General features: G+C 37.8%; 2 protein-coding genes and 1 long non-coding RNA gene across 5 annotated transcripts in view; 2 read left to right on the forward strand and 1 right to left on the reverse strand.

Annotated features, from left to right (window-relative positions):
* The first annotated feature begins 18,815 nt into the window (after positions 1-18,815).
* Positions 18,816-29,962, forward strand: ihha (Indian hedgehog signaling molecule a). 2 transcript variants are annotated; one of them, XR_015498944.1, is made up of 4 exons: positions 18,816-19,720; positions 22,058-22,319; positions 26,945-28,463; positions 28,692-29,962. XR_015498944.1 is itself a non-coding variant. In NM_001034993.2 (3 exon segments), coding segments are annotated over 3 exon segments (1,242 nt in total). In that variant the 5' UTR covers positions 19,104-19,420; the 3' UTR covers positions 27,625-27,647.
* slc23a3 (solute carrier family 23 member 3) lies at positions 29,650-60,733 on the reverse strand. 2 transcript variants are annotated; one of them, XM_087267431.1, is made up of 12 exons: positions 60,569-60,733; positions 57,381-57,517; positions 57,223-57,293; positions 52,183-52,256; positions 51,754-51,935; positions 47,703-47,787; positions 41,812-42,010; positions 38,267-38,517; positions 38,047-38,152; positions 35,161-35,328; positions 34,966-35,061; positions 29,650-32,901 (listed from the first exon to the last, which is right to left on the reverse strand). In XM_087267431.1, exons 1-12 carry the CDS (start codon positions 60,683-60,685, stop codon positions 32,639-32,641), a joined length of 1,749 nt encoding a protein of 582 aa, XP_087123557.1. In that variant the 5' UTR covers positions 60,686-60,733; the 3' UTR covers positions 29,650-32,638. The 2 variants fall into 2 exon arrangements, 1 of the variants encoding a protein (XP_087123557.1); XR_015499063.1 differs by having other exon boundaries at positions 32,542-32,901; positions 35,161-35,621; positions 36,658-38,152.
* Positions 60,734-61,485: 752 nt separating this feature from the next.
* LOC147842253 (uncharacterized) overlaps positions 61,486-61,642 on the forward strand; it is a 3,060-nt gene continuing 2,903 nt past the window's right edge. Inside the window, exon 1 of the long non-coding RNA XR_015499174.1 lies at positions 61,486-61,642. This exon is cut by the window's right edge and continues 1,075 nt beyond it. This is a non-coding gene — a long non-coding RNA (uncharacterized LOC147842253).

The following is a 61,642-nucleotide window of genomic DNA, read 5'->3' on the forward strand; positions in this document are numbered from 1 at the left end:
TATTGAACTGTTCAGTACAAGACTTTCGGTCAACCCAAGCTCATTCTGGAAACGTAGCCCCGCGGACATTTCTGGAGACCGCGATTTACGTGGCCGGAGGTACGTACGGACGCGTTTAGTTTTGTTCCAGCGAACGCTGCGGTGCGGTGTGGCGCCGTTTCGCTCCTCCTCTTCGCGCTCGCCGACCGACGGCTCGCCTCCGAGTGGAGGGCTTTCCCGATGCAACCAGTTTGTCCGCTTAGCTCACAGCGTTGCGCCGGCAGAGCGGAGGCCCCGGAGAAGGAGGAGCCGGCCGCGGGGACGACGACCGGGATTGAGTATGGGGAACAGCGGTTCCAGAAATCAGGTAAGATGAAAAACAGAATCCGAAAAATAAGGGCGAGAACGCGGCGGGATCCGAAAACGCGGTCGAAATTGAAGACGAGGGCTTTTGCTTTTTTTTTTTTCTGGATGGCTTTTGCAAACCGTCGCTCGGGTTTAGGGAAGGAGGAGGAGGAGTAGGAAGCGGAGGGCGGCCGGGTCGGCCGATCCGGCGGCTTTTCACGCGAGAACAGCGCGGGCGTGAACGGCGCGTGCTCCCGAGAGGCACCCGAGACACGAAAAAACGCACACAGCGGCCTCTCGCGGATCCGCAAAAACAAAAATGCTCGAATACGTACCTGCCGGGACGTATCTCGCGGTCCACAGAAACATCCGCGGGGCTACGTTTCCACAATGAGCCCGGGTTGCTTTCGGTTCAGTACGCATTACAAACCGAACGATTCAATTCAGACAAACATCTAAAAAGATGAGAGAATAAGTACAAAATATCATTTTTCAGTGCAATAACGCTTTATTAGGTACACCTTTATAGTACCTGGTTGGACCCCATTTTGCCTTCAGAACTGTCTTAATCCTTCGTGGCATAAATTTAACATAGTACTGGAAATATTCCTCAGAGATTTTGTTCCATATTGACATGATAGCATCAGGCAGTTGCTGCAGATTTGTCAGCTGCACATCCATGATGTGAAACTCCCATTTCACCAAATCCCAAAGATGCTCTATTGGATTGAGAGCTGGTGACTGTGGAGGCCCATTTGAGTACAGTGATCTCATTGTCATTGTCAATAATCAGGTAAGCTGTGGCATTGACTTGATGCTCAATTGGGCCCAAAGTGTGCCAAAAAAATATCCCCCACACCATTACACCACCAGCAGCAGCCAAAACCGTTGATACAAGGCAGGATGGATCCATGCTTTCATGTTGTTGATGCCAAATTCTGACACCTACTCGCATCAAGGCTTTTGCACCCCCAGAATTGCTGCTCGCTGGATATTTTCTCTTTTTCAGATTATTCTCTGTAAGCCCTACAGATGGTTGTGCATGAAAATCCCAGTAGATCAGCAGTTTTTAAAATACTCAGACCAGCTCATCTGGCACCAACAACCATGCCACATTTAAAGTCACTTAAATCACCTTTCTTCCCCATTCTGATGCTCGGTTTGAACTGCAGTAGATCGTCTTGACCATGTCTACATGCCTGAATGCGTTGAGTTGCTGCCATGTGATTGGCTGATTAGAAATGTGCGTTAACGAGCAGTCGGACAGGTGTACCTAATAAAGTGGCCGACGAGTGTAGTTTCTAATATTATCAATTCCTCTGAACAACTGTTAAATGATAGTGGTGATTTTTATGGTACAATCATTTCATAGGATTTATTTGAAATAGAAATGTTTTATTTAGAAGAGTTTCATATTTCAGTATTCATAGAAATATTTTGGTCCCATTTTAGAATAAGGTTTGAACTACCTTACAATAAGGTAACAGTTCGTTACTGCTAGTTACTGTATTTAGTAACGTGAACTAAGTATGATACTTATACACCATGTATTAATCCAACACAATCTCACGGCAATTCGTAACTTTTTCATTTAGTGGCTAATTCATACAAATTCGTACGATCTAATTCGTACATTTTAGTACGATTTGCGTATCCCCCAATGACGGTTGGGTTTAGGGGTGGGGTTAGGTGCCACGCCTCCTTTTTAAAATCGTAAATTTTCTTACGACTTAACTCGTACGAATTCGTACGAATTAGCCACTAAATTGCCAAAACGTAAAATACTTACGTTTTCTCGTGAGATCAGGCTGATTAATCCTATTTCAGCATCTATTGATGTATTATTAAATTCCAAATTCATTCTTTGGTAACTTAAACTAACAGTGAACAACAGTTTTTCCATTAACTAACGTTATTAAACGTGAAGAATTACTATGGTAAATGTATTGTTCATTGTTTGTGTTAGTAAATGCGTTAACTAATACAACCTTATTGTGAAGTGTTACCAATATTTTTATGAACAGAAGTCTTGTATCATTACTTTGAGCATTCTCGCTCAACAAAACAACACATTTCTTATCTTTTCTATTCGGCCACAAACTTATGAATGAGAGTTTATCTTCTGTGCTTAATAAAAGAACGTGTTCAAATCGAAAATATCCAAAATAACAACAACAAATCACAGTATGACCACAGTAAATATTAGCTGTGTGCAAATAATCTGACCATCCGCATCTTTGTCACTCATCTAAATCTGTATTTACGTAAGTCCGCTCTCCGACTCTTTCTTCCCACTCAATCCTTCCCCTAGATGAATCCACTACGGGAAAACTTACTGTACGGCACTGGATATATACACAAACCATGAGGACAGAAAAAGTGTCATGAATCAGATTGTGGTCTTTCTTGGAAAAGCCTAAATGATATAAGCCTTCTCTGAGAGCAACAAACAGTCAGCCCGCTTGAAGGTGTATGTGTGTACACCGACGTGTGAGTGTGCATTCATCGCAGTGTGGTATTTTCGTCCATTATAGCCCTAAGTGAGCATGTCTGTGGTAAGACAGTGTTTACCTGTGGTCAGATCAGCTATACTGCAGGCCTGTGGGTCTCCCTCTGTATATAGGTGAGACAGGGAGACCTGAAGACAGACAGGGATGAGGTTAAAATTAGCCAAAAAAAGGACCACTATGTTGCAGTGCCCATCATAAACAGCATTTAACAGTCCAGGCGGAGATAATAAACTGATTCATCGTCACAGCGTGTGCTAATAGGGAGACTGAGACTGAGTTGAGGAATGACTTTTAAAGAATGATGAAAGTATAGCATGTCACAGTAATTCTCTAGTGTCCACTGAATCAATAAACTGAGGAAATAGCCAGGTATGTTTAACCACAAACTGGCTATTTCCTGTAGCGGTAGCTATTGCTAATGGAGTGAAAGGTGGGAATGATTTTAGGTGCCACCAGATCTGAGGAGGCCCAAATTATTTTCAGTAAGATCTTGTATAATTTAATGTCTTTGAGGTCACAATCAAAAGATTGAATTCACTAGTCAGATGTAAGAGAGGCGAGATGCTTATGTGGTGACCGAGTCATACTGTCAGGAAACGTTACAAAAAAGTGCTCACCATAAAAGGCAAGACATTAAGGAGCATGAGGGCATTCATTATGACACAATGCATGGAGAATTTACCTTCTTCAGGATGCTTGGTTTGTAAAACAAGCCATACTTCAAGTTAAGTCAACAAACAAGTTACAAGACCGGCTAGATGTACATTACCCTGCTTATAGCAATTTGCCACATAGCTAAACAATTAGACCCAAAACAGTGCTGTAATAAGTTATTAGCTCTAATCAGAAAGGTCTTAGGAGTTGATCACACCGAACATGCTTTTTACGTTGAGAGACCCCTAATTTGAATGATTTGCTAATGGCCGCAAGTGTTTTTTGCACTGCTGTGTTTTAATCGCCTACTGAGCCTCGCATTTTCGCCGTTGCGCGCTCGCAGTTGAAAAAAAAGTCAACTGAATTTGATGAATTTGTTCAAAACATGGGGAAACTAAATATAAGGTGTTTAGATGCAGTGAAAAGAAAATCAGATAAGTCTTATTATTGTAATATCAATAGGATCAGAAAATTACTCCAGCAGGATTTGAACTTGAGTCATCCACATACTGTATAAGCGCCACGTGTCGAAGCATGTGCAGCATCCACTAAACCACATCTCTGTCTAAGCCTGTCTTTAAAAATAAAGGTGAGGGGCCTAAAGAAATATACAAGCAGGAGGCGCAGACTCCCTAGATAGGCTACATCTACAGTTCCGTCTTATGGTTTCCGTCCATGCCTGGGCCGTGGATTGACAGAGACACACAAACAGACAGAAAGGAAGAGAGAGAGAGAGAGGGATTACTGTGGGACAGATGAGAGTAGGATGCTTTCCCTCCCTTCATCCATGTCAGCCTGCTGCTACTGAAGCGTAGTGTGTGCACTTGCGCACACTTTCCGCTAGCTTGTCCCCATCTCCAAGCAGGCACCCTCTAATTAGGGCTGCGGGCAGGCCTGCAGTCTTTGAAGCTTGCAGCAGCACCACAGCAGCTCGCCACAGCCGGGGTGACAGCGGCATCCCACAGAAGATCACGAGACAAACCCGGACAACATGGACACGCAGGATTGACTCTTGCTCACTGCCCCCTCTCCCCCCTGACCTATGTTGTTGCACAATGCTATTACCAAGTTGTCCTCTTTCTCTGTCTCTCTCAGTTGCTTGTTGCGCTTCAACCATTTATCTTTTGATATAGTAGTACCACATTTCAGAACAAGTGATGGGATGTCATTAGATTCTTGAAGATCAGTTTAAACTGAGGCTGCTTGAGACATGTTTAAAACACTTGCAGTGGTTGTTCTGAGGACAGCTTCTGTCAATTATAACCTTCCCTTTCTCCCTAGGTCTTGCTTCTCAGCAAAAACCGAGGCCTAAAACCTAGTGTTTTTTGCTTGTGGGCTGTATGTCAATACAGGGCTCTAAATGTTGATGTTTACCTTCATTTCAGCTGTTTAATCATATTGTCACAGCCTATTTAAAGGAAGCAGGCTGTTAGCCAGTACACAGCTGGCAAAGGCAGCAGCGGTATAGTAAAATATAAATATAATAAGAACGTTTTTGAGCTGGTGAATCCATTCTGAGCAGTGAAACATCACCACAGTGACCACAGCTGTGGCATGCGTGCAGGAAAAAAGCAGCCCAGGCCTCTGAAGCCTGAGAGAAGAACCCAGTAGGACCAATAAACATGCAGAAATGTGCAGCATGTGCCCTACTTCATTTTAAACACTGCTATTAGCATGGATCCCTACACACAGCTATCACTTACGCTAACAGAACTGGATAGAAACATCATCATAATCACAATACCATTGTCATCATTATCAGTATCTTTCACTTCATTTGGGCTCTTTTAGGTTACACCACAATCGGAGCAACATCTTCTGGTGCATAAACAAGAAATCTTAACTTCAAATCTTGGAGCTGCAGTTGAATGACCAAAAGCATCTTAATCCCACACTCAACAGGAAGTTTCAACATGTGTCTTTCTAAAAAAACAGCCTGAAACCCACCTTTCATTTCATCATCTTACAGTATATTTAGCAGAGAGTAAAGGTCACTGCAGCCATCGAGGTGAGTGAGGTTTAAGCTCGTCCGTGGAAAAAACAAAGTGGTTTCAGGTCGGTTATGAAGGTAAAGAGTAACATAGAGGGGGGAGGTCCCACAGGCTGCTATTGATGCATTGAGTTATTCAGGGCTCTTGACTTTAGGCCTCAATTACAGCCATTTGGCAGGAGCACTAACGTGTGGAGACGCGGCTGTGGCGAGTCCGGTCCACACTGCCCGACCCTGAGCTTGTCCCCTGGGCAGTGCTTTGTTTTTTTAGCAGGCGGCTAGCTCAGGCTGCTTTTAGCCTCTGCTTTTATACATCTCTGGTATTATTTTTTCCCTGCTTGCTCCAGCTGCGACTGCCCCAACCACTCCTCGTGCTCCTCTGCATGTGGAGGAATGGAGTAATCGGACATTGACGCCGCACAGCTCCTTGGATGCATGAATGAATTCAGTGACATCTTCTGTCTTTGGTCCAATCAAAACAAAGGCCTCCAGAGACTTGAGAATGTACCCAGTCATCTTGAGCACTCGGTTAAGTTGGGATTCGAATGCCTTTAACTGAATTTGTGTCTCAAATGATGCACTATGCATTGTGCACACAAACTACTGTACACACTAGCGCAGGAACTTTAGGAGGGAAGTGTAATCTCAGTGTGAATACTTTGGGGTGATTTTGTCAAGTAGGGTGGGATCTTTGATTAACATATGTATGTTGATCTTGGAACATCATTCCTGTTCAAAAATGCTATCCATACCCAATCCCTATCCCCAAACCTAACCTACAATAATGTAGAAGCATATAACCCTAACTGTAAGCCTAAACTTAACAAAAACTGTAAAGTTGTCCCTTAAAGCTGGCAGCTAGCTCTCTGCAAGTCTTACATGGTTGCCCACTGAAGCTAAGCAGGGCTGCTCCTGGTCAGTACCTGGATGGGAGAACACATGGGACAGCTAGGTTGCTGCTGGAAGTGGTGTTGGTCCTGCAGGGGGCATTCAACCTGTGGCTTGTGTGGGTCCTAATGCCCCAGTATATGATGGAGACTCTATAATGAATCAATGAGCGCCATCTTTCGGGAAGAGATGTTAAACTGAGGTCCTGACACTCTGTGGTCATTAAATATTCTAGGATATCCTTTGAAAAAGTGGTGTGTGGTGTGCAGTCTGGTGCAATATGGCTGTCGTTGCTTCATTCAGGTGGTTAAGGAGACCCCCCCAAACCCCTCCCCCCAATGTGTAAAGTGCTTTGAGTGTCCAGAAAAGCGCTATATAATTGTAAGGAATTAATAATTATTATTCTTATCTGACTGGTTGATTGGAATGTTTTTCTCCAGAACCAACATAGATGTTGATTGGGGCTGACACAATCGTTATAGCAGCGTCGGCTAATGAAATTAGATCACAATTGGCTACTGTCTGAGCTGAGGTATTTAAATCAAGTAATCTGATTGGCTGACGCTTCCGTTGGCACTTAAAAAGTTGAGAAATTTCCTACTTCTATAGAGAGAAACATCGATGACGTGTCGCCAATGGATTTAAAATTCAGTTCGGCAATGCTTAACATCACCCATGCAAAGTGAAAGGGATGCCTTGACAATGACTCCGCGTGTGAATCAAAACTACTGCAAAATGGAACGTACCTCTCACCCACCTTTCAAAACCGTGCAAAACTTGTGCCAGCTTGTCACCAGTTTGTGACATGTAACCACTGATATCTAACTTTTGTATTTCCTATAACTATAGGTAAATGTACTTACTCTTTAGCATGTTTTTTCCACATGAAGTAAGAGTGTTTTAATTAAAATAGCACGTTTTGGAGGAACTTAATAAGCTCTTTTTTATTTCAACTGGGATACATAACTTCAGATTTCACAGTGAGAGAAAATGAATAAAAATGTTGTTATTGGGGAACCAACCAGGGGTCCGTTTTCCAAAACCATCGTTAGCCAACTAAGGGTAAAAGTTCTGCTGTTACAAATATAGTTTGTTGATTTGGCTTATCCCAAATCCATTGTTCCAATGAACATTTGCAATCTGTGTTGCAAAATTGTGCACTTGCAACTACATCTCTGGTGCTGTAGTTAGAAACATAGTTCCTGGCTGTGTTCTGTTCCCAGTTATCCCCCCTATGCCCTATTCATTTAGAACAGTCTAACATTTAAACTTGAAATTATTTTTAAAAAAACATTAAGGTCATCTCTCTTAGGTGTAATTTGCTTTCAAAGTATTTTTACAGTTCAGTTTTAGCGATCTTCATGCTTACAATTGCGCTCCTTTTGCAGTGCACTTTGAAAACATTAATGTCATTTTAAATGCAGCCTGGCTCATGACGAAAGCTATAAGTAACCTATTATTTAAAAGCAGAATTTATGTTACGTCTCCAAAGCTTGTGAAAAAAAAAATGAACAGCATACGTTAATGCTTTTAATTTATAGTGGGTTATTTACTATGTATCTATACATGGGCCTGCTGGTTAGAACCTTCTGCTGTGGTTTGCATGTGTCAAATTGTAAAAGTAGACTTTTCAAAAAATAAAAAAATAAATTAACAATATCCCTATTAATATACCTATTAATAATATTAATAATAATAATAATAATAATAATAATGTATAAATAATAATTAATATTATTAATATTATATTATAGGATTTAAAAAAATCTAATAAATAATAAATATTAAATATAATTTTGTAATAAAAAGCCCTATTTATTTATTTATTTATATGATTTATATATGATATTATGATAAGTGTTTTAGAATAGAATATGTAATGTTCTCAATAATTTTTGTAAAGGAAACACAGGCTCTATATGTGCCATTCACACTTCAATTCATATAGAAAACGAGTGCATGTTTTTACCAAAAATAATATTAGATTTTTTTTAATGTGTGTGCGTGTAAAACTACACAATTTGCACAAAGAATTCATGGGGTTCTTCTCTACATAAGTAGTTACGTCACCCCATTTAGAGCATCATTATGGGTGTCTTACGTTATAACTAATGTGGTTCAAACAATGGATCTGCAACAGAGAAACTATGGGTTTTGGGAAACGCTTGTCACTCCATCCTTCTTTTCCCAAACGATGCATCATACTATGATAGATCAGACGCAAGTCGTTGTTTGGGAAACGCACCCCTGGTAAGTAGTTCGGTCCCACTTTATATTAAGTGTCTTTAACTACTATGTACTTACATCAAAGAATAATTACAATGTACTTACTGTGTTTATAATGTATTTGAGAACACTTGTGGTGCTTTTGAGTTGGGATAGAGGTTGGGTTATGGACAGGTTTGGTGGTATGGGTAGGTTTAAGGGTGGGTTAAGGTGTAAGGGATGGTCAACAGTGTATTTACAAATGTAATTACAAAAGTTAATTATAGATGTAATTACATATGTATGTATATGTATTTAATCAAGCATAAGTACACAGTAAATACATGTATTTACACAATAAGTACATTGTAACAAACTATTAAATCCTGTGTAAGTACATATTAGTTAAGGCCACTTAATATAAAGTGGGACCAGTAGTTCCTTGGTGTAAAAGTCCATTTTACTACTATAAGGTACTAATATGTACAAGGCAGGGGTATCCAGTCCTGCTCATGGAAGGTCAATGCCTGACAACCTGTCAGTATTCTTGTTGGAAATATTCTATCATTCCTAATCAACTTTATTAGTTTGTTTAGGTGTGTTTAATTAGAATTTGACCAAAATTCTGCAGGAAAGTCGCACGACTGGAAACATTTTTTTTAGGGGTGAAAAGTTTACAAAGTTGCCTATATAAGCGGCATTACCTTTAAAGTTCACATATTTTCTGAGATCTGTACAAATGGAAAGCATCAACTTCCTCCATAAGAAGAATGAGCAGAGTATAGAGGCGGTTAAGACCCTATGAGGTTTCTCATGAAGTTTGTGGGCACTGCCCCTCTCTCCCCCTGAGGTTGTTAGGGACAGCAGGAAGCGGTGAGGCAAAAAAGCTGCTATTACCTTGAGGGGAGTGAAAGAGCGGCTCACAGAACACCGAATCCCACCACAATCCACAAGAACGCCATTCCAAAGGACGAAAACAACTAAAAACAGAGTTGTTTACCAGTTAATAGTGGAGAAACACCAAGTTGCCCATGTTCTTTCTCTCTCTCTCTCTTTCTCCTCCTCCCCCTCGGCACTCTCTCCCTGTCCCTCCTGCACACCCTTTGTTGGTTAGGTCCGTGGGTAGCCCTGGTGCCCATGTGAGAACCCAGCAGACCCAGTTCACTCACCCCACTGACAGCAGATGAAAGACTCCCTGGCTGGCATTATTTGAAAGGCACCCATCTCCTTCTGTTTTGGCCCGGGTGTCCTCTTATTTCACAGGGCAAATTAATAACTCTGCTACATCAATGGACTCTCACTAAAAGAGCCTGGGCTGGCGTCTGAACCACTGCCATTGCCTGGTTGACGGGGAACAGCCACTGCTGTGCTGCCTTAAGAACGTGGGCTCTTTTCTTGAGGGCAGAAGGGATTTCTGACTGGATCTGACCACTTCTGAGGCATTGTCAACAGCCAAGTTCAATAGGGAGGCCTGCAAGGAGCCGTGTCTTTATTTACGTCCATCAAAGGGAAGAGGACACACTCCGTGGGATCCACACGCTCTGTAATTGTATCTCTGTGATCTCCAAAGTCAAGATGCAAAAACTTAAAAACAAATTCATCTGTTGCATTCCATGCGTGCATACTGAATGTAGAAATACTTAAACCTATTTCCCTATTTCCCTCTGAGACTTTTGCAGAACTTAGTGTAACATTTGCTAAAAAGTTAAACAAGACTTCAGTGACTCTAATGTATGAAGTGCTCATTTCATATTCACAATATAGATCAATGATCCATAGGTAGGCCAGGACTCTTGGCTGAGCCTGGAGGCCTTTCTCTGTTTTTTCTAGATGTTTTGGTTTTTTCCACATAGATGTAGGTGAATTGGAGAGTTTACCATCTGTGTGCATAAGTGAAGTTTATGTATAAACAAATTTCGAGAGGATCACGTGCTTATGATTGCTAGCGGCTGGATCCGCATTATCCAATTCACTGCGCTCCAATCAGATGACTCCTAAACTACTTTAAATACCCTGGGTTTCATTCCACTGCTATCTTCGTTTTGAGGAGTCCCCCTTCCACCCCTACTCCTCCTTCTTAGACAGGTGACACGGTGGCCCAGTGCGTAGCACTGTCGCCTCACAGCAAGAATGTCTCTGGTTCCTGGCTTTACCAAACTAGCAGACATTTCTGTGTGGAGTTTGCACTTCTCCCCGTGCTCACGTGGGTTTCCCCCGGGTTCCCCGGTTTCCTCCCACCGCCTAAAAACATGCAATTAAGTCAATTGAACAATCCAAATTGGCATCATAGACACTCTTCTAGGACGTAGTTATTTTCAAGAGCAATCACTTGCTACAGCAGGGGAGTTCTCGAGATATACCTGAGCTCAAACTCCCGTCCCGCCTTGCAACAGGAGGGACCCCTGGCCTCGAGGATCTCATGAGCTCAGGGCTCTCTCCCGGGACAGCATGCCAAACAAGCTTTTATAATTAATCATCAGCTAAGTGTGAACTCTTGAAATGTTTGTATGTCAGTTGCTGGGATTCCACCACCAGTGTTGGACAGTAGCGTCGCTACAAGTAGTGATGCTGCTACTACATTTCTCAGTAGCATGGTGGTAGTTTCGCTACTTTCGAAATCAAATAGCTTTTCAGTAGCGAAGCTATTTTTTAAGTCAAGTAGCACAGTAGAGTCATCACAAGCTACATTTACCAGTCACAGATCAATAAGTGACTGCACCATCATTCACAGACCTGTGAGGCTGGTGTCTAGCCAATGAAAGTAAAACCTTGGTTGTTTCCCAACTCTAAGAATGCAGAGAATGGACTTGCGTTCTTGTGGAGACCATCTTGCCAAGTCAAATCGATAGAACAAACTCAGGAGATCGCCAGAACAGAAGAAATTCTTGCCTAGTTCTTCCTAATGGTCACATGAATTTCAAGCATTTGTAATCAAAATTATTTAAATATTACAGCATTTATACAACGATTTATCGTTCACCCCTTTCACAATATATACTATGCATAACGACTTTACAAATATACGTTTCGCAATACAAATAAAACTAATTTCAATATGAATTTCAGCAAATAAACATCCTTAATGTGTTTATGTCTTTATTATGATATTAAGATTCACCGTTTCATTCAGGGAAACTTCTGAGACAAATAAGTTATATCTCTGAGTTTTCATAATAAACCTATATATAATGCTGCGCTTCCCACCTCCAGTCACAATGACTTCTGGGACTTCTAGAGTCTGCATCAATGTGTCCTCGATATCAAAAATACATGTAGGAACTTTTGCAAATCCTCGTTACTTGCGCTCTTGTACTTTGGCAGTTGATGAGAACGTTACACGAGGACGCAAGATTGCTGAAGAACGCATATTGAGAAACAGCCCATATGATGGTGAAAATGACACTTTCTTCTTCTTTCTGTTTAACGATGGTCGATTACAAACTTTTTGGTGCTTTACTGCGACCTCTGGTCGGTGACATCGTCAACCAATTAGGCAACCCAGGCTCATTCTAAAAACCTAGTCCCATGGATGTCTCTGGAGAATGTGAAATACGTCCTAGGAGGTACATATTTTTGCAGTTTTTGTTTCTGCGAATCCATGAGAGGCCGCTGTGTGTGTATTTTCATATCTCAAATGTCTCTCGCGAGTGCCGTTCGCACCCGCACTGTTCTCGATTGACTGGCCGCCGACCAATCGATCGACCCACCCTCCTCCTTTCCTAAACCCAACCAATTTTATCGATTGACCCACCCACCCACTTACTTGCCTAAACCCAAACAACGATTCACAAAAGCTGTCCAGAAAAAGAAAAGCCCTCGTCTGATTTTTAAGACATTTTCAGATTTCACCACAGTCTCACCCTGTTATTCACTTGTTCATTTTACTTTTTGGATTCTGTTTTGGTCTTACCTGATTTCTGGAACCACTCTTCCCTGGACTCGAACCCCTTCGTCATCATGGTGAACTCCTCTCTGGTGTCTCAAATTTGCTGATGTACACGACAAGCTAACTGGACAAACTGGTTGTAGCGGGAAAGCCCTCCACACACAGGTAAGTGGTCAGCTGGTAAGCACAAAAAGAAACGGCGTCATACTGCCCCGTAGCATTCGTCCCTCCAGCTACATAATTCATTGTCTCCAGTAACATCCACAGGACTATGTTTTCAGAATGAGCCTTTGTTGCAATTAGGCTAACACGAGTAACTTGCATTATGGAATGATGACTGAGAGAGACGAGTTATTTCTGAAGCAGTCCTCGAGACCATACCTCGAGAAGTACATGTTAAGATGCAATAACTTAATTTCTGATGCTGTGCTTAAAAATACTTTAGTAATTTATAGTAAGTACTACTACAAATTACTACATTATAGTATAATTCATTAATGAAGAGGTGTAAATATTTATACAACATAATGCTTATTCCTAAATATTTTGCTTTACTATAATTTACTACCGTATTTTAAATGTGTAACACCTGATTTTATTGGATTTTTCTTTGTGCTGTTGTATACTATCATTTGTTTCTGTTTAGTACAGCATATTAAGTTGCTTCAATTTAAAAATAAAAATTGCCAAAATAGCTTGGATGTGCTACATTTCGCGGAGAGTAGCTTTTAGTGTAGTGATCAGCTGTTTTCATTCTGCTGGCCTTATTTACTGTTGGGTACTAAGTTACCAATACTATGGTTAACCACTCTTAACAACTTAATAGAAATTCACCAAATTCGCATTTGGGATTTTAAAAAAATTTATTTTTTATTTTTTTGCAAACTTATAAAATATTCACTTCACATATCTGGCTTATGTCTCCTAGCCCATAGCCTAGGGGTGGCCAAACTCAGTCCTGCCTAGTTTAGCTCCAACTTCCTTCAACACACTTGGCTGGAAGTTTTAATATACCTAGCAGGAGCTTGGCTAGCTGGTTCAGGTGTGTTTAATTGGGGTTGGAAGTAAAATATGCTGCACACTGGCCCTCCATGACAGGGTTTGGGCACCCCTGCCATTGACTATCCATTCGGTCTATGTCAGGATTGTCCAAACTCAGTCCTGGAGGGCTGGTGTCCTGCAGATTTTAGCTCCAACTTGCTTCAGCGAACCTGCATAGCCTAGCAAAGCCTAGCACATGTGTGCAAATTCCATCCTGGAGGGCTGGTGTCCTGCATGGTTTAGCTCCAACGCACTTGCCTGGAAGTTTTAGTATACCTAGAAGGAGCTTGATTAGCTGGTTCAGGTGTGTTAAATTGGGGTGTAAGTAAAATATGCTGGACACCAATCCTCCAGGACCAAGTTTGGGCACCTGTGCCATTGACCATCTATTACAGGGGTGTCCAAACTCGGTCCTGGAGGGCCAGTGTCCTGCATAGTTTAGCTCTTACTTCCTTCAACACACTTGCCTGCAAGTTTTAGTATACATAAAAGGAGATTGATTAGGTGGTTCAGGTGTGTTTAATTGGGGTTGGAAGTAAAATAAGCTGGACATTGGTCCTCCAGAACTGAGTTTGGGCTCCCCTGGCCTAGCAAGAGCTTGATTAGCTAGCCCAGGTGTGTCTGATTGGAGTTGGAACTAAACTTTGCAGGAAGTCGGCCCTACAGGACCAAATTTGGGCACCCCTGCCATTTACTATCTATTCAGACTATGTCAGCATTTCCCAAACTCTATCCTGGAAGGCCGATGTCCTGCAGATTTTAGCTCCAACTTGCTTCAACACACCTGCATGGATGTTTTTAGAAAGCCTAGCACAGGGGTGTCCAAATTCTGTCCTGGAGGGCTGATGTCCTGCATGGTCCTCCAGGACTGAGTTTGGGCATCCCTGGCTTAGCAAGAGCTTGATTAGCTAGCCCAAGTGTGTCTGATTAGGGTTGGAACTAAACTTTGCAGGACACCGGCCCTCCAGGACCAAATATATATATATATATATATATATATATATATATATATATATATATATATATATATATATATATATATATATATATATATTTATTTTATTTTATTTTTTTTTGGTGACTGCCACTCAGAATGTATGAGTACTAAAAAAAGTGTTGGACTGTAAAATTTAACTGCTGCAACTTTGTTATTAATCTAATGTAATTACTCCAGATGTCCCAGTCCAATGAAAAACAGTAATTTAAATATGCTGATGGTTTTTTATTAGCATGTTGTGTTTTAATGTAACTGTTAATTAATATGTTTATCTTTTATTAGTTATGAATAACAATATTATGGATAACATTTGATTTTTGGATATCCCTAAGTGACATCTCACACCCCCTATGCCCACATAACCTCCCCATCGACCACCACTTTGTGAACAACTGGTGCAGAGAATAAACAGATTTAGCCATTTATGGTAGACAACAATAGAGTTCAACACACATATGATTTTAAACACACAACTGGAAAGGCCTGAGAAAGATAGATGGGCATTAAGAGAACAGAAAAGGAATGGAAACATTAATTAATTAAAATGTGCTATGATGGATAAAACCAGTTGTGTAAAACTTACCAGACTTGTACCCCAAATGGTCAGGGGGGAAAGTGAGTTTTATTGAAAGAGTGACAGCAGTATTTTCCTCACCCATTCAATTACTCCCTTTAACTCCCTGTTCCAAATGAGGACACACCAACCCCCAAACCTAAAATACTTTGATATTTACAGACATAAATAATTAACAAAAATAAATCAACACCAAACCCCACGTCTGTTCAATTTGCTTTTGAAATGGGCACAAAACCACTAGCCCCTTTCCGGCAAATATTTGCAGAGCTAATTTCGAAGACTTGGGTCTGTTTCCTTTCCTTCATTTAAAGAGAAAGCGAACAGAGTTGGAGTGTGGTGGATATATCTGTTCTTAAGGTGCTGACCGCTGGCTGCCTCCACACAGTCATGGCTTGTGTAAGTGGAGCGTCTTCTGTCAGTGCTGGAGAATAGAGCTGCTCCTGTGTAACCATCTTCCAGCTCATACGCTCACGTCTCTACCAGCTTCGTCTTCAGTTAGAACAGTGTAGCCCTCATGTAGGTCCCACCACTGCTTATTACCTCAGCATGGGACAGCACACACTGTAGCTGTGATACGAAAAAGAGCCATTGAGCAATAGATGAATGTAAAAATACATCATTTGAAAGTCTATAAACTGTATTTGCATAATATCAACACATGACCAGGATGATATTTTTTATTGCAGTTTAAACTATATATATATATATATATATATATATATATATATATATATATATATATATATATATATATATATATATATATATATATATTTTTTTTTTTTTTTTTTTTGCCCCCTTCGAATTTTTTTCTTCGTTTTAAAATATTGTCCAAATGATGTTTAACAGAGCAAGGAAATTTTCACAGTATGTCTGATAATATATTTTCTTCTAGAGAAGGTCTTATTTGGTTTATTTCGGCTAGAATAAAAGCAGTTTTAGATTTTTTAAACACTATTTTAGGGACAAAATTATTAGCCCCTTTAAGCTATATTTTTTCTTGATAGTCTACAGAACAAACCATTGTTATACAATAACTTGCCTAATTACCCTTACCTGTCTAGTTAACCTAATTAACCCAGTTAAGTCTTTAAATGTAACTTTAAGCTGTATAGAAGTGTCTAGAAAAATATCAAGTAAAATATTATTTAAAGTCATCGTGGTAAAGATAAAATAAATCCATTATTAAAATGAGTTATTAAAAATATTATGTTTAGAATTGTGTTGAAAGAAATCTTCTCTCCATTAAACATAAATTGGAGAAAAAATAAATAAGAGGTCTAATAATTCAGGGGGGCTAATAATTCTGACTTCAACTGTGTATATATATATATATATATATATATATATATATATATATATATATATATATATATATAATATATATATATATATATATATGTATATATATATATATATATATATATATATATATATATATATATATATATAATATATATATATGTATATATATATATATATATATATATATATATATATATATATATATATATATATATATATATATATATATATGTTAGATTTAATGATGGTTATATAAAGTGAAGTACATTCATACAACTGCTGTAATGTTCTAAGGTTTATATAAATCAGATTAACAGTGCAACAGGAAACTATTCACTTCATTTTTCCCACATTATTTATGTTACAGCCTTATTCCAAAATGGATTAAATTCATTTATTTCTGCTAATTTCTACACACAATAGCCATAATGAAAATGTTTCAGCAGCTTAATTGGAGTTCACCTGTGTTAAATTTAGTTGATTGGACACACACCTCTCTAGATAAGGTCCCAGGGTTGATAGTGCATGTCAAAGCACAAACCAAGCATGAAGACAAAGGAATTGTCTGTAGACCTCAGAGACCGGATTGTCTCGAGGCACAAGTCTGGAGAAGGTTACAGATAAATCTCTGCTGATCTGAAAGTTTAAATGAGCACAGTGGCCTCCATTGTTCGTAAGTGGAAGATGTTTGAAACCACCAGGACTCTTCCTAGAGCTGGCCGGCCATCTAAGCTGAGTGATCGGGGTAGAAAGGTCTTAATCTGGGAGGTGATCAATAACCCGATGGTTACTCTGTTTGAGCTCCAGCGTTCTTCTATGGAGAGAGGAGAACCTTACAGAAGGACAACCATCTGTACAGCAATCAACCAATCCGGCCTGTATGGTAGAGTGGCCAGACAGAAGCCACTCCCCGCCTGCATTTTGCCAAAAGGCATCTGAAGACCTCTCAGACCATAAGCAACAAAATGCTCTGGTCTGATGAGACTAAAATTGAACTCTTTGGAGTGAATGCGAGGTGTTACAGTTGAAAAAAACCAGGCACCGCTCATCACCAGGCTAATACCATGCTGTGTGGATGTTTTTCAGCAGCAGGAATTGAAAGACTAGTCAGGATAGAAGGAAAGATGAATGCAGCAATGTACCTGGGCCTCCCTAAATGAAAACCTGCTTCAGAGTGCTCGTGACCTCAGACTGGGGCGACGGTTCATCTTCCAGCAGGACAATCACCCAAAGCACACCCCCAAAATATCAATGGAGTGGCTTCCCAACAACTCGGTGGATGTGCTAGAGTGGCCCAGCCCAAGCCCAGACCTAAATCCAATTGAACATCTATGGAGAGATCTGAAAATGGCTGTACACCGTCGCTTCCCATCCAACCTGATAGAGCTTGAGAGGTACTGCAAAGAGGAATGGGCAAAAAATCCCTAAGAAAGGTGTGCCAAGCTTGTGGCATCATATTCAAAAAGCCTTGAGGCTGTAATTGCTGCCAAAGGTGCATCAGTATTGAGCAAAGGCTGTGAATACTGATGTACATGGGGTTTTTCAGGTTTTTCATTTATATAAAAAGTGTTTTTTTTATGTCATTATAGGGTATTGTGTGCAGAATTTTGAGAAATTAAATTAACTGAATCCATTTTAGAGTAGGTCTGTAGCATAAAAAATGTGCAGCGCTAGGAATACTTTCCAGATGCACTGTATATATGCAAACATGAAATGCTATTATTGAGTAATGAAACAGTACAAAGCAACGTATTGCTTGTACTTATTAAAACATATATGCAGTCATACAGAATTGCTCTACATTTTAATTTATTAAAACTTCTTGCTGACAAATGGGTTCAAAGGATATGGTATAAATTTTAAAACATGGCAATTAGTATTTGGGGTCTGTACTGATTCTTAAATAGAGTAAAATAAGTCACACAATTGTACTGTATTTTTCAAGTGGGTGTCTGAAAAACATGGTTAAAATGTAGTCAGCTCAGAAAACAATTAAACCAAACACATGCCAAAAAAATGTCTCCATTTATGTGTTTAAAAGCTGCACAAAAAAGTTTTTTTAAATGTTAATTATCATTTATAAAACTACTTTACAGTATATCTCATTAGTGCAGTGTTTATGCAAAGATGTTCATGGGTTTACATTTACAGTGTTTACTTTAAGTACAGCATTTCCAAATTAGCTTCTGTAACTTTGCATAGAGTTCAGGACAAAATAAATAAATCAATCATCTCTCAACTCTTACACCTGCCACCTAAACTGAACCCAAACGGATGTCTTCTGATCAATAAATAACCAATCAATCCTTCGGCAAGTTGTAGTCTGCCGTGTTTCCTTCATCATATCAGTGTTAGGCAGGTAGGGGAGGGCAGCAGTCGCTCACGTTTGTTTGAGGAGCAGCCAGGCCCCTTATCTATTTGTGGATCTATGAATGGGAGAGTCTGAGTCCAGTTCTTCCTCGAGACGTGTGTTTGCCCAGCCAGGCGCTGTGAAGCGTTAAAGGGAGCCGGTGGGTATACAGCACGACGCACCCAATGTGACCCATGGGGAGGAGTGGCAGGCAGGGATAGAGAGGGGCAAGAAGCTGGCAGGGTGCGGTCTGTCTTCAGTGCGCCGGCAGCTCAGATCACTTGACGGACGCACGCATTCAAAGACAGCAGGAGTCTCTCTGAAAGCTCTCCCGGAGTCTATCTCTCTCTCTCTTTCTCTCCTGGAATCTGTTAGATAAATAAATGGACTTGCCCGCTCGCTCTCATTTGGGTGATTTTCTCGAGAGACCAGCGTTTCGCGTTTTATGGGCACTGAACATTTGGTATCACTGGATCTTTTCTCCGGCGGCTCTCCATGACTGGCTTTGCGTAAAGCGAATTTTACGCACGGACGATGGCACGGATAAGGCTAATAAAGAAGTAGAGGTTTTGTCCTCCCCATCATTTACCCCGTGGGGGGGAAGAAGGATCTCGCGGGGGGTAGTTTCTCAGTGAACGGCGAGCTGTGCCACCGTACCACTCCGCATCGGAGTGCCCGGCCGCTTGGGGTGGAATGCGTCTCCCCGTGGTGTTTGGGCTCCTCGTCGGCTGCGCCCTGATTTTCGCACCTGTTAACGAGGGCTGTGGGCCGGGGAGGGGACATGGGAAAAGGCGGCCTCCGAAGAAACTGACACCCCTTAATTACAAGCAGTTTAGTCCAAATGTAGCCGAGAAGACACTGGGAGCCAGCGGGAGAATCGAGGGCAAGATCACCAGGAACTCAGAGCGCTTTAAAGAGCTCACGCCGAACTACAACCCGGACATCATCTTCAAAGATGAGGAGAACACAGGTGCGGATCGACTCATGACGCAGGTGAGCGGCACTTGGAGAACGCGCCTGCTATGAATTCAATTATCAGCCCATTAGAAACACACTCAGTGGCTTTGATTCGATTGCGAGCGCATTAAACCTGTTGCTCAGCGGTTGTGCCCTTTGCTCAGTCCCACCGACGCGCTCCTATCGATCCTCACAGCTTTCAAAGGAATTGATTGCTGACAGCATTTTGTCTCTTAAAACTGATTGAAAAAAAGGCTTCAGCAAAGAATCTTGGGCTTTTCAAAAGCGGCTTTGCCTGTTGTGTGTGAGTTTGGTTAGTTCTTTGGGGACTTAAAATGTTATTGATATAACATTGTAGGTTCTTCAGATTAGCATATTGATTTCAAAATTCTTTAAAATGACTTTTAAAAATAAGACTTACACAAGGGTTATAATGCGGCTATTAGGTTATTTTAGTAAAAAGTTTTTTTTAATCAATTATATCTTATAGAGATAACACATATAGAGTATGTGTTATTCTAAATAATTACATCATGGAACCGAAGATGCCAATAAATAGTTTTATTTTTAATTTTTAAAAGTGGAAAGAATTTCTATATAGAGCTGTCATACACTCAAAACAATATATATATTTTTACTTGTTCAAATTACTTAATTAAGCTGAGTTGAAACAAAACAATTTTTGAGATTTCATTGGGACAACTTAATTTTTTATGTTCAATCCACATAAATTTGTTAAAAGTGTTAAGTTAACTGAATCAATTGTGTGGGACCCTGCTTTTTTTTATTTTATTTTTTTACAGTGTTCTGCACCAGCATAACATATATAATCAGAAACATAACTTAAAATATTTACTGTCAAAAATAATCTGTCTAAAATAATCTTTTAATCAGTGTTAGCATTATTTAAAAAAGTAAATAAACCATAAATGTAAATTAATCCAAATTTAATGAACTTATGACTCTAATTTCCTTTTCAAATCATGATAATGATGACTAACAAATGTGGTTATTTGCGATATATCTGTGTTACAGAAATGAACGTCTGTTTCCATGCTGAAATAAGTCTCCACTTCACTTCCTAATCTGCAATTGCCTCTCTGGATATACCACTAACTGTACTCAAAAAAAAAAAAAAAAAAAATAAATAAATAAATTACTAATGCTTTCCTTTTTAGACTTTACAGACCTGAAACTTGCCTACAGCACTTATTCATTGTTGCTCTTATAGTTGTGTAAATTGCTTCCTTGTCCTCATTTGTAAGTCCCTTCGGATAAAAGCGTCTGCTAAATGACTAAATGTAAATGTAAATATGAATTTGCTCTTAAAAGCAAGTTGTGTATTCTGAAGGTTGGTGAATGTGGTTAGGTTAAAAGTGAATCACTCAAACTTCTAGACACATTTTGTACCTTGGTTGTTGAAAAAAATACCTGTGGGATGGTAAAAATAAATCTGTGTATATTTGTGGGTTGAAGCATCACTCAGTTCTCCTCATGATCCAATAATTTGTCATTATGTGATGCTTTACGTAGGCGCTTTTGAAAATAAACTCTCTAGAAATAAACGAAAAGGTGCTGGGGGTTGAAACAAAAAATGTGGCAGCTAAAGTAGCATTGCTGAAACTTTAATTAAAAATTGTGCAAAGTTAAACAGGGTAAACAAGGGAAGTGAAATACTCTTGAATACATAAAATAGATCATAAAATAGTCGTCTCATACACTTAAACTCTTAAGAAAGCATATGCATGATGGGTTGTATTAAAGGGATAGTCATTATTTACTCATCCTCAAGCGCTTCCAAACTTTTATAAGTTTATTTTTCCCTGTTGAACTCAAAAGAAGATATTTTGAAGAATGCTCAAAACCTGTAACCATTGATTTTCATAGGAAAACCAATTACTATGGAAGTCAATGGTTACAGGTTTCATCATTTTTCAAAATATCTTCTTTTTAATAACGAAAGACAAACAGGCTTGGAAAAAACTAAAGCTTGAGTAAATGATGTCAGATTATTGAGGTAACTATCTCTTTAAATCCAAAATTGGGTCAAATATGGCTTATTTTTAAAAAAAAATATTAAATTAAAACTATATTTTATGTCGGGTTTGTCCATATTTAACCCAGCATTTGGTTAAAAACAACCCAGCATTGTTTTTTCAGTGTGGATAATGCATTTTTATACCAGACAAACCAAATTCAATGTGATTTGTATCAGTTTTGCCTTTCTTTTCTTCTGTGATTCAATCTGTTTTGCCCTTTGGAGTTATAACTTTTCTTGTTTGCTTATTTCTTGCAAAACTGCAGTGAAGGCACACCATCGTCTTCCACGTGTGTAACCCAGGTCTAAACATCTCCCTTTTGTTGCGTTCACAGCGCTGTAAAGATAAGCTGAACTCTCTGGCTATCTCTGTGATGAACATGTGGCCCGGGGTGAAGCTCAGGGTGACCGAGGGTTGGGATGAAGACGGCAATCACTTTGAAGATTCGCTGCATTACGAAGGAAGAGCTGTCGACATCACCACTTCTGATCGAGACCGTAATAAATATGGCATGTTGGCCCGTCTTGCAGTGGAGGCCGGTTTTGATTGGGTCTACTATGAGTCCAAAGCTCACATCCACTGCAGCGTCAAGTCAGGTAGGGAAGAGACTTCATAAATCACTTGTGTGTTTACAGCACAACCATAGAGACCACTTCAATCCGATGCGCTCTGTGGAACATTCAGTGCAAATGTTTACATTAGCAACCGACTCATGATGATGTGCATAATTTTCATTCGTTTTTCCCAATATTTTCCAAGTGTTGTTTAACAGAGATTTATTCAAAACATTTTTAAACATAATTTTAAACACTACCTGACAAAAGTGGCGTTGAAGATCTCAGTTGTATGAACAACAAATAATAACGACTTCTAGTTGAACATTTAGAAAAGAGGTTGAAGATTTTTCTGCTGAATCTGTTGAACTGCATCCCAATCATCACAAATACCGCAGAAGTCCTATTGGAACCCGCATGGACCCAAGATTCTCACAGAAATCAGTCAAGTTTGGTGAAGGAAAAATCATGGTTTGGGGCTACATTCAGTATGGGGGCGTGCGAAAGATCTGCAGAGTGAATAGCAACATCAAAAGCCTGAGGTATCAAGACATTTGTGCTGACCATTAAATTACAAACCACAGGAGAGGGCAAATTCTTCAGCAGGATAGCGCTCCTCATACTTCAACCTCCATATCAAAGTTCCTGAAAGCAAAGAAAGTCAAGGTGCTCCAGGATTGGCCAGCCCAGTCACCAGACATGAACATTATTGAGCCTTTCTAGGGTTTCTAGGGTAAGAAATGGCGATGAAGATGAATCCAAACAATCTTGATGAACTCTGGGAGTCCTGCAAGAACGCTTTCTTTGCCATTCCAGATGACCTAATAAGTTATTTGAGTCATTGCAGAGATGTATGGATGCAATCCTCCAAGCTTATAGGAGGCAAAGTCAGACCTTACTGTATTAATTAAATAATAAAAAATCTAGACATGATCATCTGTTATTTTAGAGTAATCTAGAGGCCTCTGTCTTTCATTTAAGCCACTTCTGATAGTAAATGATCAACTACAAGTCCAGTTATTATTTGGTGTTCCTCAATCTTGGATAGGGGACAAGACTTTTGTCAGGTAGTGTAGTAATAATAACCAATTTCTAATAACAATTTTTTGACTTTGTCATGATAAAAGTACATTATACTTTTACTTACTTTTTATTTTGCAACAAACAAATATTTAGCATAAAGTGCAAATGAAAGTTTAACTTGGTTAATTAGGTAAACTATGCAAGTCAAGGTTATTTAGGCAAGTCATTGGACTATAGTTAATAAAAAAAGATATATATTTTAAGGGAGCTAATAATATTAACTAATTATTCCAAACTAAAAGAAATAAGATTTTCTCTAAACTAAAAACAATATAAAAGTAAATACTGTAAAGTAAATCATTGCTCTTATACATGTTTTTGCAAATATTTAAAAAAAAAATATTTTGTTTTTGCATTTTTTCATAGGATATATATTGGTGTTATCTTAATTTTCAAAGAAATATATCGTCACCTTCGAATTGTGAGGTTCTATCTGCGTTCTAAATGATTTTGAGATAATGAGCTTTAAAGTTTTTGCATTCCATAGCAAACAGTATGTGTATAACATTTGTTTTTTTTTAATAAAAAGTCCTTAAATAAAAACAACTTATAAAAAAACATCCCATAATATAAATAAGTTGTCATTTCATAAGAATATGTCAATAACTCAATTTTGACAAAAATGTCAAATAGAACCGTATAATTCTAAGGTGACAATATGCCACTAAACATTTACAACATGACATGTGTGCAGTCTGATCCACAGCATTTGAACTAAAGTGACTCCAGGTGGAAAGGTTCATAAGCGTTCGTTCAGTGTGCCGGTAAATCAGGTGTGTCCTGTTGTGGTAAAGTTGGTCAGTTCTCATTAACTTGGGTGAGATAAGTGGTAGACTTGGGATGCAGGTAACAGACCACATCATTAAACCTTAAACACCTGGCTCTACCAAACTCACCAGAGACCAAACTATTGTGCAAACAATAGGAAAGTGAAAGTGCAGCCATTCAGTGTTTTATTGTCTCTTTTGGCAGTTTAATCCCTTTTTTGATTGTAAAAATGACCGGTTTTTGCTCTTGTTGAACAGATTATTTAAAAAATCAACACAGATCCTTACAACACTTACAGACAGGGACAGGTTTAGTGAAACTACAACTACAAACTATGAATAAACTATTGCATTTTTAAAACTAAATCTTTACTAATTTGACTGCTGGACTGGTCCAAGATTGAGGGTCGGGGAGACACATTTGTGCAGATGTAATAGTAGACCTTCAATGTACAAAATCTGATAGAAAACGATGATATATACAAGTTATAATTTATACTTCTATATATTTATTTAGGAGCCCTTACATTTCCTGGGGCCCTAAGCAGTCGCTTACCTTGCTTATTGGTTAAGTCGGCCCCTACAGATACATAAACTGACAAAATTGCACACATAGTATATACATGCTTAAATATGTGCCAACAAAATCCAGTCAAATTTTTAAAATGTACCACCTTTCCTTTATAACACTGCGCACTGTTATGGTCATTTAATTTTTATCTTATCAACAAGCTGCAAACTAATCTTATTCTTAAAATCGTATTTTATACTTTAATCAGTTCATTACAATTTTCCTTAATAAACTCACTTAAAAGTACAGTTCTCCCTAAAATGCAAATTCTGTCACTATTTACTTGACTTTCTAAACCATTTAGATTTCCTTTGTTCTGTTGAACACAAGAGAAGATATTTTGAATGTCGCTGGAAACCAGTAGCCATTAACATCAATAGTAGGACAAACTCAAACTTTTGAGTGAACTTACTCTTCATGAAAAAGTACAAATGATGCATCCAAAATTACGTTTTCATGCCTGAATAAACATTTAAGCTAACAGTTTTTAAATAACCATTATTAGTGTAAAAACTCTTTAAGAACCATTTACCCATGAAAGAACCCATTTTAACAAACAAACCTGACGTGTATATATATATATATATATATATATATATATATATATATATATATATATATATATATATATATATATATATATATAGTTGAAATCAGAATTATTAGCCCCCTGTTTATTTTTTTCCCTAATTTCTGTTTAACGAAAAGAAGATTTTCTCAACATATTTCTAAGCATAATAGTTTTAATAACTCATCTCTAATAATGATTTATTTTATTGCTGCCATGAAGATGGTAAATAATATTTGACTTCTATGGAGCTTAAAGTGACATTTAAAGGCTTAACTAGGTTAATTAGGCAGGTTAGGGCAATTAGGCAAGTTATTGTATAGCGATGGTTTGTTTTGTAGACTATCGAAAACAAAATTAGCTTAAAGGGGCTAATAATTTTGTCCTTAAAATGTTTTTTTTTTTTTAAATAAAAACTGCTTTTATTCTAACTGAAATAAAACAAATAAGACTTTCCCCAGAAGAAAAAAATATTATCAGACATGCTGTGAAAATTTCCTTGCTCTTTTAAACATCATTTTAAAAATATTTAAAAAAGAAAAAAAAATTAAAGAGGGGCTAATAATTCTGACTTCATATTCTGACGTTATATATATATATATATATATATATATATATATATATATATATATATATATATATATATATATATATATATATATATATATATATATATAGTGGTATGGATTTAACCACAGTTAGAGAGGAATGGGCCCTGTATGTGGACATTTGTGAGGCACTTCTGTTATCAGTCTGATAGAGCATGCAAACACAAGCAAGACCTGTAGTCTGCTTCTGCTTTATCAAAGTCCTCTATAGGTGTGTTTTTCACCCGGCTTATTCAACTGATTTTGTCAGATTTGTGAAGCTCACTTTGATATAAAAATTCAAAATATACAGCTCACCATAGTAAAGGCATAATTTTTTATTAATTATGAGACAAAATAAGTTCTTTATATCCCCATTTCGTTTTACACCTCTGAATGTGTGTACGTACTTCAAATGCACAAGAAATATGTAAGTATGCGTGTGTTTGTGTGTGCATGTGACAGAGAATGTGCCTTGAGAAGTAGGGCTGGCCTCTATAGTGCTGAGAGATGATTAACCAGCTCCTTTGTTTTCCAGACGGTAACTCTGTTGTCCCCTTTTCTCAGATCTCTTATCTCATCCCGTCTTATCACCTGGCCTTGGTACTTACCTTTCCCAAATATTTGTGTAGGATTGACGGAGACTTGAGACTCGTTCCATTTTTGTAGAGCGTACGTAGCTCCCAAACCTCTGTCAAACAGGAGTCAGAGAGAACCGAGATTCAATCAAGTGGTTATTTATTAGCCTTAACCGCATTTCTACCTGCTGACCAGAGTCGTGTGAAAAGAAAAAACTAATTAGCCTGAAGGATGACGCTCGAAATGTTTGCCTTGCACCGTTTGCCACTGCGTCTTTCAGTTTGATTGGATTTTTATGGGTTTACAATGAGAGCAGGAGTGTGTTTGTGCTCGGGTGTCTGCTTTAAGGATTGAAGATTAATCAGAGGAAGGCACTGTGCCATTTGAGGCTGTAATGAACATCTGACCTTTGGAATTGTTTTAAGCTACTGTGTGCATAAGACATCACGATAGAAAAAAACGGACAATGTGATGACTCATTTGGTGATTGTTTTCTCTCTGTCCATTTTTAGAGCACTCTGTGGCTGCTAAAACCGGCGGTTGTTTTCCAGCCTCGGCTCTCGTCACCATTGAGGATGGAAGCTTGAAGACTTTGGACAGCTTGCAGCCTGGAGAGAAAGTCCTGGCTTCATCGGAGAGCGACGGAAGCGGGACGCTTGTGTACAGCGAGGTCATCGCCTTCCTGGACCGTGACCCTTCCGCAAGGAAGCAGTTCTTCACCATTGAGACAGACTCTGGTGCGAAACTGAGCTTGACGGCGGCTCATCTGCTGTTTGTATCTGAAGGGAACTGCTCAGGGTCTGCAGCCAATGCAGAACTGCGGTCTGTATTTGCTAGCGATGTGCTGCCAGGTCAGTGTGTGGTGTCCACACAAGCAGCAGGACAGCACGGACGTTTATCACGGGTCTCTCGGATCCAAATGCAGGAGGACAGGGGGGTCTTCGCTCCACTCACCAGCCATGGGACGGTGGTGGTCAATGGCATTGTTTCTTCCTGCTACGCAGCCGTGGACCAGCACTGGCTGGCTCACTGGGCTTTCGGGCCACTCAGGGTACTTTATAACTGGGGAGGTCCTGTTGGACATCAAGTCACAGGGATACACTGGTATTCCTCATTGCTTCACTGGATCGGAACTCAAGTGCTCGATCCAGCACACTTCCATCCTTGGAGCATGATGGACAATGATAGATGAAAATAAGGGAGGAATGAGGAAGTAAAAAAAAAAAAAAAACTTAAAAACCCAGGTATACTTCTTTTCCCGCTCCATCTCGCACACAGGTACAGTATACTTAACTGCAAATACGTGTGAATGGGTGAATTCAACATTCGCACCACCTAGTGAACTCAATCCCACATCCCTCCCCTGCCTGCACAGACAAAAATATAGAGCTTACTCGAACACTCTTGATGACCAAAAGTGCAACATGAGGACTGAAGTAGCTCAAGTATGTTAATATGTAGGTTTATAGCCTGGGACACACCAAGCCGATATCAAAAAACCAATATCAAAACTGACTGTGTTGTCGCATTGCATCAGCTGGAATAAAAAGGTGAGCATGAACACACCAAACGAACGACAGCAGGTTCAACAAGAAAGAAGCTTCTGGGTATGCATGTGTATGAAACGACTTTCACAGTACTTCTCAATCAAATATGCTTGATAATCTGATAATCCATATTGCTTGCAAGTATTCAGTTTTGTTTTGTATTCTGGTCGTTGCTGAACAGCCAATCAGAGTGCTCTCTTTTATTGGCGGCCAACCTCAATTCCACATGCTGAATCGAACAAACTCCTTCAAATGTGAGCTCGACAAATGGCAAAGTGTGGAAAGCACCAAACAAACTTGCCAGATGCTCACCGACAGCCCAACAATGTCCAAGGGCTGATCATTGGCTTGGTGTGTACTAGCCTTTAGGAATTTTCAATAATGTGGTGATGTATTGCACAAATGTCACTATAAAAAAGCAGGTTTGAACCTGAAAATCTAGCGACAGACGCTAAAGGTCATCGTCTTTAGCTTCATTCTTAGAGCAACCAACTCCCATGCGGAGAGTTGCCGGATGTTGAGTGGGTTGAATGGTGTAGGAATGGCAGGGTTACATCGATGCCGTGACCTGAATGGAAGTGAGGTTTAGGAGGGGTGAGTGTAACCGAGGGCAGCTAGTGAAGTGCTGTGCAGGTAAATCTCACTCTTCTGAACCCGAAAAAGTGCTCTAGTGACAGACGCTGGAGACCATGGTCTTTAGCCTTCTTGTTAGAGCAACCAACTCCCATGCGGAGAGTCGCCGGCTCTATCCTAGGTCAGAGTGGGTTAAATGGTGTAGGAATGGCAGGGTTACATCGATGCCGTGACCTGAATGGGAGTGAGGTTTAGGGGTGGTGAGTGTAACCGAGGGCAGCTAGTGAAGTGCTGTGCTGGTAAATCTCACTCTTCTGAACCCGAAAAAGTGCTCTAGTGACAGACGCTGCAGGCCATGGTCTTTAGCCTCCTTGTTAGAGCAACCAACTCCCATGCGGAGAGTCGAGGGTTTAATCCTAGCTCAGAGCGGGTTGGGTAGTGTAGGACCAGCAGGGTTACTCGTGAACAACTGGAATGAACCAGTCACATGGATTACAATTGAGATGACTGGAATTTACACCAAATTTCACAGAGCAATGGTAAATCTGACAGCACCATAGGAGAGAAGTCCTAAAATGAAGAACACCATCATGTAAGACTCTGAATAGACTGTTCAAAGACTAAAAGCAGCTTTTCTGTGAGTCGATCCTTGAGTGAGGATATATACGTGACAAAAGTGATCTTTAAAACCCATATTTAACACTTATCAGAAGGGTTTCTTTACTGCCTACACTGGAACATTATCGCAAATATACCAAGATGCACACACGTACACTGATATCTCATGTTCAGTCTCAAACACTTTCACTAAACATATCATTATAACCTCTGAAGTGAGGAAACTATAGATGAATTTGCTTTATACTCAGGTATGCAGTGACTCAACCACAGGCGATCAGCCCAACGCGGCCTGATAAGATTTGAGACAGAGGAGGAAGTTCTGTTAATAAAGAGATTGGAAGGTACACACCTAAAGAAACAAACAGTTAACAAGCAGGCCTTTAAAACATCAGGTATATGTACTTTCAGATTCATAATGGTTTCACGTTCATGCATATGGTCAGTTACATGTTTCTCACTGTAAAAATAGAGGTGTCTTTTCCAGCTTAATCAATATTTAATGGTCACATTGTACACTGTATTTCTCCATCTAGCATACATAAGGGTTTCGAGTACTTTTATGAAGGCTTATTTCGAACAAATTAAGAGTTTACTCTGTGCAATGTGTAGCAATGTTTATGTAGTCCTTATGTGTGCTTTATGCGGTAATACTCAGTTTTCCATACAACTTACTGTATTTATCTGTTTTGTGGCATTATTTACATTTTACTTAAAGATGTCAGAAATTATATAATATTTGTAAAACTATTTAAAGATCTATTTTTCAGAATTAAAGATTACGGAAATACCTGTCTTTGTCTTTCTTTAGTTTTTCAGTAGACACACCTGCTCTGTTCCAAGAAGACCAAGAGAAATGAATAAGGTGTATTAAATTTTTCAACCAGTGGGACAATATGAAATATAAGTCTCAGATGTCCCCAGAATGCTATTATAACATGCTGTACAATGGTCCTTCGATATTTGTGGGAGTTACGCTCTAAAAAACCCCTGCAAAATCTGTGAAGTAGTCAGCTTTTTTCTTTTTTACAAATACTAAAGATGTTTTAAGGATGTAAAACCCTTAACAATCTCACAGCAATTCGTAACTTTTCATTTAGTGGCTAATTCTTATGAATTCATACCATCAAGTACGATTTGCTCATCCCCCAATGACAGTTGGGTTTAGGGGTGGGGTTAGGTGCCACGCCTCCTTTTTAAAACCGTACAATTTCGTATGACTGAACTTGTACGAATTAGCCACTAAACTGGCAAAACGTAATATACTTTCTGGTGAGATCAGGCTGGTAAAACCCCTCACTACAAACTTTATACACTTTTCTTATACAGGCATTAACAATTTCATACTTTTCTCTTCTGTTTAAGCACTCTCAAAGTTCAAACTTTCATAAATAAGTTCAGTATTATAGAATGAAATCAAAGATCAAAACCTGTTGAGGCGCAAACATTCATCACTGACTACGTTTACATGGACATCAGTAATCAAATTATTTGCCTTAATCTAACTAAAACAATAATAAGATTAAGGTGTTAATGAGTTGCTTTTTGATGTTTCTTTCATGATCCCGTTTAACATGTTATAGCACAAACTTAAATTAACATCATTGCGTCATCATGCTATCCGCATTTCCTCCGGAGTAATTTTGGGTGTTTCATTGTTAATTTGTCGATTTTAACTGCAGTTTGGCACTTTCACTTCAATTCGGGCATGTCCCTCATGACAAATGAGATACTGGATGCAACTATGAACTGCAGGAAGAGTGTTGTTTTAATGGAAGTTCATACTGCATGCTGATTGGAAGAAAAAAAAACTCGGCATTTCACGATGCAGGTGTCTGTGGTCTGCATTGACTTGGTGCAAAGAGTGTCAAACAACCAAGTGTGTGTGGACAACACAATCTCACGGCAATTCGTGACTATTTGATTTAGTGGCTAATTTGTATGAACTCGTACAATCTAATTCGTACAATTTAGTACGATTTGCTTATCGGCCAATGACGGTTGGGGTTAGGTGCCACGCCTCCTTTTTGAAATAGTACATTTTCGTACGAATTTGTACAAATCGGCAGCTAAACTGACAAAATGTAAAATACATTTCCTTGTGAGATCAGACTGGTGTGGACTATCCTATCGCAGAACGTTGCGAAAAGTCATACATGACGGTAATAATTAGATTAAGGTGTTTACATGTCAGTAATGCACTTCAATAATGCGATTAAAATCGGCATACTCCACACGTCCTAACTAAATTTCTCTTTAGTTCAATTATGACCTTAATCTGATTACATTAATCAAAAATGGCTGTTTACAAGGTTAACTCTTAATCAGAGTATTATAATCACATTGAAATCGAAGTATTTAAAAAAAGTAAAATTGCTCTAACAAATTTGCGAAAATGCAAAGCCACGATAGGTGAACTGCATTATAGCTTTGCATTCTTATTTTTGGGATGAAGCAGGAATATTCATCTTTTTGTATCTTTCATTAAATGCAAATTAGCTGCATGTCTCCGCCTCTTTCCAGAAAAGGGTGTGGTTTATACAGCTCGTGATTCAGTTATTCTAGCAACAACTAACAAAACACCTACATGCTGTTTAAAGACTTGTTAGTCTAAACTTCCAACCCAGGCTCATTCTGAAAATGTACCTCTACATACATTTCTGGAGAGCACCAAATACATTCCAGGAGCAATTTTTTTTTTTTGCAGTTTTTGTCTAGTGAATCCACCAGAAGCCGCTGTGTACGCTTTTTCAGATCTCCAATTTCTCTCACAAGTGCCATTCTCGCCTGCAGATCTCACGGAAATCAACCAGAGGCCGCTGTCGACTGACTGACCGATCGACTGACCCACCCTCCTCCTTCCCAAAACCCATCCAACTGTGTTGATTGACCCGCCCACCAACTTCCCTAAACCCAACCAACAATTTTCAAAAGCAATCCAGAAAAAGAAAAGCCTTCACCTGATTTTTACCACATTTTACCACACTCTCACGCTGTAATTTACTTGTTTAGTTCATTTTTTGGCTTGCTGCTTTCTGGAAGTGTTTTTTCGCCAGACTCGATCCCCGACGTCGTTAACTCCTTTCTGCATTTCAAATCCGCCGACGTACATGGCAAGGTAAAGGGACAAACTGATAACAGCGTGAAAGCCGTCCATACGAAGGTAAGCTGTCAGCTAGTAAGCGCGAAAAGGTACAGCATCATAGCATTCATCTTGAAAATTAAATGCAGCCATACATACTTCTGGCTACATAATTTGCGATCTCTGGAAACGTATATAGGGCTACGTTTTCAGAATGAGCCTATGTTGTAAATGTCTCATATACTGTTTTCTAAGTGAGCTCACTTTTTTTTTAAAGAAGGTCATACTATTTTTGACATACTTCGATTTATATAACACAACCAGGAAACAGACAAGATAAATACATTTTGAAAATTCAAATAAAATATGGACCGAGCTGCAAAAAATCAGCCACTGCAGGCACCTGTATCTTTATCAGGTAATAAGCTGGACATCTCAGGTTCTGTCACCAGCACTTCTTTAACGGTGTGAGTCCTGCAGGCACAGAAGAGGACGGTTCTGAAGCCGGTCAGGTTCAGAACTTTCATCACAGGTGCAGGTGGATCATACACCGGGTCTGGACTGTGACTGTATCCCTGTTGCTGATCAGCGAAAGACTGAATCTTCTTTGTGCCTTCTTGTCGCACAAGACCCCTTTCAGGCAAAGTCCCTGAATTGCAATAAATAAATACAATAAATTTGAGCTTAGTGTGTGTTTTAATCAATGTGTTTACTACATAGTGTGGGGTTTCATATACAGCAGATTAAGGTCAGTAAGATTTTTTTTCTCTCCATTAAATTCTTCAGTAAATACTTAAGAAAAGGAACAAAATCCCCTTAGTAGTGCATGTTATATACAGTCATTTACCGATAAAGCAAAAACATACTGTTCATTACTTTTTTAATTGTACAACACCTTATAAATAAATTAATTAATAAATGAATAAATGAACAAAATAAATAAATGGCGCAGTAGGTAGTGCTGTCGCCTAACAGCAAAAAGGTTGCTGGTTCGAACCTCGGCTCAGTTGGCGTTTCTGTGAGGAGTTTGCATGTTCTCCCTGCCTTCGCGTGGGTTTCCTCCGGGTGCTCCGGTTTCCCCCACAGTCCGAAAACATGCGGTACAGGTGAATTGGGCAGGCTAAATTGTCCGTAGTGTATGAGTGTGTGTGTGTTAATGTGTGTGTGGATGTTTCCCAGAGATGGGTTGCGGCTGGAAGGGCATCCGCAGCATAAAAACATGCTGGATAAGTTGGTGGTTCATTCCGCTGTGGCGACCCTGGATTAATAAAGGGACTAAGCCGACAAGAAAATAAATGTATGAATGAAGAAAAATAAACAAATAAATAAGGAAAACAAACTAATGTCATGACCCCTTTAAATTATTTTTTAAAATCTTTCCCTAGTTTTAATTAACTTTACCATTTTTTTTTATTCAGCTGGGGCCTCATGTATCAACGGTGCGTACGCACAAAAACTTTGCGTATGCCAGGTTTCACTCTCACGTTTGGATTTACTAATGATGAAATAAACGTGAGAATGTGCGTTGGTCCAAGTTCATGCCTGACGTACGTGCATTTCTTGTGTGTTTGTTTTATTTCCATTGGCGACTCCTAGAGGCAATTGTGTTGAATTGCACACTACAAAGTATCTTTGAGCCGTGTAAAGGTAGCTGTATGGGACAAGATTATCTGCATGTCTAGCAGGTATATAAGGTTTCCATACCGTGCAGTTGACCAGCCAAACATTAAAAAGCAACTTGCCGCGATTGCCAGTTTTCCCAATGTAGTCGGAGCGATCGACTGCACGCACATTGCTATAAAGTCGCCCTCTGAAAACGAATTTTCATACGTGAAATAGAAACATTTCCATTCAATAAATGTGCAAATAATAAAAAATGCTCAAATGCATGGTAGGCAGTATAGTCTGTTTGTTGGGATAAATTGCAGATCGTCTGTGTGTTTCCTCAGTAAGCTGGAGCTCCAGGAGGGCAACAAAAACTGAGATTTGAATCAAACAGTTTATTGCTCTCTTCTGAAGAAGACTGGGGTATTCCCAGCTTTTATACATCATACTCAAGGTTACATGGGCTGTGAATACGTGCAAATATTCAGCTCAGTTAAGCAGAACAATTTTATCCAGTGCTCAAAAATGTCAAGGCGCAACGTCAAGGCGTCTAGTACAGGGACAACTTACAATAAGAAAAGACACAATTAGAAAACAGAATATTTGGAGAGTGAATACATGCGTATTTCTTTCACTGTTTAAAGCCTAATGTTAGCTTTTCAATTCATGCGTTTGCATTTAAGATCCAAAACTGCTCAAAGTTGTATTTAAATGTGAGGATTATCCGGCTAGACAAAACGTGTAAGTGTAATGAACAGTGTTTAAACACAGAGCTTATTATTTGCAATCTTCGAAAAGCCTATAGGAAAATCCTGTAGGGATTTTATCGAGGGAACCAGTTTTATGCTAGCAGCCGATTAACCTACAAGGTGACGTCATAGTTCCTCCACTCTATTTTGCGTGTCATAAGAACCACGTGATTGAAAACTACCTATTGCAAGATGCTAACATCTAATCCGACACAATGACTGATGCTAAGCTAAGCTAATAGTGCTCCTGTCTGGAGATAAAACTCCACTGTTTACTTGTAAAATCAGTCTATATCCAAAATAAGTGGAGTGTTCTTTTATCAGACTCATTTAAAAAAGTAATTAAATTGTTGTTTTACCTGAAACCGTGTGCTCTAGAAGAAAAGCCAAGACTCCCACAAGAAAAACAGGTAAAGTTAAAAGAGACTGAAGAAAAACGTCAACACTGCCAACACCTGAAGACACAGAGATCACAATTAATTCATTTAAATTTCCTAATTTAATTTCCAAATCTAAATTGAGTGTAACAAAACACATCACACATGAAATGGTACCTGTTTGTATAAATCCAGAGTGAAGTCTGAACCAGTGCGGCAGCGCTAATGACATGAACATTGTAAAGCCGATGTTAAAGATGTTGCGTCCTGAGTCCACATCAGCATGTTGGAAATACGTTATGCCTGTTGCTACAGCAAGTGCGTAGGTTACACTGAGCACAGCGCCTTAGAGAACATGAAACAGGTGTTAATACTATTGTCTTAACAAGGTAATTAGACTGAATAAAACTATAGCTTAACCTAAGGAAACCTCAATGTGCGCATGAATCTTATGTAATTATTTTACACCAAAAACTCCAAACATTGCCACTCCAAATATGTTTTGTTCTTCTTTTCTTTATAAATCTTACTGCTGTGGTTACAAATGTAAAGGTACTATATTCATTAGATTTGATATTCATTTAGTACAAATTACTACAGTATTATTTGTATGTGGGTTCAATTGCTTAGCATTCATACTAGGGATGTAACGATATCAGAATTTCACGGTATGGTAATACCTCGGTATGAATGGCACGGTACGGTATTTATTGAATAATTTACAGGAAAAACAAAACTAATGAAAAGACTCGAAAAAAAGTGCCAAAAGTGTTTATTTACCTTAGCACTGAACATATCAATGACATACAAATTAGCCATCTATCTGTAAGTTTCGAAACAGGAACTTCAATTTTTCAATTTTAATAACAAAAAACTATTAAACCATATATACAAAAACAAAGTTTCAATTTAGTATTGTTGAAAACTCATCACATTCAACATTTAATCACGCACTCACTTAGATAGAGATGGGGGTTTTAAGGAAAATTATCATATAACTATTATCTGGTAAAAGCTGGGATCTCTGGGCATGTCCCCTGCAACAGAAAAAAAAACCCTCTCATTTGGGACTGAGGTTTCTGGGACAGAGAGATATGATTTAGCCAAGGTTGACAGCAGTGGGTAATGTTGTGCATTGTCTTTCCACCACTTGAGAGGACAAGCCATGAGTGAGATAGAGGTCTGTTTGCAGTACAAGTCAATATCTGCATCAATCTAACTGCTGTGTTCTGCAGTCCCCATGACTGTTTTTAGTCGTATTCCCCGACTTATATTTCACCACAGTCTGGCAGTGCCTGCATACTGTTTTTTTCTTTGTCTGTCACCTTTTCTCCTTTTTTGTATCTTTTTAGAAAGAAACCGAAACGCTTCCACACATCCGATTTAAAACCCGCTTTAGGTTTGATCATTTCCAGCTCTTTTTCTTCCCCGCTACTAGCAACACACTCCATTTGCGAATTACTGGATCTGTAGTGACAACAGACCGCAAAGGATGATGGCTACGCCTAGGCTGATGGGATTTGTAGTTCCCGCTACCTCCCGCTCGCTTCATTCGCCTAAGCAAACTTTTCGCCTAAGCAAACTGAGTTATGCGCCTACGGTAATATAAAAAAAAATTACTATTGCGGTATGACGGTATTTACAATATTGTTACATCCCTAATTCATAATGTACGTTTTTAAACCAAACCTAAAAACAAAAATATGTATGTAAGTATTAATACATAAAAATGTATTAATTAACAAAAGAAAAAAAACAATTGCAACAAAATTTCAATTGCAGTGAGTTAGTAAGAATTAGCAATAGACAACTTTAAGGTCATTAACATTAACAAAGATGAATAAATACATAAATTATTTTGTTCATTGCATAATATTAACTACCTTAATGTAAAGTGTTACTAATAACATTACTCATTTTGTGTCTTTAAAGAGCCCCTTTTATGGGTTTTGTAAATGACCTTACATGCAGTGTAACACAGCACTAAGAGAATGAAAACATCCAGCTGAGGTTTAAATCTGAAAGAGCACCATGTTTAAAACTATTTACTCTTTAACAAAATAGTCGACTCAGAGTCTAATGAATGATTTGAGTTGGGTTCGGATCTTTTGCTTGAACGCAAAATCCTTGTCACCAAATATGAAGTGCCATATCCGGTAAAATGTGCTCTGAGGATCACGAGACTGATCATGACACAAAGATGATGATCACTGACAGACAGAGATTCAGCTGTAGGGAGTTCATTTTCTCAACAACACTACAGTATAGCCAAGCACAAGCTGTGTTTGATCCAGTCATTTTTCGGATTTTTGATACAATAACCGTCTTGCAGCATGGGATATGTCGACCGTTTGCTATTATAGGAAGGAGCAGCAGAGACAGTTATGTATGGGAGTTTGTCAGACTTTGACAGGACCAGGACAGTTCATATGGACCAGTTTCTTCTTCCTCTGGATCATAACATGTAAGTGTGATTAAAATTGTTGCCTCATTTTGTGTAGTTTGCAAAATATGTATTAATTGTATGTTGTAACTTTTAATCGCCCCGCTCAGCTAATTTATTATAGTCAGATAGATAGATCAGCGCTTGTATTGCATCTCTCACGTTAAATTTTAATGGGGCTATTCAAATAATGCATCCAAAACCACATTAAAAACACAACGCCTGCTTCTTCCTTTACAGATTTACATAAATGCGTTGAACCCAGTCGACCAATCACAGCAAACTGGGTCATCGGACCAATCAGCACAGATTAGCATCGCGCTATGAAGGGGTTTGGGAACAAATGAATCGCTGAACGAATCATATGGGAGTTGTTGGGATAATTAAGTAAAATAAATGCATATTATAAGACAATGAACAGGTGTTTTTGGACGTTGTAGGCATATCCGCTTGTTGTTGGAGACCATCAAATCCAAAATATGACCTTTTTTAATGCAAAATAGGGGCTCTTTAATAATCTAATTTCACTTTTCGTAAACATAAATCAGAAATCCTTAATAAACTGAACTAGCATTCCATCATAAAACAAAAGTGCACATCGATATAAAGAAAACTCCCACCATGGATGGCCAAAGGGACTGAACAGAGCGTCTGAGCTAACTGAGGAGACAATCCCAAAATTAACAGCAAGACGCCGGCGAGCTGCACTGTGCTTCTGGACCCAGACTGAGAAACACAATAACATAAAACATACAGACTTGTTGCAGTTAGCAAAAACAAATATTAACAAAAAAATAATAATAATAAAGAGATAGAGTTAGAACATCAACAGTCCCTTACCTGGCTGAGCCCAATAACACATGCATTAGACGCACTGCTGCACAGTCCTACCGGCGCCCCCATCAGCCCAGCGAACACACTGCCCAGTCCGTCCACACACAGGCCCCTGTTACAGGCATGAGCGGGGGGAACTGGAGCCTTCAGCAGCCGAGCACACAACACATACACAGCTGGAGAACTCATGCTGGCAGACAGACCTCCAGCCAGTCCTGCTGCAACACTTCTTCCAGACAGCAGGGGGAGTGATGACGCTGAGCGCATACAGCAAACACAAGCATCGAACAATGAACAATGAAAATGAAATGGCCAAATGATTACATAAAAAAATTATTGAAATAAACTATCAAATACAGCATCTACAAGATGTATTAAAATAAAATACTGTACTTTTGTATTTTAAAAATACTACAAAACACTTTGACAAGGAAGCATGATATGCCTTTGCAAACCTTCCATCAGCAGGCCTATTGGATCAATCCCTTCACTAATAAACCCAAGTGAAGCAAACAATGAAGCAAACCTCTACTCTTACTGTACGAGTAGATATTCACACAAAATGTAACGTGTTCTCTTTGATTTAATATTGTAAAAAGGATGATCATTGAAGAGTTTATTTAATATTTTTGTTCACATAATTTTTCAAATATCTAGTTGTTTTGCAAATAAGCTCTTCATTAGTATATCTTGCTCCTGTTGTATAAGCTGTCAGCAGTTTTTGATTATTAAACGTTTGTGTTTCATATGTTGTGGCACTTTGACAACTTTAGGCGTACATCTTTCCTCTTCATTCACTATACAGTGCACATGCAGATCAACTTCTGGCATTTTAAACTGCCACTGAAGTATTGTAGGAATCACCTCTGTACTTATTTTTTGTTGACTGTTTTAATGACTAACATTTGGCAATTGCAATTCATCTAAAACTACAATTATTTGTACAGTATAGTTTTTCTCCCAAGATTTTTTCAGTTCTTCAATAATGGAGATGTCGATAGCATCCAAAGCACCAATCAGAAAATGCATTTTTATGACATCATCATTTAGACTTATTACTATTGGGCCTCAGCGATCCTGCAGGTGCGCCGCGAGAGATAGCTGAAAATGAACTTTGTAATATAATTATTTGATTTTATTATTAAATATGTCTTATATAAAAATGATTGGTGTAATGGCATTTACCGTTTTCCGTTATTTATTTCTTCGGACTTGGTGCAAAAAGAGCCTCACTGTAAAATACAGACTTAATGCTGGCTGCACTTCCAACCGCTGCACGTCAACTAGGACTACATGCACAGCTCTATAAACCAAAGTTACACAAATGTAAAGGTAACGTGATTAGTTATAACCAGTTCGTGCGTGCCTCACGTCTGCGACTCGTAAATATCAAATATCATCAATATCGAACTCTTTAAAATATCAGCATAGCTGTCCAAACTAATGTCCTCTAACTCGAGTGTGGGAGTTTTATATTAACCGCGCACCAATACAGGAGGATCTAGCTGTGGTGTTTAGTGAACAGCTGTTTACTAATGTCAATGAACTCTAATAGTATCCTAAAAACCCAACCTCCTTCAGATTGATGCGTTTCAACAAACTTAGAAAGTTTTTACTGTATTTTGATTTTTTGGGGGGTTTATTTTTAATGGATATGATCGATAGATTAATAGTAGTCAGTCCAATTCAAAGCAGCAGCTTTTTTGTCATCTGTTGTCCTGTACAGGGTTATTTATTAAAGAAATGGCTCAAATACTGTGTTGTATCTGTGTATCACAAATCTCTGTGTGTGTTTTAAAAAATAAATTAAATATAATTATTATATATTCTATTGTCTATATTTAATTTTCTCTCTTAAAATCTTTCTTTTTCCTCAATTTCTGTTTAACGGAGAGCAGATTTGTTCAACACATTTCTAAACATAATAGTTTTAATAACTCATTTTTAATAACTGATTTATTTTATATTTGCCATGATAGATAGACACTTCTATACAGCTTAAAGTGACATTTAAAGGCTTAACTAGGTTAATTAGGTTAACTGGGCAGGTTAGGGTAATTAAGCAAGTTATTGTATAACGATGGTTTGTTCTGTAGACTATTGGAAAAAATATAGCTTAAAGGGGCCTTAAAATGGTGTTTAAAAAATTAAAAACGGCTTTTATTCTAGCCGAAATAAATCAAATCAGACTTTCTCCAGAAGAAAAAATATTATCAGACATACTGTGAAAATGTCCTTGCTCTGTTAAACATCATTTGGGAAATATATACCAAAATAAATAAATTCAAAGGGGGCTAATAATTCTGACTTCAACAGTATTTTAAAACATTTTAAAACATTTTACTTGTTAATTTGGCCTCCAATATGCCCAAGATATTGTATTTTTTAAATTAAAATATTGAAAGTTATTGATTAGGATTTTACAGACTTTTAACACTAGTTGTAAAGCATTTATTAATCTTATGTGATGGTTATTTCTTAGTTAACGTTTGATAACTTAAAGTCATATTTCTTTTAGTAAATGGAGATAACTAAGATATAATATAATATAATATAATATAATATAATATAATATAATATAATATAATATAATATAATATAATATAATATAATATAATATAATATAAAATAATATAATATAATATAATATAATTTAATAAAATATTAAATAATATAATATAATAAAATATAAAATAATATAATATAATATCATATGAAATAATATAATATAATGTATCATATTATAATATAATATAAAATAATATAATATAATATAATATAATATAATATAATACAAAATAAAATAATATAATACAAAATAATATAATATAATATAATATGATATAATATAATATAATATAATATAATATAATAAAATATAATATAATATAATATAATATAATATAATATAATATAATATAATATAATATAATATATTATAATATAATATAAAATAATATAATATAATATAATATAATATAATATAAAATAATATAATATAATATAATATAATATAATATAATATAAAATAATATAATATAATATGATATAATATAATATAATATAATATAATATAATATAATATAATATAATATAATATAATATAATAATTATGATGAAGCTTGATTTTGACAAATAAATATTTTATTTTAGGTCACAATTCACAGTATTAACCATTAACTAACACTACTAGCTTAGTAGTAACCTACTAAATAGTGGTTTATTAATAGTTAGTAAGGTAGAAGTTGGGTTTAGGTTTTGGGTAGGATTAAGGATGTAGAATAAGACTGTATAACAACTAACGAATAGATAACATCCTAATAATAGGCAGGTGATAAGCCAGTAGTTAATAGCATGACTTGTGACCTAAACTAGTGTTACCAAATACTCTTATACTTGCAAATCATTTATTAGCAATTAGCTTATGACTTGCGTGAGAATCCATCTCTTAAACACTGTAAATTATTCTGATTTTGATACAATTAGAGTTTTGAATGATCAGATCATCTGCTAAAACTGTGCAAGTAAAACTAAAAAAACATGTCCATTACCAGGAAGGGGAAAGTCCAGCCAGGGCAGAGAGCCATTGCGAAAGATGAGCTTGTGGATTGATTGTGGACTGTTTTGGTTCTGATTGAAGGTGGTGTTTGTGTTTATTGAGATCATCTGGGTCACTGAGTTGAGATGGACGTGACCCCAGTGTAAAAGTGCTGCACAAACCATCCAAGTCACCATCATTGACAGAAGTACCTGTACGGAAAGGAGACATAGAAGACAAATATATGCGTTACTGAGAGTGTAGTGCTAATAAACAGTTTTGACATACAGAAACAAAGTCATGTGAAAAAGTTAGGACATCTTATTAAATGACATTTTTCCATATGAGGACATCACAAAATTTGGCAGGTCTTAAAATTTGTTAAATAATTAATGACATGGGGTGAGATGTTAAGCAATGTTTTGTTTTTATCTTCCAAATTTTAAGACCTTACAAGGACCATGTAGTTTTTTGTATGACTGTCATATTTTAAGATGGAAAACCATGAAATTCAATAGTCTGTGTCAACTTTTCTCATCACTACAGGGACTGAAAAGATAGTTCAGGGTAATATATACACTGCTAAAGATTTTTGAAAATGAGACAGCATTTCAACCCAAGCTCATTCTGAAAACGTAGTCCTGTGGACGTTTCTGGAGGCTGTGAAATACGTCCCGGGTGGTACATATGGCTGCATTTAATTTTTTTAAGCGAACGCTACGGGGCTGTGTGACGCCGTTCCCTTTTGGGCTTGCCGGCTGATTGCTTACCTCCGTGTGGAGGGCTTTCCCGCCGCAATCAGTTTGTTCGGTCAGCTCATCGTGTGCGTCGGCGGACTTCAGATGCAGAGAGGAGGAGTTGACAAAGGCGTCCGGGTTCGAGTCCGATACCTCCCGGGACGTATTTTGCGGTCTCCAGAAACGTCCGCTGGACTACGTTTTCAGAATGAGCCTGGGTTGCAGTATTTAACTGTAATGTGAACTACGTATATCTTACTGTAAAGTATGCTACTGTATTTTAAAATTGCATTGTGAAAATGGCTGTATATTTACAGCAAATATAAACAATGCTGTAAATAGATATACAGCAAAATAAATGGTGCAAACGTAAATACAGTATTTCTGCTGTAATTGGTTTACAGTAAGTTACTGGCGAACTGCGGACAGTAAGTTACTGTAGATACAGGAGACTGAACTACAGGAAACTGTTAACAGTGTAGCTCAAAACCCACATGAACCATAAGTTGCTGAGACTTTTAGGTATGTATAGTAGGGATGGGAAGATTAACGTCAATCTTCAATATGTACAATATGTATCGATACGCGGTCATGCGCGTGCACGATGCGAGTGCATCGGTTGAGCAGCAGAGGATGAATGAAATTTTGGAAGCAAATCGAGATGCATCGGTTTTTGCGAGATGCATCGATTTTTCCGAGATACAGCTTATATTTTTAATATAGAATGTATTTTTTATTTTTTAACAAGTGTTGTCAACCTGTTTTTGGCGCATAATTTAATCGACCTACATAAAGTAAGCCTTAGCAACGGATTTGCGGATGTGCACACACTACAACTCAGTGTATCAGGTGTGCGGATGAAGCTAGTGGTGCGCTCTCAGAAAGCGCGAGAAGCAAAACAAACATTTTATTCCCCACTGAGTTTTAAATCTAAAGTATGGCAAGCAACATTATGGATTTAAGGATGGACGACATGACAGGACAGATGCAATTTGCAAAATGTGCCGCGCATCTGTAAAATACGCGGGCAGTACGACTAATCTGAAATCTCACTTGAAGCGGCGCCACGGTGTTGTTGTGAAAGCATCTTCCAGTGTTTCTGCATCCCCGGCTTTCGCACTGCTTCAACCAGCTCCAAAAGTGGTGAGAAAAGCATTGTAAGTTTTTTTTCCATGCGCAACAGTTCTGCTCGCTCTACGCCAATAACGAATGCTATTGCATTGTTCATCTGCAAAGATATTCAGCCTAGTGTCACGGAGAATGAAGGTTTTAAACACCTCCTCCTGTTAATTTTTATTTAATTATAATAATATTAATAATAATAATGATAAAAATAATTGGGTGTCACGGTGGCACAGTGGGTAGTTTGACCACCTCACAGCAAGAAGATTGCTGGTTTGTTATATTTTTATTAGCCTGTTGTTTACAGTGACAGTAATGTTTCAAAGCAGCATAACACTGCTAGTTCACCACCTTAAGTTTTGAATAATCAGTGGCAAAATATATCTTTGTAAAACTTGTTTTCATAGTTGAAAAGTTAAATCACAATTCTTGTTGTGCAATGCTAAATTTATTTATGTTGAAAGAGTGCAAATATATACATACTTTTTTAATATATATTGCACTTATACATTCTGTTTATCTTGAAAATACTTAAATAATATGTGCTATATGTTCTAAAATGGCCCTCTACTGTAAACTGACACTCTGGCTCTGAGAGAAGAGCCAGTTTGTAAAAAAAAGTCTTGGTTTTGCTTGGTTTATAAATAATCAAACTCATTCAATGGCACAGCATCCTCTTTCACATAATCTCATAAACTTGATCTAATTAGTTAGTGCTGAAATATCGCATCGTATCGTGATATGGGTGTGAATCGTATCGTGTTGCATCGCAATATGTCACAAATGTATCGCTAATATATCGGATCGTATACTTTGTATCGAGATGCGTAACGGATCTGCATTATAGCTTAGATGCCCAACCCTAATGTACAGGGATGTGCATCCAACTGAAATGGGATATAGATTGCGGGTGGTGCTTTCTAGTTGCGCATCATTCTTTCATCTGGAAGGGCATCCGCTGCGTAAAAATGTGCTGGATAAGTTGGCGGTTTATTCTACTGTGGCGACCCGGGATTAATAAAGAGACTAAGCCGACAAGAAATGTAAATTGGGAGTGGAGTGTAATGGAAATTGTTTTACTGCCTATAATTTTATTTACAGAAAATCAATATTACCCTTAAACCGCCAGTAGGTGGCGATAATAAGTCAAAATGATAGATTCATTAAATGTGCTCTATTTAGGTTTTCGACTCTTTTAAAGCATACGAATAGAATAATATAATTGCAGATATTTAAGAGACATGCTAAGTTGACATTTATCTGAAAAACAATGCTAAATTCAATTAATCTCCTTTAAAAATGGTCATTCAGTGTCGGAAGTCTGTCTTTGTTCTGGTCTCTATCACCTGCCCATGCACTGTCAGTTTATCCAATTATATTTCTGAACTTTTGAAATTTGTTTCTTGGCACAAGTCAATAGTTTTTAAAAGTCCAAATATGTACCTACAGCTACACACAAACATTAACACATCGGCACAAACTCAAATAGATGAACTAGACATGCAGACACAGTGTCTACTTTAACACAGCAGAGGAAACATTTAAATAAGATTTTAGTTTGAGCTTACGATCACTCATGAAAAAAGCCACAAACTGTTTCCCATAACCTTTGACAACATTCAAGCTCATATTGAATTAAGAACACTTAAGTCAAAGATCACTGTAACACAAGGCACCTCTTCGTTGGGAAACTTTGCCCAGATCAATGACATAATCTTCTTACAGGCCAAACATCAGTCTAATGTACTGCAGGTTAAGAGATCGAACACCAGCTCGAAACTGGAAATCCTATAAATCATGACTCAAGGTGTCTGTGTTACACTTGGGCTGGAAGTAAAAGTAAACTTGAGTTCTGTTGATGACGTACTAAACGCTGGAATAAACTTTTTTATACATTATTTACGTTAACCCAAATGTTAGGTTTGTCCAGGTTTTTGGATAATTATGAATACAGAAGGTAATGTCCAAACATGTTTTGAAGTTCACATTGTTGTTGCTGATAAAATATAACACTGAAAACATTTAAAACAATTTAAAATATTTTTCAGTTGGATAGATATTAATTAATACATTAAAATATCCTTAATATCATTAAAACAACTTTACCGAAGCCTCTCTACTTGACAGTTAGCCTCACGTGTCCACCATGTTTGTAGTTTGTTTACACTTTGTACCCGAGCTGTTAGTTCTAACAGAATTCACATTTAATGCTCGATGTATTGAAAATGGAAACAGTACTGAAAATCTGACTTAAGTAAAAGTACCATTACTTGCCTAAAAATGTAGTGCGAGTAGAGTAAAAGTATCTGTTGTAAATATTACTCAAAGTATGAGTAAATAGTAGACCTTCCAAGAGTACTCAAGAGTAGTGAGTTTTACGCTGTAGAAAGCTGATGCATTTACGTAATTTGTGATTACATTTAAGTAATTTGTGGATGTGTGTAAACGTAACATTCTGTAGTGCATTTAGTTATTGCCCAGCAGGCACTCAACATTATAAGACGTTAATATTTGGTCAGATTTAGGTTGTGACGTCAGGTGACCAAAATTTATTGTCCAGCCAGCTTCTAAAGACAACATTCTTTTGATGTCTAATAACAACGTCTAACGGCATTGATATTTGGTTGATTGTGTTGGAAAGTGACCAAAATCCAACATTGAGCCAACGTCTTAGTCCAACATTATATTGACATCAAATACTGACATTTATTCATTAGGTATGGCAACCAAAATCCAACATCTGATAGACGTCACAGTGGTAACGCCCGCACATCGTCAAGCTGTAACATCATTAGAAGTTGATATTTGATTGGTTTTAGGTTGGACGTTAAACATTGACACTGCCTGATGTTAAATTTTGACGTCAACCCGATTTTCATTTCCAAACAAATTGCAATGTCCCCAGGACATTGGGGTACAACATCAATCTGACGTCATGTTGACGTCTTGTGCTTGCTGGGGGTGCAAGGTAATTTCAGTTATCATACAGTAAACATTCGTCATCTTTTTATGAGTGACTTGCATCTAAACAGTCTCTGGATCATTGCGTGTAAAGATTTTGGACATCTTTTGGACACTTTAAATGCTTCCAAACAGAATGCTGCAATTATAAATCACCCATGTCTTGAGGTAGCTCATCATCCATAGACAGGAAAAGATAAAGTAGTGACTGAAGGTTGAAGGAAAGTAGTGGAGTAAAAGTACCGACACAGCATTAAAAATTAACTCAAGGTAAAATAAAAGTACACATTTTTAAAACTACTTATTACATTACAATTTCTGAGAAAAACTATTCAATTACAGTAATTGGAGTGTTTGTAATTAGTTAATTTAACCCTGCTAAAAAATCCAACTTAAACCAGCCTAGGCTGGTTGGCTGGTTTTAGCTGGTCGATCAGGCTGGTTTTAGAGGGGTTTTGGCCACTTCCAGGCTGGTTTCCAGCCATTTCCAGCCTGGTCTTAGCTGGTTAGGCTGGGAGATGACCAGCTAAAACCAGCTTGACCAGCCTAGCAGGCTGGGAGCCCAGCCAAAACCAGCTATGTCCAGCTTAAACCAGGCTGGTCAAGCTGGTTTTAGCTGGTCAATGGCTGGAAACCAGCCTGGAAGTGGCCAACACCCCTCTAAAACCAGCCTGGTCGACCAGCTAAAACCAGCCAACCAGCCTAGGCTGGTTTAAGCTGGATTTTTTTAGCAGGGACACCACTGATTGGGGTTAAATTTAGATTAAATTTAAACTTCAAATTTCTACCTGAAATAGTAAACCATCCAGAAACTTTTGGCATACTCTTTTCGACATACTGCGGTTTGACACATAATAATTCTATTTTCAAACACTATTTAGGATGGAGCTGTGTTTGTGGTGCAGGCACTGCTACGTTTATTAGCACTATTACAACACAATATGGTAATGTGGTAATGTTATTTCAACTAGATCACTGTTTATCAACCACATTCCTGCACGACTACCAACACTGCACATTTTTTTTTTACATGTAACCATTTACAAAGATTTCGACAAGATGCCTTGTGCCTGTTCAGACTTACAGAGAGTCTCCTGCAGACGGACAACACAGAAAGATGCAGAAAAGAGTGAAGATGCTGAGACAGGATTACTAGTAGAACAACTGCCCTGAAACAAAACAAAACAAACAGAGAGAGAGAACTTAGTATCAGTGTTTTACTGCAGTCACATAGTAAATTGGCAAAAGCAAACAGTCAAAACACTCGCAGTAAGGTTGCATTTGTTAACATTAGTTGACAATATTTGTTAATTAAACATAATGAAATGTACTTTTAGAGCACTTAACCTTAGCATTTCATAAATGCGTAAACGAGGAAACATTTTATCACCTACATAATATAAGTCTCCATGATTTTGTTTGCTCACATTGCTAGTTTTGTGGTGAACAATTCATCTGTGCATGTCATTAAGAAAAGATACAATAGTTTGTCTCTCTAATTTTTCATTGAAATCTGACATTGCACTTGTGTGTTTTCAGTTAATTTATCAGATGACCTGATTTTGTGGTAACGGGTGTGGCTAACTCTGCTTTCCCTGCTGAAAAATCTAGCTTAAACCAGCCTAGGCTGGTTGGCTGGTTTTAGCTGGTTGACCAGCCTGGTTTTAGAGGGGTTTTGGCCATTTCCAGGCTGGTTTCCAGCCATTTCCAGCCTGGTCTTAGCTGGTCAGGCTGGAAAATGACCAGCTAAATCCAACTAAAACCAGCTTGACCAGCATGGTTTAAGTTGGACATAGCTGGTTTAGGCTGGGCTCCCGGCCTGGCTAAGCTGGTCAAGCTGGTTTTAGCTGGTCATCTCCCAGCCTAACCAGCTAAGACCAGGTAGGAAATGGCTGGAAAACAGCCTGGAAATGGCCAAAACCCCTCTAAAACCAGCCTGGTCGACCAGCTAAAACCAGCCAACCAGCCTAGGCTGGCTTAAGCTGTTTTTTTCAGCAGGGTTAACTAACGGAAATGATGAGAATGAAGTGTCTGTTAGGTTGTAACAAAGCATAGAATCACCAAGAGGCGACACTCTGGTGCGATTTAGGAAACAGCCACTAGATGCCGCGGCGGCCATTTTGGAATGAAAACTCCAGTAGAACAACAGCATATTATAAGTCTGTAAAATAAACTATTAAAAGTGCTGATGATTGTGATAGTAAGTGTTGTATTGTCGTCTTTCAGGTTGTATCTCAGCTTTAATGTACTCTTTAAATAGATTAATAAAAAACAAAGTAGCTGCTTGTCATCGCAACAGCAATAAGATCCAATGGAGAGCTGACCGCTTTCACTCTAAAATGGCGTAATCCGCGGCTGTTGCTGGGCGCTGCTGTTGCAATGGAACGTTCTATTGAGTGTCGACTCTTGGTCATTCTAAGCTCTTTGGTTGTAATAACTCTTCTAAAACCCTTTTCCCCATCTTTCCGAATGAAATGCCTACTTTACTACATCCAATCAGCTCGCAGTAGTAAGAACAAGCCACGCCCAATGGTTGCTTATTGAAAATTTTGTTTCTCTAGGAACTGCATCACGTTACAAAAAGAACAACAATCACAGCTTCTGGTTCACGGGAACTTTAACAAATAATTTAACAAATGCAATATTATGCATTATTGTTTAGTATCAGTAAAACACAATAATATTTGGTTAATTGGATTTTCATTAACACAAACAACTATAGTGTTCAGTTTGGATTAGGTTTGGTTTTAAAAATAGCTACGTTTTTTTGTTTTGTTTTTAGGTTGTTAGTGTGAAAATTGCTAAACATGGCAAAAAAAAAAAAGAGTTTACACTGCAATAAACAACAGTAGTGGTGCCATCTATCATTAGAGAATATTTTTTAAATTTGCATATTGTTGGAAATGCTTATTGCATTTGATTTGATCAAATATTTGGTTAAGCTTTTATGATCGTCCAACTAAAGTCATCTAACAAGAGATTGTCATGCATCCCTAAGTCGAGGCTGAAGTGCAGAGGTGAACATGCCTTTGTAGTAGCTGGTCCTAGATTGTGGATTGCTCTGCCTCTCTGTATTAGATCTATTATCTCTCTCTGTTTTTAAATCTAGGTTAAAAACTTACCTTTTTGATTTGGCATTTAATCAATAAACATTGTCTGTTTTAGCTAATCTTTTTTATTTTTCTTGGTTGTGCTGTTTTGTGCAGCACATTGGTCAACCTCTGATTGTGTTTAATACTGCTGTGTTGAAACCAGAAGTTTACATACACTGTATAAAAAGCACATAACCATTGAAAAAAAGTCAGACGTTAATGTGACTAAGCCTTTTCTCTTTTAGGTAAGTTAGAATTATCAAATTAGTTTCTGTTATGCTTAACAGCAGATGATGAGAGATATTTTTTTTTAGAAATTGTTATAACTTTTCTTAAAAGTCAAGTTTACACACAACAAGATTATTCTGCCTCTGAAAAAGCTCAGATGATGGCGTCAAGGTTTTGGAAGATTCTGATTGGCTAATTGACAACATTTTAATTAATTGGAGGCACAACTGTAGAATAGTATTTAAGGAAAACTTCAAACACACTGCTTCACATGACAACATGGGAAAATCAACAAGCCAGAATCAACAACAAAAGCCAGATTACAATTAGCTAAATTACACTGGGAAAAAACTAATTTTTGGAGACATGACCTGTGGTCTGACGAACTAAGATTGAACTGTTTGGCCATAATGACCAGTGTTTGGAGGACAAAGGGGAAAGCTTACAAGCCTAGGAACACCATCCCAACTGTGAAGTATGGGGGCGGCAGCATCATGTTGTGGGGCTGTATTGCTGCAGGAGGGACTGGTCCACTTCACAGCATAGATGGCATCATGAAGAAAGAACATTTTGTAGAAAGCAACATCTTAAGACATCAGCCAGGAAAGTAAAACTTGGCCACTAATGGGTTTTCCAAAATGACCATGACACACTGCCAAATTGGTTAAAATGTGCTTTAAAGACAACAGAGTGAATGTTTTGGAGTGGCCATCACTAAGCCCTGAGCTCAATCCTATAGAAAATGTGTGAAGAGTTGAAAAAGCTTGTTCGAGCAAGACAGCCTACAAATCTGACTCTGTTACACCAATTCTGTCAGGAGAAATGGGCCAACATTCCTTCAAACTATTGTGAGAAGCTTGTGGAAGGATTTGTGGACCCAATACAATTGAACAAAGTTATACAGTTTAAAAGCAAAGCTAAAAAAATACCAAGGAAATGTTTATAAACTTTTGACTGTCTAGAAATTAATAAAAAATTCTCAAAAAATTCTCTCATTATTCTGGCATTTAGCAAATGTAAATCATTTAGGTAATCCTAACAGACCTAAAATAGTAAACGTTTAGTATGATTTACTATCAGACATTTTCTAAAAAAAAAATGGTTATGTTCCTTTTTATAGAGTTTATGTAAACTTCTGGTTTCAACTCTAAATAAAACTGACATTGACATTAAAAGGTATTTCAACCAAAATATTATATTTTATAACGTTTTTTTTTTACGAATAAATTAATGTATTTTTGTAATACTTAGTTAAGCTACACATTCAACAATCATAGTTTTAAGCAGTTGACTTGCAGTAAAATCTTACACTTATTTTATTTTAGAGGGTGAAAATATTGTTTGAATAACAAACTCAAAAGTTACTAAATATGTTTTTAAATATATCTTAATATGTTCCCAGGGTAATCACTAAAAAAATGGCAACATTGCTGTAAATCACAGGTGTCAAACTCAGTTCCTGGATGACCGCAGCTCTGCACAGTTTATTTCCAACTCTATTTAAACACATCTGATCCAACTAATAAAGTCCTTCAGGCTTAAAACCTGCAGGTAAGAGTGTTGAAGCAGGGTTGGAACTAAACTTTGCAGAGCTGCAGCCTTTCAGAAGAGTTTGACACCTCTGCTTTAAAATAATGTTAGAAGATATTCTTATATTTTCATATTCTTTGATTGCTAAAAACATTAAGTGTTACATGAAGTTTTAAGGATATATATTTTATTTACAACTACATTTTTATACATCATTTTATGCAAACCTGAATGGCTATTATCAGCCTGTGAAGCTTAACAAATGTGAAAAATGAGTGTCGTTACAGTATCGCCAGGCCCCAGTGATCGGAGCACAGCAGCGCCGCCTCCTTGTAGATGGAGAAACCCAGAATACACAGCAGAGGAGCCAGAACTAATGGACCACTGCATCCCAGAGCAAAGCCCCCGAGTCCAGTCGAACCCGCAGCCAACTGAACCACCCCTGCAACCACTACCATGCCTCTCAACTGCAAACAAACACACACAGGATTACACTTTCATGGACAGACACTGACAACAGATGCACTTTCAAAAGAAATGTTAAATGTTCTTAATTAAAAAAGTCAAATAAATTATAAATAAAATATTGGTTATAACATTTACAAAGCAATAGTCTGAGGTAAGTGAAAGCAGGTGTTGCTGTCCGCTGCTGTGGATTATTGTGACAATGGAGGGTGGTCTGAATGTTCAGCACCACGGACAGCACTCCTCTACCTCTCTGATTGGGTTTGCCGGGGCCACGGGCTCCTGCGGTTCCACACACTGCCCTCTACAGGACACAGCAGACCCTGGCACACAACACATTCAACATGAACATTTGCAGAATGCAAAACTAAGTGAGATACATCCATCTGCAGGCCCGCAGACCCACACACGTTTCAGGCCACCAGACCCAGACCCCTACATCCAGAGAGAGTCGACCCATATACGGGTAATGGTGGATCAGTTGTGGTTTTGTATCATTAAATGTGCGAATGTTAAAATGGGTTACAGAGTGTTTATTAACAATAAATTAAACACTAGATACTAGGGATGCCACGATTCTCAATATAATATTAAACCGTTCGGTACGATCTCCACGTTTTATATCTCCCCGAATTGACTGTGTGTGTCTTTAAGTCTATGAGCTGAGATGAGAAAACTCCTCCCTGCGATTAAATATCCAATCACTATGCTCCAAAGCTAGGGGGCGCTTGACCATCATTCCACACTTTAACATGGCAAGCGGTGGTGAAGTGAGGCTCAGGCAACAGTACAAGGAAGCACCTGTGAAGTGAGGCAACAGTACGAGGAAGCGCCGGCGTCTTTCAAATCTGCAGTGTGAGGACAGTTCTGTTTTAACGATAAGTATGATGCCAATAAAAGAAAAAACGTTGAACAAAAAAATAAGTGTGTGCAAGCATTGTTTTACACGTATAACCATGACTGCACATCTGCAGCGCCGTCACCCAGCAATATCACTGTCTGAAGGCAGGATAGCAAAGAAGCTAATAAAGTCCTCCAAATAGCAACAATCCCTTGCTGAATCCTTCAAGCAAACATACCTAACTGATTCCGAGACACACATAAAAATAAAAAAGGCAGTGCGTGTGTTTATTGCTAAAGATTTGCAGCCGTTTTCGGTGATTGTAGATGTGGGCTTTTGTCATCTTATAACGCCCCATTTACACGGGGCTTCAGCGTCAACGCTTGACAGAGACCGTGTCTGAAGTTGGGGCTGATGCGATTATCATAGCAGCGTTAGCCAATTAAATTAGTCAGCAATAGGCCACTGTCTGAGCTGGTGTATTTGAATACAGTGATCTGATTGGCTGACGCTTATGTCGGCGCTTGAAAAGTTGAGCAAGTCCCAACTTTTGCAGCAAGCAATATCTCTGAAGCAACACCGACGGATCCACAATGCAGTTCGGCAATGCCTGACGTCACCCATTTAAATGGGAAGCGTTGAAGCTGACGCCCTGTGTGAATGGGGCGTAAAAGCACTCGATCCGTGTTACAGACTAGAGTCTCGCATATTTTCACCACTGAGATAATTAAGATTGTTTCATTCATTCATTCATTTTCTTGTCGGCTTAGTCCCTTTATTAATACGGGGTCGCCACAGCGGAATGAACCACCAACTTATCCAGCAAGTTTTTACGCAGCGGATGCCCTTCCAGCCGCAACCCATCTCTGGGACACATCCACACACACATTCACACACACACTCATTCACTACGGACAATTTAGCCTACCCAATTCACCTGTACCACATGTCTTTGGACTGTGGGGGAAACCGGAGCACCCGGAGGAAACCCACGCGAACACAAGGAGAACATGCAAACTCCACACAGAAACGCCAACTGAGCCGAGGCTCGAACCAGCGACCCAGCGACCTTCTTGCTGTGAGGCGAAAGTGAGGCGAAATACGGATATGTTTATTTGAACTCACATGAGTTTATTTTCAAAATGTAGGAACTTATGTGTTCCCCAGTTTGCACTTGGGCTACCAGCAGCTGTGAGATTTCAGTTTTAATTTTTTTTTATACAATACACTAGGAACTAATGTACTTTTCTTGGCTTTAAAGTAAAACAAAATGAGTATTGCAATAAATCGTTTTTATTTTTTTCTCATTAACCTCTTACTGTTCCTATTGCCTATAGAAAAAAGAAAGAGAACTGAACCGAACCGAAAACCGTGTTAAAATACCAAGGTATGTATTGAACCGTGGGCTAACTGTATTGTTACATCCCTACTAGAAACATAATTATATAATTTTTTCATTCAATCATTCATTTTCTTTTCGGATTAGTCCCTTTATTAATCTGGGGTCACCACAGCGAAATGAACCGCAAACTTACCCAGCATATGTTTTTACATTGCGGATGCCCTTCCAGCTGCAACCCATCTCTGTGAAACATCCATACACATTCATACACTACTGACAATTTAGACTACCCAACTCACCTCTACCACATGTCTTTAGATTGTGAGCACATGGATTGTGTTATTGTTTGTGTAGCCATGTGCATTCCTGTCATGCTCACCCCGCCCCCCTTGTTATCTAATTATTTGTTAATTTGTCACACCTGTTTGTTTCTTGATTAGTTTGTCTTTATAAGCTCCTTGTGTCTTCTGTCTTGTAATGGTTGCACAGATTCACAGCCCCCCTGAATTATTAGGCCCCCTGTTTATTTTTTCCCCTAATATCTGTTTAACGGAGAGAAGATTTTTTTCAACACATTTCTAAACATAATATTTTTAATAACTCATCTCTAATAACTAATTTATTTTATCTTTGCCGCGATGACAGTAAATAACATTTGACTGGATATTTTTCAAGACACTTCTATACAGATTAAAGTAACATTTAAAGGCTTCACTAGGTTAATTAGGTTAAGTAGGCAGGTTAGGGTAATTAGGCAAGTTATTGTATAACGATGGTTTGCTCTGTAGTCTAACAAAAAAAAAAATAGCTTAAAGGGGCTAATAATTTTGACTCCAAAAAGGTTTTTAAAAATTAAAAACTGCTTTTATTCTAGCCTAAATTGGCACGTTAGCGTGATCAAAACAGGAACAAAAACGGGTGAAGAATCCATGTGCAGTGTGCAGCAACAGTGACAAAAATCCCAAAATCAAAGTGACAAAGTAACAAAATAGCAAACAAACAAAACAAGAAACTAAGACAGATTAACTCAAACTAGACTTTAACAAGATACAGGAACAAGATCAGGAACAACATACCAAGAACGACAACGAACAACTGACAAACAGAGGATAAATGACTGAATATATAGTCCAGGGGTCTCATGTATCAACGCTGCGTACGCACAAAAACTTTGCGTACGCCAGGTTTCACGCTCAGAATCGCTCACGTTTGGATTTACTAACGATGAACTGAACGTGGGAATGTGCACAGCTCCACGGCAGCTTCTTGGCTGGCGTACGCACATTATTTGTGCGTGTCTGTTTTATTTCCATTGGTGACTCCTAGAGGCAGTTGTGTTAAATTGCTCTATACAAAGTGTCTGAGCCTTGCAATGGCAGCTGTATGAGACAGGTTCATCTAGCAGGTATATAAGGTTTCCATACCATACATTTGACCAGCTAAACATTATAGCACAATTTGCAGCGGTCGCCTGTTTTCCCAATGTAATCTGAGCGATCTACCGCACGCACATTGCTATAAAGACACTATCTGAAGATGAATTTGCATACGTGAATCAGAAACATTTCCATTCAATAAATGTGCAAATAAAATATGATGCACAAACTTATTAATGATTCCTACTTTTCTTTCTCGTGAAAAATAGTTGGCAAAATCTGATATGTAGCGGGGGGAAAAAGAAGAAAGAGTTCATGCTCGAACGTGTCAAAACATGTTGACATGCGTCTTACGAGCTGCGCCACTGAGACCGTTAAGGATACTGCAACATTTTACACCTATAAATCACACTATTTCTTTTTTAATTTACTCAGTGCGATGTTCAGACCCAACTGTGTTAACCGCATCAGCTAAACTCTCCCACTCAGTTTTTTTTCTTTTGTTGTTAATTCCGGAGGACAAACTTGCAAATAACACCGCTTTTCTCCAGTCTACCTCCGAAAGGAGCACCTACAATTCACATTCTGTTCAAAGTTTCTCTTTTTGTTTGCTTTTGCCATTGCTTTTTCGTTGGGTTTTGCCAAAGTAAAGTCATTTGCATATTCATACGGGGGAGGAGGCAGGGAGGGGTTTTGTGCTCGTGCATGTTGCGCTCAGTTTCACGTTCATTCAGATGTACAAAAGAATATGCGTGAGATTCGGCGTACACAGTGTTTCATACATCTGAATTTTTTTTTGCGTACGCACATTTACAGCTTTGTGCGTACGCAATGTTTTAGTATGATTTCCGCGCAAGTCTTCGTACATGAGGCCCCAGGTAATCAACGGAGATTGGAGACAGCTGTGGTTGTAAATCAGTGTAGATGACAGACCGGATGTGTGCGCGAAAGAATGTATGGAAATGTAGTCTTTTTGGGCGCTGTAGTTCCACTCAGTGTCCATTGAACTACAGCGCCCTCAGGTGGTCACTGACAGTCATGACAGAAATAAAACAAATAAGACTTTCTCCAGAAGAAATAATATTATCAGACATACTGTGAAAATTCCCTTACTCTGTTAAACATTATTTGGTAAATATTAAAAAAGGACAAAAAAAAAATAAAATCAAAGGAGGGCTAATAATTCTGATTTCAACTGTATATGAATGTTTAATATTATGAACATTAGGGATATATGTATGTAGGTACCAGCTCATAGGCCAATAATAGGAAATGAAGAAGCTGATAGATTAGCATAGAGGGTGATGTAGGAGTAAAATGTTATGAGCATCTTTAAATATCGGAAGCAAAAGCAATCATTTAAGCATGTATGTCCATTGAATGGCAAAGAAAATGTGAAAGCCACAAATTAGGACATCTATGCAAAATAGGATTAGAAGTGGGGGTAGTGAAGATAACTAGAAATACTAAAGGAGGAACTTTTTAAAAAGGTTAAAAGTTGACCACACCATGTTAAACACTACCTTAAGATTGATAAATAAATACTCAACAGGATTATGTGAATGTTGAGGAGTGGAAGAATCGGTGGAGCATGTTATTTGTACTTGCCAGAAGTTTAATAGTGAGAGGCAAACAATGAAAAAGGAACTTTCACATTATAAGTTATAAGACTCACTTTCAGAGAATACAAAAATCATTCCTGACCCCTTTTAATTGCTTGTCATTCTTACCTGACTGATCAGAAAGTAAGGCCATGGCCGGGATCAGAAAGTCCAAAGATGGAGCCTGAATCAATGGCAAACTGAGAGCACAAGAAACATTTCATTTAACGCCACAACTGCAATATATCAGCTTACCTACAGAAGCAAAAGGGTAGACGTAATCTTACCGTGATCCAATCCAGCTCTGCAGCAGTGTAGATATACCAGAGTGAAAGAGCACATAGGCCACTATTGTGTCCCTTTCTACTTCCTGAATTAATGTACAGACAACCAGAGCGCAGAGAGAAGACAACACCAACACATGCTGGAGAGAAACACACAAAGCAGACTTCAAAACTGCTCAACTTACATTCATGTTGTTCATTCATTAGTAAAAATTAGGCTGATAAAAAAGTGAACATTGAAAATCCACACCAGGCTTATTGTTATGCACTAATGTTGCACACAAGTTTATCAGCTTGCAAAGGTCATCGAAATCATAATTAGAACTTGAAAAAAATTATGAATAATTATACAGTTGAAGTCAAAACGATTAGCCCTCCTTATGTTTCCCAAATGATGTTTAACAGAGCAAGGAATTTTTCACAGTATTTCCTATAATATTTTTTTTCTTCTGGAGAAAGCCTTATTTGTTTATTTTGGCTAGAATAAAAGCAGTTGTGAGTATTTAAGAAATAAACATGTTAAGGTCAATATTATTAGCCCCTTAAAGCAGTATATGTACTTTTTTTTTCTCTCGTTTGTCACTAAAAAAAAATTACCTTAAATTTACAGTAAATTACTGGCTAATATTTGCATTGCTTTCACAGTAAATACTGCATGTAAATTCACAACAAATTACTGTGAGGTAGTTCACTGTAAATTACTGATATTATGTTACATTAAATTCATGTGAAATTCACTTCACAGTAGAGGTCTAGTCTAGTAGAGGTGTACTGCGGCAGCATTTCGTAGGGTGCGGGAATAAATTTCTAAATAAAGCGCGGGAGCGGTCAGTAACTGGTTTTTATTTTGGACGGGAGTGGGTGATCTAACAATATCGCTCCAGACTCCTGAGCAAGCGAGCACGCATATGTATGTGTGTGAATGAGACAGCGTGATGCTACGTTTTGCTGTTGTCTATGTGTGTGTGTGTGTGTGTGTGAATGAAAGAGCGCGTGAAGCTGTTTGTGTGTGTATCACTTGCTTGGTGCTTATGAGTGTGTGTATTTGTGTGTCTGTGTTTATATGGCTTGTTATAGGCTGTCTAGGCTTTGTATAGCTGGGTGGTTTTCGGTTTTGTTCTCCCCCCGAAAACAGGCGGAAACAGTGACAACAAATGCTGAATATAAGCGGGAGCGGTCAGGTTCGGGCTAAAACCTGGCGGGAGCGGGATTGAAAATTTTGTCCCACGCAGATCTCTACTTCACAGCAGATAGTAAAGTCCATTACCATGATTTCAAAGTATGATCTTGTAGAATTAACTATATTTTACTGTGAAGCAGGCGTTCCATGGCTAGTCATTCTGACATTTACCCTGATAGAAATTTTTGTGCGCTTTTTCTCCAGCTTTGCTTCTTTTAATCATTATCTTATCTTTGATTTAAAATAACAACAGATTATTGCCACAGCTTTGTAAATCAAGTTCAATGTAAATAAAGTTCAATGTAAATCTACTTTTACAGTCAGTGAAATTGTTAGTTGTCAAATAAGTCTATTTTATATCACTTGTTCTGATGTTGACTGTCATACTGCAAGTAAACTTTTAACATTACTAAACTTTAACATTTAACTTTTCTAAACTAAAAGTAAAATAACTACATGCAAAATGAAAATGACTGCAGAAAGTAGGTATATGTATATAGGTAACAGTAATGTGCGGTTAGGGCAGTGCCTCACCTGTCATCATCCTCACCTGCCATTATGAGATGTATATTAATGTTAAAATAATTATTTGTCCACTGATCTGTGCTTTAAATGGAATTTCTGTATGATTCAAATTATTTCAATTCAAAAGCGTTCACTTCACATTAGTAAAATCCATTTCTGTGATTTTACAGCATCTTGTAAACGTGACTTATTTTACTGTGAAATAGGTGTAACCCTGCCAGTCCTACACCACTCAACCCACTCCGAGCTGGTATCAAACCGGCGACCCTCCACATGGGAGTCAGTAGCTCTACCAAGGAGGCTAAAGACCTCGGCCTCTAGCGTCTGTCGCTAGAGTACCTTTAGAGGTCAGAGGAGTGAGGTTTACCTGCAGAGCATGCACCTACTGGCTAGCCTTCGTTGCACAGGCTTTCAACTGCTAGTCATTCTGATATTTACCCTGGTTTTGAAATCATTTTGAGTGTTTAACAGTGTTTAGTTTTATAAATAAATTACTTTTGTTCCAGTTCATTCATTTTTAGCAAAGAGCAAGGTTCATTTATGTAGCACATTTCATACACTGTGGCAATTTAAATAATACTTTACATAAACACAAATCAAAGAGAGAAGTATACAAAAATAAAAACATAGTGAATAAAAACACATTAAAATGTGTTAAAACAGGGTTAAAAGAATAAAAAAAGAAAAGAAAGACATGATAATTTGATCTGTAAAGTTATGTTCATTAAATTATTTCATGTTTCCATGTTAACCTTAATAGCCTAAAAGTGCAGTGCACCCAAAAAATGAAAATTTACTATGACATGTTGTTTCAAAATGGGATTATTTTTCTTCCAAGTTATTTTTAAAGATGCAACCAAATGGTTTTGAGGGCTGCAATAACATTATTTCTAAATATCAAAACAAGTGCCAATACTAGCCATCATATTTGATTTGTATTAATGTCTATGTTATATGAAATAAAAAGTTCCTATAACATGCAAATAATATAGCCCATTTCACAGTAATTTGCTGTAATTATGCTAATTTAATTTCACACAAAAAACAAATCAGAATACATTACATTACTGTGAATGTTTACAGTTAAATACTGTTAAGTTATACTAATGTATTTTACTGTGAAAAATTACAGTAACATGTTGTGAAAATCTGGAGAAAAAATATTAAATGTACAGAACAATCCTTCAATACATGCAATGACTTGCCTAATTAAGCCTTTAAACTGCACTTTAAGCTGAATACAAATATCTAATAAAATATTATACTGACATCATGGCAAAGAAATGAGTTATTAGAACTATTAGTTATTAAAACCATTATGTTTAGAAATGTGTTAAAGTCTTCTTTCCGTTAAACAGAATTTGAGGAAAAATGTATACGGGGGGCTAATAATTCAGGAGGGCTACTAATTCTGACTTCAACTGTATGGTATCATAACATGGTAACCACACTCAAAATACAGGAGAACAAATAAATAAATACTCACTTGTAATGCAAGGGCAAAATTCAGCAAAATTGAGGGCCTGCAATCCACATCTAGGCTCCCATTTCCTTCTGGCTTTTCTAAGTCCAAAGGTCTCTTACATCTGTCAGTCTGCACCATTGTTTTTGCCCTTCTTTCCTCCTCGTCTTACTGTAAACTTCTATTGAGGCCCTCGTATTGTTTACAGCGGGAGCTAAATTCTTTCTCTCTTTCTCCTCCTCATATGATGGCCTTTGACTCGGTTATGCAACGTGCGCTTTTTCTCCAGCTTTGCTTCTTTTAATCATTATCTTCCCATTGACTTAAAATAACAATGGATTATTGCAACAGCTTTGCTTGGAAAGCTGATATGAGGAATCTGTGATTATGCCTGACAGTAAGTTCAATGTAAATCTACTGTTACAGTAGAAGTCCAATCTCACTCTTGTGGAAAAGAAAGATTAATTGCGTCACATGCAAATATTACGACAGAAGTATTTAAGGCAAGCAGTGTCATTTTAAATCCCGTTTATTAATATTTTTGATGAAGCCCTTGTTTTGATGTTGACTATCATACAAGTTAACCTTTAACATAAAAAAGGTAAACTTCAAAAACGGTTATTTTTAAGATTACTAAAGTAAAAATAACAACTATACAGAAAATTCAATTCTACTAAAAAATGACAAAAATGCAAAAAAAAAATAATAATAATTATGCAATTAAACTAATTAATTAAAATTAAAACTACTTTTTAAAAAATAAAAATATAGGCCCATTAGGTGCCCACAAAGGTCTTTAAGGGTTAATAAATTAATTAAAACGTATAACAAATAGAATGATATAAATAAATGATTATTATAATCAGTATTAAATATAAATTAGGCACTTAAAAAAAATGACATTTGCTGTTTGTCCACAATTCTTGAGTTTTTTTTTTTTTGTGCAAACTTTTTTTTATGTTTAATCCACTTCAGTTTGTACAAATGAATAAACTAAGTTAATTCCTTCATGTTGCCTCAACACAAATCGATTATGTGGAACCCAGCATTTTGTACAGTTGGTGAGTGGGTCATAAAGCACATTTTACATGAATTTAA

The sequence above is a fragment of the Danio rerio genome, chromosome 9 (assembly GCF_052040795.2).
Source record: "Danio rerio strain M-AB ecotype USA chromosome 9, GRCz13ab, whole genome shotgun sequence".
Lineage (NCBI taxonomy): Eukaryota > Metazoa > Chordata > Actinopteri > Cypriniformes > Danionidae > Danio > Danio rerio.

Excerpts from the sequence above, each read along its gene's own strand:
- slc23a3 (XM_087267431.1), bottom strand. The coding sequence starts at position 60,685 with ATGGTGCAGACTGACAGATGTAAGAGACCTTTGGACTTAGAAAAGCCA. Across the intron at positions 57,518-60,568 it reads ATTTTGCCCTTGCATTACAA|CATGTGTTGGTGTTGTCTTC; the intron begins GTGAGTATTTAT and ends GTTTCTCTCCAG. Across the intron at positions 51,936-52,182 it reads CGGCAAACCCAATCAGAGAG|TTGAGAGGCATGGTAGTGGT; the intron begins GTAGAGGAGTGC and ends GTTTGTTTGCAG.